This window comes from Prunus avium, chromosome 5 (genome assembly GCF_965620075.1).
Source record: "Prunus avium chromosome 5, drPruAviu1.hap1.1, whole genome shotgun sequence".
Classification (NCBI taxonomy): domain Eukaryota; kingdom Viridiplantae; phylum Streptophyta; class Magnoliopsida; order Rosales; family Rosaceae; genus Prunus; species Prunus avium.
In genome coordinates, this window is record NC_142288.1 from 17843662 (window position 1) to 17904609 (window position 60948).

Below are 60948 nucleotides of genomic sequence, written 5' to 3' on the forward strand. Positions count from 1 at the left end.
GTTGGTCTCCATAGTATGACCCAAATAAAAATATTCAGCAGTCTTGGGGGGCAAAAAACAAAGATTAAAATATTCTGCAGTCTTGGTGTTCTTCATTAGCCACAGTGCAAGGGAAAGACATAAGGAGGAATATTTTACAGCCTTGTGGGGTTCACATTTTAATAATCAGGCCACACTTACTGTGTTCGAGAATCTGGTGTACTGCGCCAGAAGCAAAATGTCAATTTGATTTGATTCTCTTTGGGGAAATTTTGTTTTTCATTGATGTGACAAGAAGAGAATTTTCGAAATTCCAAAGATTGCAAAGGGCTTACCCAAATCAAGCTCCACCTAAGTCTCACTATTTCTGCATCTAAATGCTTGAAATTATGTCACCTTCAACTATTGCATCTATAAACCTTTCTTCGTTCTACTATGCACACCAGGATTTGTGCATGGTTAATGTTTTATGCATGCAAGAACTAACGAAAAAAAAAGGTTAATTATAGTTTAGTATCACGTGGTTGCACTTGTATGGCATGTTAGTTCATGTCCTCTCGATTTTTACAATTAAATACGCAGGTCTTTTAAGGCATATTAGTCTCTGGATATTTTCTCTTTTTAATTGTTTTTTAAATATTGTATGAATATTTTATTACATGTAAACATAAACAAAAAAGTAAAAATGTAAGACCCATAAGTACAATGTAGACAACTAACCGGAGATTTGGCAGAAAAATTGAGAGGACATAGACTAACAGGCCTTACCACTGTAATCACATAGTACTAAACCGTCATTAACCCAAAAAAAGGGCAAAATTTTATTGAGGGTATTTTGGGTAGTTGCACAAAGCTAATATAAAATTGCACAATTCGCATACATGATCAATGATCATAAATTGGGTTTGAACAAGTCTAAGCAGCACGAAGTTGCAAGTCCTCTGTTCCAGAATTTCTCAAAGTATTCTGCATATGTGAAGTTCCTGTACATGGCTGGTTGATCATGGCTGATCAGGTCCTTGGCTGGCCCAATCACTGCATCAGGTGATGGACAGTAGAAGGTTGGAATTGATATTCTCTCTGAGTTGCAGTTAACCACAGCTCTGTGCAACACACTTCTGTACTTACCATTGCCAATTACCTGATACCAAAAAAAAAAAGAGAAAAAAAATAATAATTAATTTGCCTTTTTTTTGGTCTTATTAATTATTAATAAGGTAATATTTCCAAATATTTAGGGGATATTAATTAATTTTTACCTGCATCATGTCACCAATATTGACAATAAAAGTGTTGGGAATGGGGTTGACAGCAACCCACTTGCCATATCTAAGGACCTGCAATCCAGGCACATCATCTTGGAGAAGGATGGTGATTAGGTTACAATCTGTATGTCCAGGCAATCCATATGTAAGCTCTGGTTCTGGACAGGGTGGATAGTAATTCAAAGCCATATGCTGGCCTTGCTTTCCTAATGCCTCAACAATATAGTTCTTTTCTAAGCCCAAGCTTTCTGATATGGCCCCAAGTAATATCAGCACGAGCCCTCTCACACTTGTGCAATACTCACCCACTTGCTCCCTGTGGACAAACAAAGTGCCAGATCATCAGTTATGTGACCCAAATTTAATTAATTAGAAGTAAATGAGATTGAGTATGTTGGATACAAGCGATATTGGAGAGAGGGAAATCAAACACATGGCCTCACATGCATGAATAAATATTCTTAACCACTTGACCTACAAGCCCTTGCGAGTATTAATTAGCATAAGATGCTGATCAATTGACAGAAAAGGCAAGAACCCTTTTTTTACCTGAATGATGGGGGATTGTTAGGCCATTCTTGGACATAGTCTTCAAGAGGGTAGCAATGGAGTCTCAGAAAGTCCCTCCAGTTGGAAAGTTTTTCAGTCCTGACATTGAAACTAGTGGAAAGCCTTGTGGTCTTTGAAGGGTCATCTGAGTACATCTTCAACCTCTCACTTTCTGGCAAATTGAAAAACTCACTTGCTATACTTAACATGTCTTTGATCATTTCCTCTGGCACCCCATGATTTTTCACCTGACAAATATAAAAGGGTTGCTCCATAATTTTGTTTACTCATTCATTTATGTAAACATGCAGTATGTGTAAGAATTATCAATGAAATAATGGGATATATTAATATACCTGAAAGAAACCATCAGTTTGGCAAGCTAGGCCAATCTGTTTGGTAATATTAGAGTGGTTGTGGCCATGGAGATCCTTGAGATCAATGAGAGGAATGGAGGAGGCATCTGATATCTGAACATCAGAGAGATTTGGACGGTCAGAGATGGGCCTAATGTAGTTTGAGGGGACATGGTTCACAACAGACATGAGGTCTGTTAGCAGTAGCTTTGTTGCTGTGGCCATTTTGCTCAAGACTGAAGAGAAGTTTTGCAAAAACTAAACTGGTAGGTTTGGTGAATTGTGGTTTTGATGCCCATTTCCCTATTTATAACATTTGAAGAGACAAATGGTTTGGTGGCATGATATATGCTTGAAAACCCTTTTTCTTTTTTCTTTTTTTCAGACGGTAGCTTGAAAAACGTGTACAAATTGTGTATAGAAAGTCATTTTTTCACTCATATTATATAGGCTTCACTATCAGAACTTAAATGTGTAGCTGGTGATAAATACATCAAAGCAGCTATACTGATCTTTATCAGCTATACGAACATATGGTTCCAATTCACGATCATCATGTAAATCATCAAATTTCACCAATAAGGGAAGTAGATGAAGCATGTCGATGGGTTTACAGCAGGTAACAATCTTGATGAGTAACCTATAGCTGATTTAAATTTGTGTTGCAGCACTGGAATTATACTAAAGTCCTTTATTTTTTGTGTAAAGATTATACTGAAGTCCTTATGTGTTGGCATTCCATCAGCATTGCTACAAACCAAACTGTTGGCATTCTATCTTGACAGGAATATTATAAACATCCTTTCTTTTGGGTTTCAGTCATCACAAACGTTTGGTTCGTAAAAAGTGCAAAACAGGCAAAACAAAAACAGAGAACCTATAAACCCATTGGTCAAACAGGTTTTTCGTATCATATACTTTAGCTTCTTTTGTTTTTTTTTTCTTTCTTAATTTGGCATTCCATTCTCTCCCTCACTCCAAAATCAATTACAATTTTAAGGCACCAAATCAGAACACTGAAAAAATTCATGACATTTTCCAAGATCAGTTACTAGTAATCATCACTCATTACTTCAAAACTAAAGGACATACAAATCAAACCCAATTCAGCATACCCAATTAAAATTGTTAATACCGAAACAACAACCAAAAAAAAAAACAAAAACTTTCGGGAGTGACAGTAAAAGTACCCCAGTGAATTCAAGCATGAGGTGGTGGTGGTGGATCGGAGTTGGGATTTTGACGGCGAAGATCGTCGATCAAGCTGCCCAGCTCTTTGCGAGCAGACTCTCTCCCGAACATGAACCCGTACCTGCGAAAAAGAAATTGGGCAATGGTTGAACGGATTGCAGGTACTGAAAGAAAGGAATGTGGGGAACCTGATTCCCGATAATGTGACACAGAGTAAGGGAAAAAAGAAAACTGGAAAGTACCAGCCGGAAACCGCAGAGAAGACTGTTGCAGTGACAACTGTCTGAACTAGAGTGAAGGATTTCTCCATTTTCATGGATTGGGGTTTGGGAAACAAAAGACAGAACTAGTGATATTCGCGAGAGAGAGAGAAAGGCATTTGAGCTTTTGGGGTTTTAAAGGGTTTTGACGCAAAAAGCAAAAATAAAAAAGAAAAAATAGTGGAACTCCTTGAAGTTTTTTTTTTTTTTTTTGGGCAGAGTTTTTGATGTTTTTACAAAGACTTTGGAGGTTTAAAATTATTTTTACAAAACTTCATCCCTTAATTTTCTACCTAAAGATTGATAATGATAATGTTAAACTAAGGGATTCGATTGCATATAGGGTTGGAATTTGAATCGGTAAATTAGTGAGCCGAACCAAAATGAACCGAAAAAAACCAAAAAATTTGATTTGGGCTTCAACTAGTTCGATAACCAAAGAAAGTATATTAACGATGGCTTATATGTGATATATAAGCCATTTTTATTATGAATTTAAAATTCAAACTTCCTGCCAATGGGTTCTGACCACGGTGGTGGTGGATTCCCCCTCCCCTCATGGCACCCAAAGTTGAACCTTTCTAAAAGAGCTAAAAGCGCTTCTAGCAATGTTTGTCAGAAAAGTTGTTAGAAGGGCTTCTCCCTCATCTTCATTACGGTCTCAAGCCCCCTCATCTTCCTCACAGTCTTCATCCACGTCTCCAACACCATCATTCATTATCTTTTTAGTTGAATCTCTTTGAATTCATTGATGGATTAATGGATGGGAGGGAGTTGAGTTTTATTTTTGGGCTTCTAGTGATGATAAGACAAGCCAAACAAGAAAATGTTGGATTAGTGGATGGGAGGGAGTTGAGTTTTATTTTTGGGCTTCTACTTTAAATTAGGAAATATCGGGAAATTTGGTTTATACACGAAATTAAGCTACTTCTATTTTATTTTTTATTCCCAAGTACAAGGAAGTGTTGAAGTATCGAGATCATAAGAAAAACATAACATATGTGTTCAACAACGTTAAATGAAACAAAGTTTATTCAATTAAAAGGAATTCACCATAACTTGTAGATGGCAACAATGGCATAAACCCATGTTTTTAGTAGCTAGCCGACACTTCTGAAAGTGATTCAACATCCCAATGCCCAACTGAATCATCTTCCACAAAATCAACCCCTTCAGAATTTTGCTGATCAGCACTAATGGAAGGTTTCCTTGACATTTGTACAGCCTCTAGCTCTGATGTAACCTCTCTCATTGCAGGACGGTTTCTTCCGTTCAAATTCAAGCATCTCCTTGCAAGGTTAGCGACTACCTGGATTTCTGCTTCAGATCCCTCCTTCAGAACTCGAGCATCAACAATGTTAAACAGACGATCTTCTTGCGTCGAGGTAATGAAATATGTGGCAAGACTTCTGTATTCTTTTTCTTGTGACCATGTTACTGCAGAAATTGGTTTTTGACCCGTCAAGAGCTCAACTAGGACCACTCCAAAGCTATAGACGTCACTTTTCTCCGTAAATTGGCTTGATTGAAAGTACTCTGGGTCCAAGTAACCAAATGTTCCATGTACACATGTGGTTAGATGAGTTTGGTCAATGGAAATTGATCTTGAAGTTCCAAAATCAGCAATTTTTGCTCTGTATTTTTCATCCAAAAGTATGTTGGCAGACTTGATGTCTCTGTGATAAATGGGAAATGAAGCTGCACTGTGTAAGTACGAAAGAGCACCCGCAATTTCTGTGGCAATTTGCAACCGCATGTCCCATGTGAGTGGGAATTCCTCAATCTGCTCTTGGATATATTGAGAAAGAGTTCCATTTGGAATGAATTCGTAGACTAAAAGTGGAACTTCAGTCTCTAAACAACATCCCATAATTTGAACCACATTTCTGTGGTTGATTTGTGAAAGAATTACAACCTCATTGATGAATTCCGAGAGCATGCTTTTGTCCACCATTTTGGACTTCTTTACTGCAACAATTCTTCCATCTGCCAACATGCCTTTGTAAACGGTACCTTGACCTCCATGACCAAGAATTCTATCAATACTAAAATTGTTGGTGGACTTTTCTAATTCTTTTGAATTGAATAACTTGATTTTGTCAACATTAACTTTGCCTGACGATAATTGTTGCTCTACCAATAAACCACCATTTCGTTTGAAAAACATTTTCTCGCGTGCAATGGTTTTCCTTTTCTTCACGATTTTGTGTACCCACCATGCACCAATGAGTAGTAACAATAGCCCAACACCGGAGCCAAGACCTGCATCAATATGTATTGAATTATATCCATTATCATTTCTAAACACGAAAATAATTGAATAAACCCTTTGTCCAAGCCAAAAACATTTAGAAAAACATTGTAACAAAAAAAAAACTTTTGAATAATATTACCATGGTGGAAGATAGGAGTACTTTATACCTAAAATAATAGTTTCAGAGGCCCGACCCGATGTGGTTATGAAGTGGCATGTAGTGGTAGTATTACCCCCAGCAAAATGCGTATGCGTACATATACGGCCATTTATATTTGAGTAGCAGCTATAACCCCCAGCAAAATTCTCACATGCATCGCCTCCGCACACTTTACTGCCTTTGCATTCATCAATATCTGAAATGATGATGACCCGATATATGCTTCAGTCCAAACTCACACATATAAGAATCGCATATGTTCAAATTTCATCAAAAGGTGAAAAAGATAATTAATACTAATTAAAATTTCCTGTACAAGAATAAACTCAATTCCAATACTAGTTATATATGTTGTACTTATTTTTTTCAGTTTTCAGTGTGTGACTTTACGTTCTTCAATAGAGGTATAACAAATCAGTAATCTAGATAAAATTTGTGCAGAACAGAAGTTTGAAACTAACAAGTAATTTTTCGACCAAAGAAAGGTAATTTCACAATTTCAAACAAAAAAAGCTAATTTCACAATTAATGGTTGAACTTAAAAAGATAGACTTCAAGTAACATTTTTGTCCGTGAAGCCTTGTATATATGACCAACCAAGGCCACCCGATTGGAACATGGACTTGTTCAGTCTTGGCCGAAACCTGGGGATGGTGAGGAGAAAATCAATAGTGATGGTACATGGCTAATGAGAGGGCAGGATTTGTCTAATGACATGTTTTAGATGCCATTTCAGCTCGTGTAAAATACCTAATGGCTTTGGGCAACATCCAAATCATATTCATTAAAGTAAGCCCCCAAACGAACTGATCCATTCATCCAAACCTGCTCTTACCTTTCTAGTAGAACACTTACATTAGAAATCAAGCATTAACATAAAAAAAACCGAAGGGTAGAAATAAAAAAGAATAGATTAAGTTTGCGCATGATTAAAGCACTTTCAGATAACCAAAATCTCTTTTGAAAACATTTGGTAAACGAAAGCGATTTCAATAAAAGCTTTCTACGTAATCATTTCCATTCGGGCCCTCTCTTTATTTTCTTTCCAAGGGTAAATACCTTTACATTTTTATAGTAGCCCACTTAGATTAGAAATCAAGGATCGATCTAAATCCAGAAAGAAGAGATTCAGTTTGCGTACCTTGACAAGGTTGGAGAAGATAAGGATTTCCTTCCATGCCCGACTGACAGGCACAAATCATGGTGGCCCAATCGCCCCAAGAAGTCCAATTTCTGGTGCAAAGGGGTGTTGAGTGGTTACCAGTCAGGTCTGGATTTTCTCTGAATCTTTCACCATAGTCATGTGCGATTAAGATCCAGTCTAGCACCACAGGAACGTTGTCCATATGCTTCACGTCTCGAACATTCGATAAGTTAATCAGAAGCCACTTTTCCTCAACCAAAAATGCATAATTGCAATCGCCCATTGGATCTGATGTTGATGAATTTGAATATTGTATCTCAATACTAAAAGCGCTGCTGTGTTTACGCCTGTCCCATGTGATTGGAAGAATACGTCGGCAACAGTCAATACCTCCAAGGCAGTTACGAAAGTTGCTGTTTGTATTGTTTCGACAAATCGACCCGCATTCTGCGACAGTCCCATGATCTGAGGTCAGAGTGGCAGAGAGGCCACAACTCACTGCAATGAATATGTTGTCTGTCTGAGAGTAAATGAAAGGACTGCCCGTCAAATTCTGGGGTTGGCGAGTTTCCTTTCCCTCGCAGCTGAAGAAAGTAATAGGGTTCTTAACCTGAACCGATTGCCTGCCATCTTTAAACGGATAAATACTTAGCAGCTCCAGGTTGACTCTCTTGAGGAAAGGCGCCTGCCTGCTGTAATTAGCTGAGGTTGTATAGTTGGTGTGCCTGCACTCTATTTGAAACCATTCATCGAAGTAACAATCTTTGTTAGGTCCAATCCCGAAAGGGTATGGGATGGCAACATCTCCACAATGCGTTGTGCAATTAGGCTTTGCTATAGGCGCTGATGCTGCACTGGTTGGTGCAGCTCCATACCAGCAACTTATTACTATGCACCATAGCAACAGAACAATGGATATGGTATTCATTATTATTTATCAAACTGAATTGCAGAGTTTGATTTTTGCAGTCCAAATTGATGTATATCAAACTTTATATAGCTCCCCAAAAAGGAACATGGATTGACTTAAGTAGGTTACATTTCGTTGATTTGTGCCCATGAATTTGCGTGGAAATTATTGTGTACATTATTTCTAGCTATACGTGTGTAGACATCTAGTCAATCTTCACCAAAAAAAAAAAAAAAATCAACTTTTAGTCAATGTCAATTTTTATAAAAAAAAACTCACTTGAATAGACTTAGATGCCCTCAAAACTTAAAACGAAAAACCCTATTAGATAAAAATTTGAATTTTTTTTAGGCACGTCTACAGCACTAGTCAAACTCCTTGTGAGTGTTGTTCTTCCTTTTCTGCGTTTTGTAAATGAAATTTCACCCTTTCGTGAATAATATAGCTCTAATTTATTTTTTCTTGTGTTTACAATTGGCATGATTTAATATATACTTTTATTTCTAGAAAAATAATAGAAAATGTAAATACAAAAACATTATCATTAGATTTTAAGCTAATAACTTTAGCTAGCCCACCCATTGAAAAATTTCTGGTTACGCATTTGCGTGACATTAGGCTCATCCCCATCAGTCTATGGAGAAACGACTAGAAAGAAACCAAAGTTAAGTTTCAAACCAAACTGAAATAAGTTTCAGCACTTTCAGGTCCTTATTATACCAAGGCTTAGTTTGGTATTGCTGTGCTTTTAAAAAAAACTGCTTCTGCTGTGCTGTGAAGATAAACAGCTGTAAAATGAAGCAGCTAAGTGTTTGGTAATATGTATTTGTAAAAGTGCTTTGAGTATGGAAAACAATGTCAAAGTGTTTGGTAAACTTTTATATGGAAGTGCTGTGAGAGTGTATAATGACGAAAAAGGGTAGGATGATAAAAGTTTTAAAAAATAAATAAAAAAATGTATAATTTAAGTTAACAAATAAATAAAAAAAATTCAAAAGCAGCCGACACCTTTCTTTTTTCTTTTTTCTCATTTTTATTTGTTTCTTCCTCCTCACTGCCTTTCTTTCTTCTTCCTCCCTTCCTGGTTTTTCTCTTTTCTTCCTCTTTTCCTCTTCCTTCCCAGGCCCCCCATCTCTCAACCTTTTTACCTTTCCTCTTCTCCTCCTTTCTCTTTTCTTCTTCCTTCCAAGACTTCTTCCCTTCCCATGTTTTTTTTTAAATTTCTTCCTCTTTACTTCTACCTTCCCAGCAACCCCCGCCCTCTTTTTTCTTTTTTTATTTATTTATAAATTTCTTCGTCTTTTCTTCTACATGCCCACCTCTTGGGAGTTTGATCTTCTTTTGCTGAAGGAGATAATTGGTTGGTAATCTGGGTGTTGAATTTTTTGTTGCCGTAGAGATGATAAACTGTGGAGCTAAGGTTGAGGTTTTTTTTAGTTGGAGGGGAAGAAGATATTCTAGGTCTGTAAAATAGGGAGGTGGGTTGGTGGGGTTTTGGGTTGAGATGGTAGCTTTGATGGATTGAGGAAGAGGAGCAAGTTGCACAAAGAGGATGAGGCGAGCAATCCAGAAAATCCAAGAGGAATGACACTTGGGAGGTTCGAACTCGGGATGATGAGGATATAGCATGTCATTGTGTGAAACAAATAAGGGCAATATGGGCATTTTGAAAGTTTCATTAAAGCCTCCGCATGCTTCTCCCGGCAGCAGATTTCAGAAGCAGCTCCCCACCTGCTTCTGTTTTTTAGCTTTGAATGACAGCAACTTATAAAATAAGCAGGTTGAATTGGTTTTACCAAACACTCAAATCTCCAAAACTTCTTTATCATTAGATTTTAAGCTAATAACTTTAGCTAGCCCACCCATTGAAAAATTTCTGGTTACGCCATTACGTGACATTAGGCTCATCCCCATCAGTCTATGGAGAAAGGACTAGAAAGAAACCAAAGTTAAGTTTCAAACCAAATTGAAATAATTTCAGCACTTTCAGGTCCTTATTATACCAAGTCCATTGTTTTGCTTCTTCCTCCTTTCTTAAGTTTCCTATATGATGTCTAGTAGAAAGCTTGAAATTTTTATTAGCAAAGCAAATGATCATTCTCACGTCTTAACCTTCTCAATGTAGGATAAAACTAAAAAAAATAAAAATAAATTACGGAAGGTGCAGAGGTACTTCCTGCAGCTTGGAGGCAGGAATTAATGCCATATTCCTCGATCCATGGCTTTTACAAGTCAAGTCCACTCAAAAGTAGAAATTATTATAGTTTATGGAGAGAATGAATCCATTTTCATTTGGTTATATTAACTGAAGGACCCTCAAACTCTCTCTAGTGTTGGTCTTGGTCTTGGTGGAAACATATAATTTTTATCACCTTGGGAAACCTTTCCTGCAGCTTGGAGGCAGGAATTAATGCCATATTCCTCGATCCATGGCTTTTACAAGTCAAGTCCACTCAAAAGTAGAAATTATTATAGTTTATGGAGAGAATGAATCCATTTTCATTTTGTTATATTAACTGAAGGACCCTCAAACTCTCTCTAGTGTTGGTCTTGGTCTTGGTGGAAACATATAATTTTTATCACCTTGGGAAACCTTTCACACTTAAAAATGTTGAAAAATTTGAATGGCTCCTCATCAACAAAGCCAATGACTTGAAGCAAGAGTCAAGAAAAGCAAGATGACTTGAAGCAAATGTCAAGAAAAGCAAATTCACTATTATCTCTGGTTGGAAAATAATTCAGAATCGTTCCACTACAATTTCAAATGCAATTATTGCTACATGCAAGGTATGACTGGTGATAAAGTGAAATAGGTGAAGTCAAGATACTTGATACACTGTATCTAGTGATTAGATAATGGTGTGAAACAAGTGTCTAGAAAAAAGAAAATGAAACAAGCCGCAGTTGATGCAGACTGTGCTTGTGTCAGATTTGTTGAAGTTTCACTACTCATATTTCCTCCTCAATAAGTACTTCCTCCTTCACTGGCACGCTGTAATAGGATAAAACTAAAAAAAATAAAAATAAATTACGGAAGGTGCTGAGGTACTTCCTGCAGCTTGGAGGTAGGAATTGACTATTTGACTCAATATTAATGGAACCATATGCAAAGTTGCAGTCGGCAGCTTTATATTTGGTTTATTGGCGGATAAATTGAAAGGGAAAGGCTAGCAAAGATGGCTGGTCTTCTGAGTTGGTTGGATGCCTCCACCCGTTGGCTTCTTTGAAGAGCCACTCATCCGTTGGCTTTGAAAGGAGTAGTAGCCCAGCATAATTATTTTGAGAGATGTAAGAAGATAGGAGTACTATATACCTAAAATAATAGTTTTGATTTCACTTTCAGAGGCCCGACCCGATGTGGTTTTGAAGTGGCATGTAGTAGTATTATTACCGATAGCCATTTATATTTGAGTAGCAGCTATAACCCCCCACAAAATTCTCACACACATCGCCTCCACACTCATTACTGCCTTTGCATTCATCAATATCTGAAATGATGATGACCCGAGATATGCTTCAGTCCAAACTCACACATATAAGAATCGCATATGTTCAAATTTCATCAAAAGGTGAAAAAGATAATTAATACTAATTAACCTTTCCGGTACTAGAATAAACTCAATTCCAATACTAGTTATATATGTTTTACTTTTTTTTAAGTTTTCGATGTGTGACTTTACATTCTTCGATAGAGATATAACAGAAATCTGGGGATGGTGAGGAGAAAATTAATAATGATAGTACATGGCTAATAAGAGGATGGGATTTGTCTAATGACATGTTTTAGATGCCATTTCAACTCCTGTAAAATACCTAAGAGCAACTCCAGCGAGGAGCCCAAGCTCGGGGCTGGGAAAGCCAATTCCAGCGGGCCACTTTTGCCCGGACTGAAGGTGGGACCTACAAAGACGGGCTGGCCCAAGGGCAGCGCGAGCCCGAGCTCGCGCGGTTCAAATTTTTTTGGTTTGCTGTCGTGAAATGTTTGGCAGAAAAGGTTGAATTCAGTGTCTCATCTCATGGTTTTGTTTTGATGATGTAAATCAAGAACATGCAACAAGTTAACAATTCCATTATGGAGGGGGGAGTCTTCAATCGTATATTTGATTGTTGAATGAATTATCCGTATAACATATGTTTGATTGCTGAATGATTAGTTGTCCTTAAAAGTTTACTGGGATGTGTACAAGGTTGACACTTGTGACACTCGGCAGACCTAGCATGAGGTAATCAGAGTGACATCACTATATGAAACGTCATTCTTTACGATCTGCATGATGTAACACGAATGTCTTATTCTAGGGATTTAGCTTTTCACTTGCCTACATCTCCACCACTCCAATATCGTGGTTTCATTTGACGTCCATCACAAAAATTAATAAATAAATTAGGCAAGTCTTGACAGGACCCGCCCCGAATTCCTCGGAACCTGAGATGAATCCTGTGAAAAATTCCGACATCATACCGATGCCGGGCCCACTTACTAAAAATTGAGATTTTTTGTCGAAATTTCGGCAAAGTCTCCCTTGTAAATTTGACTTTTCCCAAATTTTCAACCTGTAAAAAAATTCACAATTTATATCCCAACTGGCAGTATACACAAGTTATCAAAAGCAAAAAAAAAAAAAACAGAAAAAAGAACCAAAAAGAGGGAGGGGGGAAAGGGAGGAAAGGAGGAACAATGAGGCAAGAAGGGGAGGGGAACTTGTAGATGGCAACAAACCCATGTTTTTAGTAGCTAGCCGACACTTCTGAAAGTGATTCAACATCCCAATGCCCAACTGCATCATCTTCTACAAAATCAACCCCTTCAGAATTTTGCTCAACACTAATGGAAGGTTTTCTTGACATTTGTACAGCCTCTAGTTCTGATGTAACCTCTCTCATTGCAGGACGGTTTCTTCCGTTCAAATTCAAGCATCTCCTTGCAAGGTTAGCGACAACCTGGATTTCTGTTTCACAGCCCTCCTTCAGAACTCGAGCATCAACAATGTTAAACAGACGATCTTCTTGCATCGAGGTAATGAAATATGCGGCAAGGCTTCTGTATTCTTCTTCTTGTGACCATGTTACTGCAGAAATTGGTTTTTGCCCTGTCAAGAGCTCAACAAGGACCACTCCAAAGCTATAGACGTCACTTTTCTCCGTAAATTGGCTTGATTGAAAGTACTCTGGGTCCAAGTAACCAAATGTTCCATGTACACGTGTGGTTAGATGAGTTTGATCAATGGAAATTGATCTTGAAGTTCCAAAATCAGCAATTTTTGCTCTGTATTTTCCATCCAAAAGTATGTTGGCAGACTTGATGTCTCTATGATATATGGGAACGGAAGCTGCACCATGTAAGTACGAAAGAGCTCCTGCAACTTCTGTTGCAATTTGCAACCGCCTTTCCCATGTGAGTGGGAATTCCTCAATCTGCCCTTGGATATATTGAGAAAGAGTTCCATTCGGAATGAATTCGTAGACCAAAAGTGGAACTTCGGTCTCTAAACAACAACCCATAATTTGAACCACATTTCTGTGGTTGATTTGTGAAAGAATTACAACCTCATTGATGAATTCCGAGAGCATGCTTTTGTCCACCATTTTGGACTTCTTTACCGCAACAATTTTTCCATCCGCCAACATGCCTTTGTAAACGGTACCTTGACCTCCCTGACCAAGAATTCTATCAATACTAAAATTGTTGGTGGCCATTTCTGACACAGCACAAGCAAATAGATTTTCAAGCGAAAATCCTAAAGAACGATAATCTGGAATCCACCAAGAAATTGGAGAGAAAATTCTCTTTGAATTATTTGATTCATAAAACTGAAGTGTACAAAAACGTTAGACAAACCTGCCTAAATACACAACTCTCAACCCTTGTAACTGCTAGGGGAGTTATTACATTAAAACTGAAAAACAGAATTTATTCCGAAAATTAACTACGAAACTTTGAATGCGGTTTTGGAAGGCCAAACGACCTCAGAATGCCAAAATCCATCATACATCACAGCAAAGCTGTGTGTTTGACTCGTGGCGTCGTTCCCTTTCCGAAATGGTATTTTGCGTCCTAATCGGAGCTCGGACGCCAAATCTGCAAATTCCTGCTATGTCCCTTTTCACTTCTTCGCTCCAATTCTTCTTCACTCCAATTCTTCTTCAATCAATTAGAAAATCCCAACGATACGCCTTCCTTCTTTTCCTAGTGTCATAAGTGACCATATTTCGTCCTACATCAGACTCCTTCACTTGTAAAGAACTCGACCTCGAGTTCTCGTTAAAATGAACTTGAGTAGGCATAGAACTTGATGTGTAGATAAACTCTTCAATTTGTAGAATTAGGACTTGCTCATATTTGGATGGAATAATCATATAATTAATTCCATAAACAAGATTAGAATAGGCTAGTTGAGAATCAAACTCCTTGTATGAATTATTTTCTTCTCCAAATACAGATTCATCCATGCCTTTAATTTCAGAGGAATCCAATTGTTGTTCTTCATCTTTTGAAATATATGTTTCAACAACAGGAGTTTCAATAAGCTCAATATCTTGTTTTTCTTGAATCTCTTCTTTCATCTTATGGATGATTGGATCTTCAATTAATATAGCATCCATCACAGTTTCTTCCTTTTCGAGAACTTCCTCCATCTTTTCTAGACCCACCATGATATTGGGTTGAACAATCTTGTAACCATTCCTTAATAAATATATATTATATTCAAAAGGAAAGAATTTTTTCACAAGGAGTCTCTTCATCCAATGCCAAGAACTAATAGGATTTTTACCTTGTTGCTTCCTAGATTTTCGCAACTGATCCCACCAAAAAGCAACATCGTCTTCTAAACTGGATGCAACAATTTCCACCATCTTCTCCTCTGGGATCGCTATTGAATCAAATATTTCCTCTATGTCTGCAACCCATTGAAGAAAGCCTTCGATGCAGTCGCTCCCCATGAAGTATGGAACAACTGCAACATCAAATTCTCTAAGAGTGATTGGTTCCCCGTCTCCACGGGTCCTATCTTCTTCGTCTGGACGAGCCATTGGAGGCACCTCGAGTCAGGCAAAACCTACTCTGATAAGACAAGCCAATAATACCGAGACGGGAGAGACCCGCTCTGATACCACTTGACACAGCACAAGCAAATAGATTTTCAAGCGAAAATCCTAAAGAACGATAATCTGGAATCCACCAAGAAATTGGAGAGAAAATTCTCTTTGAATTATTTGATTCATAAAACTGAAGTGTACAAAAACGTTAGACAAACCTGCCTAAATACACAACTCTCAACCCTTGTAACTGCTAGGGGAGTTATTACATTAAAACTGAAAAACAGAATTTATTCCGAAAATTAACTACGAAACTTTGAATGCGGTTTTGGAAGGCCAAACGACCTCAGAATGCCAAAATCCATCATACATCACAGCAAAGCTGTGAGTTTGACTCGTGGCGTCGTTCCCTTTCCGAAATGGTATTTTGCGTCCTAATCGGAGCTCGGACGCCAAATCTGCCTTGACGCAGCACAAGCAATAAAGGTTTCAAACGAAAACCTTGAGTAACAAGGGAACTGGATTCCACCAGAAAATTAAGAGAAACTCTCTTTGATTAATTGTATTAAAATCTGAAGTGTACAAAAACGTTAGACAAACCTGCCTAAATACACAACTCTCAACCCTTGTAACTGCTAGGGGAGTTATTACATTAAAACTGAAAAACAGAATTTATTCCGAAAATTAACTACGAAACTTTGAATGCGGTTTTGGAAGGCCAAACGACCTCAGAATGCCAAAATCCATCATACATCACAGCAAAGCTGTGAGTTTGACTCGTGGCGTCGTTCCCTTTCCGAAATGGTATTTTGCGTCCTAATCGGAGCTCGGACGCCAAATCTGCAAATTCCTGCTATGTCCCTTTTCACTTCTTCGCTCCAATTCTTCTTCAATCAATTAGAAAATCCCAACGATACGCCTTCCTTCTTTTCCTAGTGTCATAAGTGACCATATTTCGTCCTACATCAATTTCTAATTCATTTGAATTGAATAACTTGATTTTGTCAACATTAACTTTGCCTGACGATAACTGTTGCTTTAACAATAAACCACCATTTCGTTTGAAAAAAATTTTCTTGCGTGCAATGGTTTTCTTTATCTTCACGATTTTGTGTACCAACCATGCACCATTGAGTAGTAACAATAGCCCAACACCGGAGCCAAGACCTGCATCAACAATTGCTCTAACAATAAACCATCATTTCTAAACACGAAAATAATTGAATAAACCCTTCGTCCAAGCAAAAACATTTTGAACAACACTTCTGAATAATATTACCATGGTGTATTATTATTTTGAGAGATGTAAGAAGATAGGAGTACTATATACCTAACATAATAGTTTTGATTTCTCTTTCAGATGTGGTCCTGAAGTGGCATGTAGTAGTATTACCGACAGCAAGGTCCGAAGCTAAATGCGTACATCTACTGCCAGTTATATTTGAGTAGCAACTATAACCCCCCGCAAAATTCTCACATACACCGCCTTCACAGAGATTACTGCCTTTGCATTCATCAATATCTGAAATGATGATGATCAGAGATATGCTTCGGTCCAAACTCACACATATAAGAATCGCATATGTTCAAATTTCATCAAAAGGTGAAAAGATAATTAATACTAATTAAACTTTCCGGTACTAGAATAAACTCAATTCCAATACTAATTATATATTTTCTACTTTTTTTCTTAAAGTTTTCAATGTGTGACTTTACGTTCTTCGATAGAGATATAACAGAAACCTGGGGATGGTGAAGAGAAAATAAATAGTGATGGTACATGGCTAAAACGCCTCAACGCTTTGAGGCTTACACATCGCCTCACCCTAACTCCTCGCTTTTCAAAACATTGCTAATAAGAGGACAGGATTTGTCTAATGACATGTTTTAGATGCCATTTCAACTCGTGTAAAATACCTAATGGGGCTTTGGGCCACATCCAAATCATATTCATTAAAGTAAGCCCCCAAACTAACTGATCCGCTCATCTCTTTTGAGAACATTTGATAAACAAAGTTTCTAAGAATCACTTTAATTTTTATCAAAAACTTTGAGGTGCATCTAACAAAAGCGATTTCAATAAAAGCTTTCTAAATAATCATTTCCATTCGGGCCCTCTCTTAGTTTCTTTCCAAGGGTGGGAGGATAAGATGGGTGGGGAAATAGGACAAGGGGTGGAAATAGCAGCACTCTTAAAATCTTAATTGAATACACCCCTTAGTTTCTTTCCAATGGTAAATACCTTTACATTTTTATAGTAGACCACTGAGATTACAAATCAAGGATCAATCTATAAATCCAGAAAGAAGAGATTCAGTTTGCGTACCTTGACAAGGTTGGAGATAAGGATTTCCTTCCATGCCTGGCTGACAGGCACAATTCATCGTTCTCCGATCATCATAGCTGTTGCAAAAGGGTGTTGACTGGTTACCACTCTGGTCTGTTTGTCCTCTGAATCTTTCACCATAGTCATGTTCGTTTAAGATCCAGTTTAGCACCACAGGAACGCTGTCCATATCCTTCACGTCTAAATTCGTGAAGTTATCCGCAAACCAATAGTTATCAACCAAAAATGCATACTTGCAATCGCCCTTTGCATCTGATGTTGATGAATTTGATGGTATCTCATCAATACTAAAATTGGTGAGTTCGTATGTTGGAAGAATACCTCGGCAACAGCCATTACTGTCATAGCAGTCGCCCCTGCCGCCGTCTGTAGTGTTTCGACAAATCGTCCCGCATACAGCGACAGTCCCATAATCTGAGCTCATACGGGCCAAGAGGTCACAACCAACAGCAATGAATACGTTGTCTCTCTGAGAGTAGATGAAAGGACTGCCCTTCAAATTCTGGGGTTGGCGAGTTTCCTTTCCCTCGCAGCTGAAGAAAGTAATAGGGTTCTTAACCCGAACTGATTGCCTGCCATCTTCAAACGGAGAAATACTTAGCAGCACCAGGTTGACGCTCTTGAGGAAAGGCACTTGCCTGCTGTAATTAGCTGAGGTTGTAGAGTTGTTGTGCCTGCAGTCTATTTGAAACCATTTATCCAAGTAACAATCTTTGCTAGGTCCAATCCCGAAAGGGTATGGGATGGCAACATCTCCACAATGCGTTGTGCAATTAGGCTTTGCTATAGGCCATGATGCTGCACTAGTTGTTGCAGCTCCATAGCAACAACTTAGTATTATTATGCGCCATAACAACAGAATAATGGATATGATATTCATTATTTATCAAACTGATTTGCAGAGTTTGATTTTTGCAGTCCAAATTGATGTATATCAAACTTTATATAGCTCCCAAAAAAGGAACATGGATTGACTTAAGTAGGTTACATATTTCGTTGATTTGTGCACATGAATTTGCGTGGAAATTATTGTGTACATTATTCCTAGCTATACGTGTGTAGACTTCTAGATAATCAATCTTCACACAAAAAAAAAAGAAAAAGAAAAAAAAAAGGAGACTTCTAGTCAATGTCAATTTTTATAAAAACTTTCAATTATAAAAAAAACCCACTTGAATAGACTTAAATGCCCTCAAAACTAAAACTCATATAAACCTAAAAAGAAAAACCCTATTAGATTAAAATTTGAATTTTTGGTTGGCACGTCTACAGCACTAGTCGAACTCCTTGTGAGTGTTGTTCTTCCTTTTCTGCGTTTATGGGGTGGGTCTGCAGCATAGTTTTTTTGTTTTTGTTTTTGTTTTTTTTTGGGCTAGAATCCATCGTGCTTCTTTAAAGTTCTTGCACTTGGTGTACGAATTTAATGATATATCTTCTTTGAAAAAAACTTTAAAAAAAACATCTAGAGCATCCTTTCATGTTTTGAGAAACTTTGCATGACAAAGATGAACTTGAGGATTCAACAACGCATCTGAATTCGTAATACGTCATGAATGGCACCTTGATAAAGCACCACGCAAACCAACATCTACCAGAGTGAAGCGATGGGAAAGCAATTATGTATGTATTTTTAGGGCATTTAAGTCTATTCAAGTGGATTTTTAATTATAACGGAAAGATTTTATAAAAATTGACATTTATAGAAGTATGGGTAATTGGCTATTTTTCATAAAAACTCTTCCTCTTCCTTTTAGAAACAAAAATATATGTTGGACTAGAAATAATAAAAGAAAAGCAGAGAAGTTTCAAAGTTTTTTTATGATATTCAAGGAATCCTTGATTAAAAAGGACAATACAAGGTGGCTTGATGGTGAAAGGCTGAGTTATGCTATCCACAGCATGATTTTGTAATCGTGGTTTTGTTCATAGCCAAAAGCTCAAATCAGAGCTACAAAAATATCAGCGAAACATTCAAAAGAAAAACAAATCATCAGCACTTGAAAAGTAAGTTACGTGAGGTTAGGGTCATCCCCATTAGTCTATGGAGAAAATGTGGCTTACGTGGCGTTAGGCTCTTCTTCTTTGTTCTTGGAGGTGGGTTATCTCTGACTTTAGTCCCTGCGAAATTTCGTATTTAATTTCATGCTGAAACAAAAAATTGATTGGGTTGTTTGGTTGCCAACAAATGCTGAGACGTTAGTATAATTATGCTTTAATTCTATGCTCATGGCATTTTAGATAATTATTATCTCACTTATCCAATTGGCACTGGCCAAGAGGTTTTCCAGATCAAGAAAACACAATTATGCAGAGGAAGTTTTGCAGCCTGATGTGATGAATTGGTACCTGAAAAATGGCTCCTTTATGGAAACATCATTTTTATGACCTTGGTATGGTGTCAGTTTGTAACTACATTAAAAATGTTGAAAGACTTGAATGGCTCATCAAAAAACAAAGCCAATGATTGGCTAATAGTTAATGAACAATATTCTGAATTAAGCAAGATGACTTGAAACTAGAGTCACGAAAAGCAATTTCATTATTATCTTCTAAATGATCATCCTCAAGTCAAGTCTTAAACTCCTCTTCTTTTTCTTTTTTTCTTTTTCTTTTTTGGTCAAAAATTCTTAATCTTCTCTGAGTGGGATAAAACTAAAATAAAAAATTAATGTGCAGAGATAGTTCTTGTCACCTTCCTGCAGCTGCTTCAGGAATTAATGCTCATCCTTTTTTTTTTTTTGTTGGTGGAACCTGGAGATCAAAACCAGGGCGCAAATAGCGCAAGCAAGTCAATTGCACTCATCCTTTTTATCCATGACTTTCGTAAGTTAATTGCACTCAACTGTACAAATTATTAAATTTTATCAATTTTTTTTAGAAGAAAAAAATAGACTTGAAAGGAATACTATAATAGAGAGAATTCAAATAATATTGGGAATATGCAATTAATGTCAACTTTATTGACTGCACATAAGTAGAACACATATTTGCCCTAGAAACTGTCGAAATATCAAGAACATACACAAGAGCTCTTCTCCTCAATCCAGTCCCTTATACACTCATTCTAGATGGCGTCATGAATACTTTTGTGTGGGTTGGCTTGATCTGTTGAGCAGGGGCACTTGTGTTTTATATGCATCTGCCTAGGGGTCTCTCCCATCAAGAAAAACTCTCAAGCAGTCCTTATTGCATTAGGAAATAAAACCCTAGTCCATATTAATTACAAATCCCTTTGGCCCATGTATTTGACTTAAACACATATACAAAGGCTACAGGCCGAGTAGTAATTGAGTCCTTGATCAATATTGAGCCCAAGACAACCCTATGATGATTAAAAGACCACTTAAGTAGGTAATTAGAATAATCCAACGTCTTACATTCTCTCACTTGGTCAAATAATCATCAAGGCTTCAAAGTTGATCACTGTATGGCCATGTAGAACTCAACATCACTCTATTCCTAAATCAAGCCACTGTCAAAAATATAAACTTACATGGAACTGTCGGAACACATTGAATTTATAACATCTAAGGTTCTTACAACCACACATATAAGCGTGCAAAATCACATAAGGCTTCCATCAAGACTAGGACGAAGAATGATCATGACAAAACTTAATTTGTGTTTACAAATGTCACTTTCATTCATAAGCCCTTCCTTAAGAGATTACCAAGATCTCTCCTTAATGACACTGGCATGAATTCATGTCTTATGTAGTGACTGTAGCTAGCTACACTATATGATGACATGTAACTGGATTCATTTGTCAAAGAATAGTAAACATAAAATTGAAGTCACGTAATCCAATAAAAGAACTAAACCAAACAGCAATACACAAAATAATTGAGCTGTCTCCAAGAAAATTAATGAATTTAAGTGGAATAAAAACTTAGCTCCCACTAATTCTACATATCAAAATTTAACGACATAACCATAATTGTAACAAGTATGACCTTATTCAGTGAATCAATGAACCAATGCAACATTCTTTCTTTTACCTTCTCCTTTACAAGCATGAAACAAAAATCAAATGCTTATTAGCAATCACAAAATTCAATTGAAAGCTAAAAGTTATTGATTAACCACTGTCGATTTGACAAAACTAAATGAAATAATAAGAACAGATAACATACTCAAAACAATCTTTGTTCTTATTAGCCTTAAAATTCTTAATGCAAAACTAGATTGTTAAGTGATTAACTGGTTACATCCACAAAGAATATCATTAAATGCTCCCACTCATCAAGCATGTATTTTGCATGTTACAAAATGGATCAATACCGTTTAAATGAATTAATACTTTATAAACTTTACTACAAAATCCTTAGAGTTAGAACTCAACTTTAATTCATTCAATTCTTTCTCAAACAACACTTTACATGTAAGTTGCACGTAGATGAGAAAAAACAAAAAATGTAATGGAAAGCATTCAACTTTATTCCACTTGTATTTTAAACACCAATAATTCAATTTCCTTTAACCAATACAAGTAGAAAACAGTAAGTATGGTGAGAACTTCAGTAGCCAAACAGCCAGTCATCCAAAATATTGGTCAGAAAAATATAGGAGCACAAGGAAAAAGAAGAATAGCACAAAACCAACAATGTGTTAATCCCATACATAGTACTTGATAGTGTAGAACTTCATTTTGCCATTTAACAAGAAATAAATTCCACATATGCTCAAAACTTCATGAGTGTGAAGCCCAAAACCTTACATCAATTCTCCCACTTGGGCAAACACTCACTACTTTACTATGCACCAAAAAACAGCTTTGTCTTATGAGTTGTACGATTTCACAATCGCTGATATATTCGTACAGCTTTGTCTTATGAGCTGTCTTATGGAGATATGCCTGCTTCCAAGTCCTGAATGATACAAAAGACTGGATTTATGTTACGACAGCACTGCACAAGGAAGAGCTATGAATTGCTCTATTTCTTTTCCTTCAAATTTAATTATAATGTATCTATTGAAGTTTTTGGATCTGCCCGATGGGTCCCACTCTAACACAACATCAATACTATCCCCGTTTTACCACCTACCCAATCCATCAGGTGTGGGGTTTTACCACAAAAGGCCTCAATATTAGTTAGAGTGTGGTAATTCTATTTAAACCCATTTGTTTTCTTTCACCCCACTGATGTGGAACTCCAACACTCCCCCTCACGTGTAATCACACATGAAGATCCACACATCAACAATTGAAACTCAGAGGTCGGCTCTTGTTGGGCCCACTTGTTTTCAATGGAACTCAGAGGTCGGCTCTTTTATTTTTATTTTTATTTTTTTTATTTTTATTTTTTTTAATTTTAAGAGTCCGACTTGTTTCTCCTTCTTGGCGACAAGCTTCGTTAGCTTGTACGGGCCTTGGCTCTGATACCATGTTGATATTTCTAGGATCTGACAATGGATAGTGTTTTTGGATTGCAAAAGGGAGCTGGAGATAACCAAGGATTAAAATATCGGCCGTGCAGATAATATCGGGCCTGCAATTTATGGATATTTCGGTGGATATATCGTTATCGTTTTAGGTATCGGGAAAAAATCAACAAAAATGACAGATATAGGCATTGAAACACATAATTTTGGTTTAAAACTTTCATAGATGTTATATACATTATCAATGAATGTATTGAACAAATAAAACTCAAAATTTATTAATAATAAGATATATATATGATGAAATATAAGTGGTATGTAATGCGCGTTAATGAAAAGTTTGAAAATAAAATGTTGATTAGAATGAATAAATCATGCATAAATTCATAGTTTGTTTAAATATTGGATTACAATTTAGATAAGTGTCCATCTACATAAATGAAGAGCTCCTATGAGGTTCAAACAATGAGGAACAACCATCTAGATACATACAATAGTCATACCAAGTCATGTAAGCCGAGCAGTTTGTAAGCCATGTTTGTATATGGTGCACATAGGTCTCTCTTGAGCTCCCTACTGTCCTCCCATATATGGAATAGTTAGGATTAACTCAACTAGTAGGTCCATAATATGTTTCATCATCTTGAGCTCCATAACTAGTTCCACTATAATCAGACATGACATAACCATAGTCATTATAAGATTCATTTGAGTTAGTATTAGGTCTAGTTCCTATGCTCATAGATCCAAAACAAATCGCCATGTCCTCTTCATATGGATTGGAGGTATGTGGGAAATGGACTGTGCATAGATTCTTCATATTAATAATTTATAGGGTTCTAGGCAAGGATTAGCTATTTTTGGGTTTCAATTTGCTTCAATTGCCTTCAAAACTATTGAATTTGGAAGGCAATTGAAACTCTTGTTAGCCTTGGTGGAGCTTTCGAACCCTAGTCTCCAACTTCTCTTCATCATCCCAATCTTGCGGATGATGACGAGGATCAGATTGCTCAGGCCCCTTAGGGTTTTGTTGACAAGAAGATGGAGGCGGTGCGCTTAGCATCAAGCGGAGGGTCTCCAAATCCTTGCCTTTGCCGTGAGATGGTTTCTTGGGCTTCTCCAGAATTGCCAAGTCGCGCTCATCAAGTTTGATGTCGTCGAATAAGTTGGAGGGATCGCAACAAGGATGAAGACAGCTTCAAGGTCGTCCAGCAGAGGGCAAGGGAGTCCACCAAAGTCGTCATCGTCAACAGGAGGCTCTCTCTGGCATCGCTCTTCCTTCAAAGCCGTCATCTTGTCTGAAAGAGAAAAGTAGGGTCTCGACTCGATCGTTTGAAAGAGAAAAGATTACAGAGAATTTTGGAAACCCTAAATCACAGTAGCTAGTGTTTACAAAAGGCTAAGGGCTACATATGTATATATAGCTTTCTATTTCCTAATCTCATTGGGAAACATAATATTTTATTTAAATTAATCCTATGCACTTTCTAAACCCTAACTTGCAAATGGCCCACTCGTGTGTTTGTGTTGTGGGCTTCAATTCGCTTTATAAGAGCATCTCCAAGGGAGATGTCAAATACCAAACATCAAATTTAAATTTGATGGCTGATGTGGCAATTTGACATCTTACACAGCTTTACACTCCACCCGATATGTCAAATTAAATTATTATTTTATTACATTTTAGTGTTGATTTATTTTTAATTAAAAAGAATAGAATAGAAAAAATAATAAAATATTCATTTGACATCTTGCTTTTGGGATGTCAAAAATAACATCTCAATCTTCAGCCTTCATTCCACATTAGCTTTGACACATCGGTTGGAGTGTGTGAGATGTTATTTCTAGCTGTTAAATGTCTATGTGTGTCGGCTGCGCAGATCTCACGGCATGGGGTTCCGGGCCGAGGGATGTGCGTTAACACGTGGCTTCCTACTTTTGGATGCAGTGCGGTTGTGCGCGGGCGTGCCAGCACGGTCTACCGTGCGTCGAGATGTTGATGTGGATAGAATGGTCAAGTGGTGCGCTTGTTTGAACTCGTCTTCTAATCAAACGATTGTAGCCGAGAGAGGAACTGATCTCAGCTGCAAAGTTCACGGCCTGAGCTACAAAGCCGTTTAGGGGTGGTGCTGATGGTGGGTTTTGGGCGGTGCTCCGGCGCGCTGCTCAGTGAGCGGCGGTCGTATGATATATGGGGTGAATGAATTAGTAACAGAGATGGTGCTCCAGCGCCTTGAAAATCAAGGGTCGTATGATATATTGATGAATGGATTTTCCTTACAAACTAACACTACTCCTAGGAAAGCAAGTAAAGATATCGAAAGTGCATTACAGGAAAATATAATTTGCTCCGTGGGAGGCTTTTGTTTGGTGTTTGAACCATGTGAATGTAGCTTGAGCCTTGTATTTATAGGAAGAGTTCTTGGAGGAGTAATCCAGGCTAAAAATCTGCATGGTGGAGCCCGATTAGAGCAAGTGGGTAGTTCAATCAACATTTGGGATCGTGAAGTATGGTGGTGTGACCCCATAAATCCCGGTGAATCTCGGCCGCCGCCCTAATCGTGGGTTCTGCGCTTCTGGCCGTGGAGATGCATTTATTGTTTCTGATAGTTGGTGACTCAATCTCTCAAACTGCAAGAATTCTTGTGAGAATGTCTGCGTCTAATCACTCTGATTCCTGTCACCAAAACCTGACTTCAATCACTTCCCACCTTCCCTCGTGCATTAAATTCTTATTCGTGGTCAGTGGGTTTGCTACCATAAACAGAGGCATTGCTTCATTAAATGAAGCGTGGGACCCTGCTACCACTTGATGATCTGATCTTAGTGCCTTTGGCCGTGATTTTGTTCGGCTTCGGCCTCGACCTATAATCAAGGCCGAGATTATCATGCCTTCACAACTTTTCCTTTGCTTTTTTAGGAAGGCCAGACATCTTGGCGAAACGTCACGTTTTAGCCTCACGAGCAAGTGTTAGGGCCGAGAAAAGGGGCTCCTTCGGTCAGTTTTTGGCCGTGATTTATTAGGCACAAACAATGTGGCACTTTTGACATATCGGTTGGAGATGCTCTAACTACGCAAGCCCAGTTGCTTTCTTTTGTATATACCCCAAAAAAGATGTTTCTGTTAGCTTCTAATAAAGTTTCTACCCATTTTTGGCCCCAAAAAAAAAGTTAGAATACAATTATTTTCCTCTTGATAAGTTTTTTTTTTTTCGTGCTAGGTTTCTTTTTTGTCAAGCCAATCCAAATGAAACATCATGCATATATAATAATTCTATGTTTTATGAAATTTCATATACATATATATGTAGAAAAATATTATCTTATTAGAAAGTTCATGATATATACAATGGCGGACCTAGGAATATTTATAGGGGTGGGATGTTTTTTTTGTTTGAGATCAATTATAAGCCATATTTAAAAACTATTTTCAAAATTCATTAAAAATATGTAAATTATTTTCAAAGATATATAAACATTATTTGAGCCAAATTAGAGGCTAAATAAACCAAAGAAGATATAGTGGAAAAAAAAAAAAATTGTATAGTATTCGGCTGTAGATATGGTATATGAGGTGGGCTGCTTTCTAGAAAAAGGAGTAGGCTATTATGTAATTTTCCTGAATTGAGCTTACACAACTAAGCCTAATTTGTCTCTCTCCAAAGTAAGCACTGGGTTAGAACCCACTCTAGCTCAAGCGTGAATCCGCCTTTGGATATGTATAAGTGTGTGTGTAATGTTCTCATATGAGAATTTTTTTGTTTAAATGTGTAATAGTAATATTATTTTTTATATAATAAAAAAAATCTAGAATAGATATTCATCAAACATTCATGTTTTGCATCTTATTGTTGCATAAACTGTATTTCAATTTATATTAATTTACAATCAGTACTACTGAAAATAAACCAAAAATACTGAAACCCCGAAATTATGATTTTTTATCCTTGCTTGTATGATTTATGAACGTATGCTTTTGTTCTTTGATTAAGGTATGCATAATGATTTGTTCATTCCTATCCTCTCGATTTTCATCCATGCCTCCAGAATTTTTCTTTTATTATTATGTATCTCCTCTGAATTTTACTGGTGATTGATATGAGGGCACTACCCGAAATGCTTCTAAGGAGGACGCTGAAGAGTAGTTAAAGAAATGCAAGATACGATTTCCAGTAGTTTTATTTCGGTTGTTTGTGTTTCTGGCTTTTAGGGTTACATATGTTTTGATATGCCCTCTTTGCATTTTGGTGTCAGGGCAAACTTTTAGGATTGAAGTGCTCTGTTTCTAGGAGCTCTTCTTAATCTTATCTAACGTGTAATTATGATTGTTGGGAAGATACAAATGTACAAGAGGTAGATCGAAATTGGGTATCTGAAGGATGGTTGGACAAATATAGGATTGGGCAGAAGTACATTATAATTTTTTTTTCTGTAATTGGAATACTTTGTTGGGCTGTTATACAAATGATCTAGTTAGGGAGGTAACATGTGAAAACAAATTTATTCATGTGCTCTCTTTGAGTTCCATGACAGCCAATCAAATGCTTGTAGATGTGCTTGTGATCTTTCAATCTTTGTTGTTTGCCATCTTGTATTCATTCAGTCAGTTTCATGTTGTCTTTTTCCAACTATTATTGCTCTCAAGCTTGGTTTTTCTTAAACTTCTGATTTTGATGTGATTTTTGTGGTTATATCTGACAGAAAAATTTGCCAGCATTCGCCTCAAAAATCTGAATAATGCCTCATCTCTTATAATTTCTTGTTGCTTTTCAGATGGAAGTGCAAAACTCTGGGCATGCGCATATAATTGAAGTATCTGGAGATGTGCCATCTGTAGAGACAAGCCTGGGTTTGAGAAAGATTTGTGGGGAAGGACCGTGTGGATTTTCAGATGCTAAAACCAGTTCCAAAGATGCACAGGAACGGTCGGCATCCATGCGGAAGCTTTTGATAGCAGTTATACTTTGCAATTCTGACTGATGCTGCTCATCTATTGTCAGATGTTGCAGCATTTGCAATATCTCTGTTTTCTCTTTGGGCATCAGGATGGGAGGCAACACCTCGTCAGTCTTATGGCTTCTTCGGGATTGAAATCCTAGGTGCTCTTGTTTCCATCCAGATGATTTGGCTTCTTGCTGGGATCCTCGTTTACGAAGCCATTAATAGACTTGTCAACGATACTGGTGAAGTTCAGGGCTTTCTCATGTTTGTTGTTTCTGCATTTGGTTTAGTGGTTAACATTGCCATGGCACTCTTATTGGGTCATGATCATGGGCATGATCATGGACATGGACATGTACATGGTCATGATCATGGACACGGTCATGGACACAGTGATCACCATAACAGTAATGAGGATCATGATGATACACATAGCCATGGGATTACTGTGACGACACACTCTCATCATCATGTGGTGCACTCCAATCATGATCACACGGAACCTCTGCTCAAGCCTGGCTGTGAAGGCGAAAAGAAACCATAAGTTAAAAAGACGAAGCAACAAAATATCAGCGTGTAGGGGGCTTATCTTCATGTACTTGGGGATTCCATTCAGAGTATTGGAGTGATGATTGGTGGAGGAATTATATGGTACAAGCCTGAGTGGAAGATTATTGATCTGATATGCACCCTTGTATTCTCGTTGATTGTGCTGGGGACAACAATCAGGATGCTGCGAAACATTTTGGAGGTTCTGATGGAGAGCACTCCTAGAGAGATTGATGCCACAAAGCTTGAGAAAGGCCTCTGTGAGGTAGTTGTGGTTCACGAACTCCACATATGGGCCACTGTTGGCAAGGTGTTAATGGCTTGCCATGTTATCGTGAAGCCGGATGCTAATGCTGACATGGTACTTGAAAAGGTTATAGACTATATCAAGAGAGAATATAATATCAGTCATATAACCATTCAGATAGAGCGTCAGTAGATTTGGAGTGTTGTAATTAGGTGGGTTGGGCATTTTTAAGACTTCAATTCTTTTCCACAGTTGATAGATCGTATATACTCTCTTTGGTTTCCTCTTATATATTTCTTACTAAAAAAATATTTTTATTTGGAAGGGATTACAATTTAGTACATCTCTCTGTGCACAAATACTTGTACCTGCAATTGAAATGAAAAGAATTACAAGCAATTGAAATGAAAAGAAAAGTAATTATACAAAAATAAAACACATCCAACTGGATATTACACGTTTTTAAATAGCTCGACGACTGAAAAAGTAAAAGCAGAACATGCAACTCGAATGTTTGAAAACCCTGCGGCTTTTGCCAAACTTTCTAATTCTTTCTCTGTTCTCTCCTTTCCCGTCACATTAGTGTTCATCAGGTACACATCAAACTGAAACAAACTTCTAGCAGAAAGACTTGTTTCAGGAGATTCTGGTATCACCATATCCACCAGTATCACTTTCCCATGGTCTGACAAGGCCTCATAGCAATTTTTCAGTATCATCAAGCAATGTTTGTCATCCCAGCCATGTAGCATCCACTGTTTTTAAAATCATTAACATTAGTTGCAAGTTACGATAGCAAACTTTTCGTAGGAAATCGAAAAATCTTTTGAGTACTTTGAAGAATTTGGATAATTCTAACAACCCTAACCTTCATGAAAATGGCATCTCCTGATGGGATCCTTACGAACATATCTCCTGCAATGTGCTCTATACCTGAAGCAAAACTCCTCTATAAGTCAGCAAAGCAAAGTGAAGTAAATAGTGATACACTAAATTGTCTGATGGGAAGCAAGAATCTGATATCATACCAGGATAGGAGGGAGACTTTTCTACAACAGAAGGCAAATCATAGTTGAAACCCTTGATAGCAGGGTACATAGAGATTATCATGTTAAGGATAGTACCATCACCACCACCCACATCTACCAGTGTTTTTAGACCTACAAAACCCTTATAAGTCTCCAAAATCTTCTTCATAAAAATGGGGTTGAACTCTTTCATTGAGTCCTTGAACACTCCACCAAATCTTTCATCCTTCCCAACGTACTCCACCACATTCATTCCATGGGCCTGGCTAAATGGAAGCCCTCCTTCCAAAACTGCATCTTTCAAATGGAACCTGCGGTGAAATCAATTTCTTAAAGAATTTACAATATATGAAGATGACCACATTGATGAGGAAAAAAAAACACACAGACACACACAGAGTTTGACACGTTTACAAGAACGACTCATTAAAAACACAAAAGGAAAAATTTGTACACATTAAATTGTAAGGTATCCATATAACGTGACAAGAATTTTTCAAAATTCAAAAGAAAAATACCAGCTATCTATGATGACCTTGTCATTGCACAAATATAGTAAAGATGCCAATGACACACCATCTTGGTTTTTGATGAAATATTTGGAGACAGGTGACAGCCCATAAAGCCTGAGAGCCTCCCCATCAGTTTGGTGTGAGGTGACACAGCAAGCGAGAACAGAGTAAGCAGACAGAAGGCGAAGCATACGATCAAGAACCAAATCGGCACCTGGGTTGTTGTTAGAGGGAAGCTGAGATGCTATTTGGGTGGCTGAAAGCGGGGCTCCAGGGCCAGCTCTGTGCAGTATGTCAAAGACTCCAAGCTCTATGGCTGCTTTGAGCACCATAGGCACAAGTGATGCGCTTGCTAGTTGCATAGCATATTGGGAGTGAGTTTCCTCTTCTTCATTGGTGTACATTTTTGTCAGCTGTTTTTCCTTCATGTTGGTATGTTGGTTTTTATGGTTTTGAAAATGGTTATCGAAGTTTCAAAGTATTCTGAAATTTTTTAGTTGCTAGACGAAGAAATTGACCTTGTGGACATGAGACTAAATATGTATTCATGCATGAGGTTTGGTTACGACTTTGTAACTTCCATTTTGGAGGCTTGACTGCACCATTTTATTATATCCAAAGTCAAAATTTAAAATGAAGAACAAGTCAGTTTGCCTTTGGAAGCCCAAATAACATCAATCAAACGTTGCTACATTTAACAATTTTGTTTGAAACTTACCTGCTTTACATTTTTAGCCCCCAAAAAAGAAAAAAGGACCTGTAATTACAGACAAGATGCAACTTGGACCGATATATAATATATTCCAAAGTAAAATTATTTGGTCCATTTGGATAAATACATACAAGAACACAAGAAACAAGAAAAAGTAATATAAAAAAAAACAGGAACCACGTAGAATGCAAGGACGAGTTCCATCATTATTAAGTAAGAACAAAAACACTTCTCATATAAAACGCACCATATTCTGCATCAGTACCCGAATAAAAAGGAAAATACTAGGGAGACCAACTTGGGATACCAACTCTCTAATAGAGCGTGGAACCCATTGTATTGGTGGGCTCCACCTCTATTAGAGAGTTAGTACACAAGTTAATATCCCAAATTGGTCTCCTTAGTATGACCCAAATAAAAATATTCAGCAGTCTTGGGGGGCAAAATACAAAGATTAAAATATTCTGCAGTCTTGGTGTTCTTCATTAGCCACAGTGCAAGGGAAAGACATAAGGAGGAATATTTTACAGCCTTGTGGGGTTCACATTTTAATAATCAGGCAACACTTACTGTGTTCGAGAATCTGGTGTACTGCGCCAGAAGCAAAATGTCAATTTGATTTGATTCTCTTTGGGGAAATTTTGTTTTTCATTGATGTGACAAGAAGAGAATTTGCGAAATTCCAAAGATTTGATTCTCACTATTTCTGCATCTAAATGCTTGAAATTATGTCACCTTCAACAATTGCATCTATAAACCTTTCTTCGTTCTACTATGCACACCAGGATTTGTGCATGGTTAATGTTTTATGCATGCAAGAACTAACGAAAAAAAAAAGGTTAATTATAGTTTAGTATCACGTGGTTGCACTTGTATGGCATGTTAGTTCATGTCCTCTCGATTTTTACAATTAAATACGCAGGTCTTTTAAGGCATATTAGTCTCTGGATATTTTCTCTTTTTAATTGTTTTTTAAATATTTTATGAATATTTTATTACATGTAAACATAAACAAAAAAGTAAAAATGTAAGACCCATAAGTACAATGTAGACAACTAACCGGAGATTTGGCAGAAAAATTGAGAGGACATAGACTAACAGGCCTTACCACTGTAATCACATAGTACTAAACCGTCATTAACCCAAAAAAAGGGCAAAATTTTATTGAGGGTATTTTGGGTAGTTGCACAAAGCTAATATAAAATTGCACAATTCGCATACATGATCATACATTGGGTTTGAACAAGTCTAAGCAGCACTCAGTTGCAAGTCCTCTGTTCCAGAATTTCTCAAAGTATTCAGCATATGTGAAGTTCCTGTACATGGCTGGTTGATCATGGCTGATCAGGTCCTTGGCTGGCCCAATCACTGCATCAGGTGATGGACAGTAGAAGGTTGGAATTGATATTCTCTCTGAGTTGCAGTTAACCACAGCTCTGTGCAACACACTTCTGTACTTACCATTGCTAATTACCTGATACCGAAAAAAAAGAGAAAAAAAGAAGAATTAATTTGCCTCTTTTTTGGTCTTATTAATTATTAATAAGGTAATATTTCCAAATATTTAGGGGATATTAATTAATTTTTACCTGCATCATGTCACCAATATTGACAATAAAAGTGTTGGGAATGGGGTTGACAGCAACCCACTTGCCATTTCTAAGGACCTGCAATCCAGGCACATCATCTTGGAGAAGGATGGTGATTAGGTTACAATCTGTATGTCCAGGCAATCCATATGTAAGCTCTGGTTCTGGACAGGGTGGATAGTAATTCAAAGCCATATGCTGGCCTTGCTTTCCTAATGCCTCAACAATATAGTTCTTTTCTAAGCCCAAGCTTTCTGATATGGCCCCAAGTAATCTCAGCACGAGCCCTCTCACACTTGTGCAATACTCACCCACTTGCTCCCTGTGGACAAACAAAGTGCCAGATCATCAGTTATGTGACCCAAATTTAATTAATTAGAAGTAAATGAGATTGAGTATGTTGGATACAAGCGATATTGGAGAGAGGGGAATCAAACACATGGCCTCACGTGCATGAATAAATATTCTTAACCACTTGACCTACAAGCCCTTGCGAGTATTAATTAGCATAAGATGGTGATCAATTGACAGAAAAGGCAATAACCCTTTTTTTACCTGAATGATGGGGGATTGCTAGGCCATTCTTGGACATAGTCTTCAAGAGGGTAGCAATGGAGTCTCAGAAAGTCCCTCCAGTTGGAAAGTTTTTCAGTCCTGACATTGAAACTAGTGGAAAGCCTTGTGGTCTTTGAAGGGTCATCTGAGTACATCTTCAACCTCTCACTTTCTGGCAAATTGAAAAACTCACTTGCTATACTTAACATGTCTTTGATCATTTCCTCTGGCACCCCATGATTTTTCACCTGACAAATATAAAAGGGTTGCTCCATAATTTTGTTTACTCATTCATTTATGTAAACATGCAGTATGTGTAAGAATTATCAATGAAATAATGGGATATATTAATATACCTGAAAGAAACCATCAGTTTGGCAAGCTAGGCCAATCTGTTTGATAATATTAGAGTGGTTGTGGCCATGGAGATCCTTGAGATCAATGAGAGGAATGGAGGAGGCATCTGATATCTGAACATCAGAGAGATTTGGACGGTCAGAGATGGGCCTAATGTAGTTTGAGGGGACATGGTTCGCAACAGACATGAGGTCTGTTAGCAGTAGCTTTGTTGCTGTGGCCATTTTGCTCAAGACTGAAGAGAAGTTTTGCAAAAACTAAACTGGTAGGTTTGGTGAATTTTGGTTTTGATGCCCATTTCCCTATTTATAACATTTGAAGAGACAAATGGTTTGGTGGCATGATATCATAATAGTATCATTTTTTTATGACATATATGCTTGAAAACCCTTTTTTTTTTTTTACAGAAAAACATTACAAATTAAATTTCTCAGAATCTTAATACCATGACAAAATATATTTTAACAACAATATCTAAACAAAAATTACTAAACTAAATACAAAAATTGTTATAATTATGTCATTTTTTCGCTAACTGATCAGCAACCATGTTAAACTCTCTCAAATATTCTTGATAACCTTGTAACAATAACCTGAGAAGAAACAGTAGATAGTCAAGCAGAGAACTGTAGAAGCTTCTCATAAAGTCATCAGACGGCAGCTTGGAAAACGTGTACAAATTGTGTATAGAAAGTCATTTTTTTACTCATATTATGTAGGCTTCACTATCAGAACTTAAATGTGTAGCTGGTGATAAATACATCAAAGAAGATGGCCCGACGAAATTTGTGTGCCGACAATGCAAGAAATGAAAGGTCCAATTTAATTAAAATGCACAAAAACCAAAACAAAAACATGAAAACAGATAAAAGATAAAAATGGTGGTTTTACTGGTTTGGCTGGTCGGTCTGATTCAGGTCCGCATGGATGGACCCACACGTAATGAGGCGCAGATTTAGATTCCCTAGCCCACTACTATATATGGAGCTTGAATGAGGTCACCTAGATGACATAACTCTGCTACGTCACACTCTCTAAAGATCTGCTAGATTAGGAGCAGATTTTGATACAGAATTAAGGCAATAATTAATGCTTTGTTTCTTCTGTTAAGAGCAGATTAAGTAAACAAGTGAATGTGGACTTCATGTGGATCCTCATCACTTCCAGATAAGAGGGAACTAGCTTTAGATGTGAACTTTGATTTGGTCTCACATCATATCATAAAAACTTTCGGCGGAAAAAATTGAAGTTGTTAAATGTCAATGTTTTGGTTCGCTGTCGTGAAATGTTTGGCAGAAAAGGTTGAATTCATATGTTTGATTGCTGAATGATTGTCCTTAAAGGTTAACTGGGATGTGTACAAGGTTGACACTTGTAGCAGTCGGCAGACCTAGCATGAGGTAATGAGAGTGACATCACTATATGAAACGTCATTCTTTACGATCTGCATGATGTAACACGAATGTCTTATTCTAGGGATTTAGCTTTTCACTTGCCTACATCTCCACCACTCCAATATCGTGGTTTCATTTGACGTCCATTACAAAAATTAATAAATAAATTAGGCAAGTCTTTCTTAATTTTAGGTTTCACATATTGAAGCTAAGCTGAGAGCAAGGAACTAAATATCAATAATTTCGCCGATATTTCGGCGAAATTATCGTTTTTTTTGGGCAGCGATATTTTAGCATATTTCCATATATATATCATCAATTTATCGATAATTTCCTCGATAATTTCGCCGATATTTTGATAACGATATTTTCGTCCAAGTGGCAGTTGCGATTGGTCAATATATCGCGATATTATCGATAATATCGATAATATCGCGATATGAACTTTCAAAAATTAAAGAAAACTCACTGAGCATGCAGGGGTTCGAACCCCTTCCCCATTCTAAGATCTTGTCACGCCCCGAACCTGGGGGTCGATGGAAATCCCGCGCCTGGTGCGTGGGAAAAAAAATAAAAATAAAAATACATATAAACTGAAACATGGGTTTAAAATAAACTTCTCTTATAAACATTTTGTTATTTTATTTCAGAAATAAAAAAGTAAAGTTGCAGAAGGAAAAAGAAAAAGACAAAGAAAGCACAGTTCCCTAACTAAAATAAAATAAAGATGATAGCCGAAAGGGAAAAGCAAAAACACAAAGCTCTAGAAAATGAAAGTAACGGGCAAAAACACAAAACACCAGAAAACACGGAAAAAAGAAAAGTAAAGTGAAAGTTAATGTGCTCCCCCTTGAAGCGATTAGGTCGAGCATGCCCGGGAAATCCGAAATGGTGTTGGCTCTCTCTCATCAGCATATGTCTATTTAAACCACACCTCTGCAAGCGGATGATACCCAGCATTTCTTCCTGCAACTCAAGGAAAAACATCAAAAAATTCAGAAGCAAAACAAATGGCATCCTCATGCACTCACCTTGATGATCTCAACCTTGAGCTCTCACTTGCACCACCGAATGCCCAGACAAGGGCTCCTCCAACCTCTGTCTTCCCAAACTCCACATATCATCACGGCACGGCCTCAAACTTTGCTGAGGCAATACCGAACTTTGCTGAGGCAAGGCCGAACAGAGCAGTGCTGCTGGGAGGCATGATTGGCAGCAAGCTCACACCGGCAGATCATTGGCATATAGCACACAGGTCTGACAAGGTGGCAGTGGATGAGTCCCACACTTATACCGCGCTCCAAGCGGTCTCGGCCACAAATCTGGGCTTGCGCCTACTGGCGAGGACACGGGAGTGTACAGCTCTGAGCGAGGAGGTGGCTGCCTTGAAGGCTGAGGTGGCTGCCTTGAAGGCTATGGTGGCGGACTTGCAGAAGCGGCTCTATTGTGCCACTCAGCATGTGGAAGCACTGCAGAGAAAAAATGATGACCATGTAGAGTTGCTGCAGATTCTACAAGTGCGAGACAATAGAGGCAAGCCATGATGAAGATGAAGATGAAGATGAAGAAAAAGAAGATGAAGAAAAAGAAAAAGTGGTGTTTTTTTTTTAATTTTACTTGAATGTGTTTTTTTTTTTTTTTTTTTTTTTTTTTTTTTTTTTTTGTGATGTAGAGTTTGGAGTGAAAATAAAAATGTGTTTTAACACTCAGAAATAAACTAACTAACCATACCACGTAAATAAAATACATAAACTAACTTAACAAAACAAAAACAAAAATAAAGACTCAACAGAAAAGATAACAAAGAAAATATAAAAAAAAAAAAAAAACTTAATTTAAAAACACACAAATATACAAGCAACTCACGGATGACCAGTTAAGGGCCTCAGAAAACACAGCCAGGGGATCCGGGAAGGTTGGAGGGGTCACAATGGTCCCGCTTAAAACCCAAACTTCTTAGACACCGAAGGTGTCGCCTATAGAACTCCTAGACACTGTATTGACGGAAGTGCTCACTGGGGTTACCAAAAGTTAGCTTATATGAAAAATCTTTTCTTTTTTAAATTTTTAAGATAAAAAACAAAAACAAATTAAGATAAAATGAAACAACAAACCATAAATGAAAATGAACTAAGTACTCTAAACAAACTCAAACAAACGAAATAAATTGTTGTACTAAAAGAAACAAACCAAAAAACCAAAGAAAAACACAAACAGCACTTTCTATCACCTATTTATCACCATTACGGAAATAAACAGAAATCAAAGAAGAGAAAGGATTGAAATGCTTCCCCTTGAAGCGATTAGGTCGAGCATGGATGCACTTGGAGGGCGCGACTTCTCCCATTGCTCCACACTTCCCATTCTTACGATTGAGGTTGCCATCTCTCTCCATTTTTATTAAGCTGTCATAAATTGCTAAAACCAACACACAAACTTGAAATGGAATTAAAAGGATTAGGAATGAACAATAGAGAACTAAGTAGACTTTAAACATTATAAATAAATAAAAAGTAGGAAAATCAAATAGAATCAAACAATGTTACCGATCCCCGGCAACGGCGCCAAAAACTTGTTGCTTCGATTCAGCTGCACCAAAATGGATTCAGCTGCATCCTCAACTTGTGATACTCGCAAGTGCACGAGCCGTTTGGTAGTATAGCATATGTAAGTGCGAGGTCGATCCCACGAGGATTGGTGATTGAATGATCCAATTCATTTTCCCTACACAAAACAGAAATGAAAAAGAAAATAAATAAAACAAGAAAAATGAAATAACTCAAGCAAATAAGTTCCCAAGTTCAATTAGATTAACGGATTGATTCTAGCTAAAGTATGATTAAGCCATGGTGTTTGGTCATAACCTTGTGTTCCTAATTCCCTAATTTGATCATTTGTTGTCTAACCTAAAACTAAGCATTAGGAACCCATTAAGCATAGAAGAACAATTTAAACAACCAAGCATGTATCTAATCCCTGTTGTCGAATGTCCATACATACTCTTCCTATTCATAGTTCAATTCGAATTAAAGCATGGTGTCTACTCTTAATTCAAACCAAGATAGCTAACATGCAAGCCTAAATGGTGATCAATCATTCAAACTAGCATATTAACTTATAAGCATAATGAATAAGAACAAAAATCATAATTGAAACTTGGAAACTAATTAAACTTGAATACTTAAGAAAGAATGTACATTACAAATAAAAGTAAAGTAGAACTTGAAAAACTTAAGGAGAATTTCAGCACAAATATTTCATTACAACAATTGAAAACTAGAAAGGAAACTAAGAGAATTTGAGGGAGAGAAGGGAAGGGAGCTCTAGAGAAGTGTTTGAGAGCTCCCCCCCTTGGGGTGTGTTTTGAAGCTTGAAGGCTTCTCTATTTATAGGGCTAAGAGGGAGGAACAACATGATGAAATCCAACACCACCATTCCTCTTTTAATACAACCCATAACTCACACTTCATCTTGTCTATGTTAATGTGGTTGGAATCAATCTCATCCCATACTTCTTTTGCTGCACCTCAAGCATCCTCACATGGGTTCAAAGGTCATCAGTTGTGGCTGCCTTTGCTGCCAACCCATGTGGTTGCCTTTTGGTTGCCAACCCATGTGGTTGCCTTTTGGTTGCTGAAAAATGAGTTTTCTGAACCAGTCTTGGTGTAGGAAGGCCAGAGGTTTCAAAACGTATCCAATGGTGCTCAAATTTGGATATGTTATACTAGACACCCATTGGAACAACTTCTATGAAGAAAGTATTCCCATCGGAGCAGTAGAAGTGTGCGTTTTGGGCCTTGCAAGTTGGCAGCCGAACAGAGACTGGAATTGACTTCATTTTATTTCTTTGCTTTACATGCATGCACATGCTTTCTCTATAATAACTCCAGCATGTACCAACTTGCTCCTTTAGAATTTCATAGCTGGAATGCCTCCCCACTTCACTCATTATGTTGGATCCAAAGTCAGTTGCAGCATGGGTGAGGCACATGGCTTAAAGGAGGAGATAAGGCTCAAAGCTGGCAGCTGCAAATCCTGCTGAGCAAGGTTGGGTGTTGGACGGGCTGAGCACTCCACAAATGTCCAATTGGGCTGAAATTTGGATATGTTGTAGTAGACACCCATTGGAACAAGTTTTATGAAGATCTTCACCTCATTCGAGCCCCATAGCATGCTGATCCAAGGCCAAGAAGTTGACCTACGAAATTGGGCTGGAAAGGGGTTGTAGCCAAAATGTGTTTGTCTTTAAGCTCATATTCCTCATATGCCAATCAGCCCTTAACATGCATGGATTGCATCAAATGTTATCTCTTGCTATCTTAACCTACAAAACACACAAACATAGGTAAGTGACTCAAAATAAAGAGAAACTAAGCAAAATCACTAAATAAAGAAGGCATGCAAGTGTATGAAATTATGGACTTATCAAAATAGAAAATGAATTAAAAGCACAAGTTTAACTCAATAACATAACCAAATCATAAGCTAGAAGGGTACAAAATGATATACAATTATGAACCGATCACTAGTCCCGAATCACCCAATGAAAACCTTGTGCACTGTGGGATCCCTGAGACCTGGTACCTGCCAAGAGTTAGACTCAACTACACAAAAGATCCTTCCCATTACCCTCTTTTCCATACTTTCTTTATCAACCCAAGAATTCCAGCCATCACCGATAACATTTGATCATGTCAATATTAATAATATAGATAATTAACAACACTTCAACACCTAATAATAATAATCAAATAATAATATCATGCATAACACAGTGCTCACGAAATTTAATTAAATCAATCCCCGTAAAGGCACCCCAAGAAATCCCTACCTCGATTCCAAAGCATTGCTCCAAGTTAAGAAAATACAAGCTAAGCCCCAAATATCCTCCAAGAATCACCTCTCTCTCTCTCTCTCTCTCTCTCTCTCTCTCTCTCTCTCTAAATTTCTTTTCTAATTTCTCAAGTTTTGAAACTATAAGGTTATGCTCCTATTTATAGTGTTTATAGGGATAGGATAAACTTAAATATTAAAAGGATAAGAACATCCAAGTTTATTCAAAAGATAAATATCTTAAAAAGATAATATCATTCAAGTTTATCCAAAAGATAAATATATTCTTTTATCCTTTTAAAATACGGGTCTTCACAGATCTGTAGGCGCTTAACCACCACGCCAGAGGTGGTTTCGGGTTTTGAGGTGCACAGAGGTGAGATCTGAGTCATGCCATGAAATCTGGGCTCAAAAACAAAGAAATCGTTGAGAGAGTGGTTGAAGCATCAGAATTTTCTCCATATGGAATGGTGCCGATTAAGGCTTTGGGCAAGAGAGAGCAGTGGCCTATATCATCGAAGCAGAGTATGTGTGTGGTCTGGAGCTTTGCTGGTGTTGCAGTTCAAAAAGAAAAAGAGAATTTGAGTTGAGGATGGGGAGGGAGAGGGGGAGCGATAGAGAAAGAGGGAGAGGTAGAAGAAGAGATAACTCAGGTGCGCAAAAATAGAAATAAAATACAAAACTTCAATATTATAATGATGTTAGGTAAGTGGGAAGAATAGAAAAGAAAAGAAGATGGCTTTTGATATTTACTTTTTATTTATGGGGCAGTGCACTTCCAAGTTCCAACACACGCCAGCCAGACATGATTTTTCCATCTTCATATGCATGTGCTTTAACAATTTTTAATATTTTATTAGTATTTCTGAGTATCACTCACCGGTTTGGTTTGGTTTAACTGACGATTTAAATATCAAGCACCGAACACCAAACCATAAATATCGGTTTGGTTTGGCTTCAAACTGGTGATCAATAATAAAATAAAATAAAATCAAACCAAATCAAACCAACAATTTGGTTTGGGCAGTTTAATCGGGTTTTTGGTGTGTATGCCCAGCCCTACTTTGTGATAATAAGCTACGGAATCTATATTTATAATACTTGCGAGCTGTTTCTCAAAATAGAAATTAACATAATTACTTATTGTTTTATATTGTTGATCAGTTACTTAATTACTTAATATAATATATTTCTTTTCTATTTAATCCATTTAGTGTTATTGATTATTTTATTATTCATTATAAGTACTTACGTTACTAAATTCCCCTTCAAATTGTTGCTTAATTACTTAAATCTCTATAATTATTTTCTTTACTTACTATTTAATTCTTCCTTGGATAATTTATTTATGTTTTTAGTTAATTTTCAATCTTCACTATTATTTTTTAAGCATGGTAAAGTGCCTAATTTTTCTTCCCCAAAAAAAAAAAAGCCTAATTTTCATTAAAAATTTCCGTGTATTTATCACAATTTCCGTGATTTTTATTGAATTTTTATCGATATCGATATTTTCCTGATATTTCCGAAACTATCGATGTTTAAGACCTTGGCTGAGAGGAACCACTAAATTAGATGATGTGATTGTTTTGGTTTTAAACTAAAGTGGGAAAACCTTATGGAAGGAAAAGAAGAGGTTGACACAGTATGCTATATATGCTTGGAGTACATAGAGGGAAGCCATGAGGTGAGGGAACAGTTCAACTGTGATCATGTGTTTCATAGGGAGTGTCTAGATAGTTGGGTTAACCAGGGCCAGGCGACCTGCCCTTTGTGCAGAGCTATGTTGTTTTCGCCCAAGAGCCAAAAAACGAGCTGCGGAGGAAATCCATGGACAATGGATAGGTTAGATTTCATTGTGAGATGAATAATAGTAAATTTCTAGTTTTTGCTTTGCTTAAACTTTGCTTGAGCTAGTTGAACTGACCACTAGAGAGTTCAAAATAGACATCTCTGTAAATTATTACTTAATCTGCATATTTGTAAATTATTGTAATGATTTTAAATTCTGAGCCTGAGAGGCTTTGAAATTACATTAGTTTGAAGAAATGGTTAATCAGCCACATGTTAAAATGAACTAGCAATACTTGATGGGTTGGACTTGCATCAGGCAAACCAACAAACACCTTGCCTACAATCACAAATGGGTTTGGTTCAAAAATAAATAAACCACTTCAGAAACTGGTAAAAATAAACCCAAAAATGGATATCAATAGTCTATATATTCATTGATTGAAGCAGAACAAGCTTAAAAATCATGCCATTACTGATTCAAAAACCACCTAACACTTTGTTCGCTCATAAAAAGTTTTACAAAAGCCCCAAATCAAAGGAGGGATTTGATTACATGTGCTAGATTTAACCTCCGAAACCATAGAGGGTTCGTCCCTGCCTCTTGAGAGCATAGACCACATCCATGGCAGTCACCGTCTTCCTCCTGGCGTGCTCAGTGTAAGTCACAGCATCGCGAATCACATTCTCCAAGAAGATCTTGAGAACCCCTCTGGTTTCTTCGTAGATGAGGCCGCTGATGCGCTTCACTCCGCCTCTACGAGCAAGTCTTCGAATGGCGGGCTTCGTGATGCCTTGGATGTTATCCCTCAGCACCTTCCTGTGCCTCTTTGCCCCACCCTTTCCCAACCCCTTTCCTCCCTTTCCTCTTCCTGACATTTTCTCTGGAAATTCTTTTCTGACCTCCCAAACAGTTTGATTTTTCGCCTAATCAAGTGAATGTGGTGATTTGACTAATTAGGGGAAAGGGGTTTTTATAGTGGGGAGCGATCTTTGAATTTTTGCTTTGCCGCTTCTGTGTGGGTTTTTTCTGCACAGATTTTTGTGAATTTCAATTGAGACGTTGGATTGAAACTTATCGACGGCTGGGCAAGTCGATCCGCATGAGTGGCATTGTCCTAACTGAACGGTTGATTATGGGTCATCTGACGGCTGAGACGACATACTAAAAGAGAACCTGGATCACACGCAAATGTGGTTTTGCGGCTGACGCATTCAATCTTAAATTTAGTTTACTATTAATATTATTATTTGGGTTAAGAGATTGGAGTTTATTACACTATTGGTGTGTTTACTAATTAAGAATTGGAATTCTCATCAGGAATTGAATTCCGCCTATGGAGAATTCATGCGTTTACTTCACAACAAAAAATTGAAAAGTAAGTGGGGCCCACATAAAATTATGAATTGAATTCCTAATTTTGGAATTCTAATTCCTGGAGAATTCACCAATTCGGATTTCACACAATTTTCAAAATTCTAAATATGCCATCTACTTTAACCCAACAATGAGGACATTGTAGTAATTAGGACCACTCCTACTCCAATTCCATATGGTTTAATAAACAACTTCAATAGGAATTTGGAATCTAACTCCGCTTAATCTATATGGTTTAGTAAACAACCCTTCCTCACTCTCTCCCTCACTCTCCACCACACCTCCCTACAACCCTTCCTCTCCTATCAGAATACCTCCATTTTTTCCCTGGGAACTCACAGCTCTCTCTCTCTCTCTCTTTAAGTGCTAAACTCATGACAATTTTGCTCCCATGCCACAAGCCTCTCATGCCAAGCTAGAAAATTTATCTGTAAGCAGACGTTGTTTTTGTTGGTGAAGGTAACCGGGGTGTTTCTTAAGGCTTCACTGTCCTTTCGAAGCATTCTTGGGGCTTGATCTTTGAACTCAGACACATGGGGTAATTTCACCCATTTTCGCTCCTTACGGCAGCCCAGCCCATTCATCAGGCTGCTGGAACAAAAAGACCCCCACAACAAGTAAAGTCCACTCAAAACTACAAATTATTAAAGTTTATCGAAAGTACAAAAAAACAGGGCAAGAACTGATGGAGAGAATGAAATGAAATAGAATTGATGGAGAGAATGAAATTCGGGTGTTTTTGAGAGCTTGCTGCTTCTTTTGGGCTTTTCACTAAATTCCTATTAAAAGTATAGGGCTTGTTTGATAGGGAGGACTACTAGACTGGACTATACTAGCAAAATGCTTACATCTCATGCGCGTTCAAGGCATAATATGGGTATGTTGCCTACTTGGAGGACAAATGAGGATTTTCTATAAGAGGTTGATGACTGAAACTTGTCACTTTGGTCACTGAGAAATTGGTCAATACTGACCTTTTTTTCTTGTAGTGTCTAGTCTTTCCTAACAAACAAGCCCATATATGTAGACTTCACCATATATCTACACACGGCATGAAAATGTTAAAAGCACGAGTTTAAATGGGACGGGCCGGCCCGACACTGCCCATTTGACACCTCTAAACATCCCCATCAGTCTATGGAGAAATGACTTGGAAAACTAGGAAAGCCAATGATTGGCTAAGAGTTAATGAAATAATCTTCAGGATTAAGCAATAAGATGACTTGAAGCAAATTCACTTTTATCTGGTAGGAAAATAATTCATAATCTTCCACTACAATTTCAAATGGAATTATTGCAATATGCAAGGTATGACTGGTGATAAAGTGAAATAGATGAAGTCAACTTGATACAATGTGTTTGAGCAAAATTTCGCATGGGGAATATTCGCGGGTTGTAAGAAAAACATAACATATGTGTTCAACAACATTAAATGAAACAGAGTTTATTCAATTAAAAGGAATTCACCATACTTGTAGATGGAAACAATGGCATAAACCCATGTTTTTAGTACCTAGCCGACACTTCTGAAAGTGATTCAACATCCCAATTCCCAACTGAATCATCTTCCACAAAATCAACCCTGTCAGAGTTTTGCTGAGCACTAATGGAAGGTTTTCTTGACATTTGTACAGCCTCTAGCTCTGATGTAACCTCTCTCATTGTAGGACGGTTTCTTCCGTTCAAATTCAAGCATTTAGTTGCAAGGTTAGCAACTACTTGGATTTCTGTTTCAGAGCCCTCCGCCAGAACTCGAGCATCAACAACATTAAACAGACGATCTTCTTGCATCGAGGTAATGAAATATGTGGCAAGACTTCTGTATTCTTTTTCTTGTGACCATGTTACTGCAGAAATTGGTTTTTGACCCGTCAAGAGCTCAACTAGGACCACTCCAAAGCTATAGACGTCACTTTTCTCCGTAAATTGGCTTGATTGAAAGTACTCTGGGTCCAAGTAACCAAATGTTCCATGTACACATGTGGTTAGATGAGTTTGGTCAATGGAAATTGATCTTGAAGTTCCAAAATCAGCAATTTTTGCTCTGTATTTTTCATCCAAAAGTATGTTGGCAGACTTTATGTCTCTGTGATAAATGGGAAAGGAAGATGCACTGTGTAAGTACGAAAGAGCACCCGCAATTTCTGTGGCAATTTGCAACCGTATGTCCCATGTGAGTGGGAATTCCTCAATCTGCTCTTGGATATATTGAGAAAGAGTTCCATTCGGTATGAATTCGTAGACCAAAAGTGGAACTTCGGTCTCTAAACAACATCCTATAATTTGAACCACATTTCTGTGGTTGATTTGTGAAAGAATTACAACCTCATTGATGAATTCCGAGAGCATGCTTTTGTCCACCATTTTGGACTTCTTTACTGCAACAATTCTTCCATCTGCCAACATGCCTTTGTAAACGGTACCTTGACCTCCCTGACCAAGAATTCTATCAATACTAAAACTGTTGGTGGACTTTTCTAATTCTTTTGAATTGAATAACTTGATTTTGTCAACATTAACTTTGCCTGACGATAATTGTTGCTCTAACAATAAACCACCATTTCGTTTGAAAAACATTTTCTTGCGTGCAGTGGTTTTCCTTTTCTTCACGATTTTGTGTACCCACCATGCACCAATGAGTAGTAACAATAGCGCAACACCGGAGCCAAGACCTGCATCAATAGGTATTGAATTATATCCATTATCATTTCTAAACACGAAAATAATGGAATAAACCCTTTGTCCAAGCCAAAAACATTTTGAACAACATTGTAACCCAAAAAAACTTTTGAATAATATTACCATGGTGTATTATTATTTTGAGAGATGTAAGAAGATAGGAGTACTATACCTAAAACAATAGTTTTGATTTCAGTTTGAGATATGGTTCTGGAGTGGCATGTAATAGTCCGAAAGTCCGAACCAGAAGAATGCGTACATCTACTGCCAGTTATATTTGAGTAGCAGCTAAAACCCCCAACAAAATTCTCACATACATCGTCTCCACAGACATAACTGTCTTTGCATTCATCAATATCTGAAATGATGATGACAAGAGATATGCTTCAGTCCAAACTCACACATATGTTCAAATTTCATCAAAAGGTGAAAAGATGATTAATACAAATTAAACTTTCCGGAACTAGAATAAACTCAATTCCAATACTAGTTATATATGTTGTACTTATTTTTATAAGTTTTCGATGAGTGACTTTACGTTCATAGAGATATAACAGAAACCTAGGGATGGTGGGGAGAAAATTAATATAGTGATGGTACATGGCTAATAAGAGGACAGGATTTGTCTAATGACATGTTTTAGACGCCATTTCAACTCGTGTAAAATACCTAATGGGGCTTCGGGCCCCCAAACTTACTGGTCCGCTCATCTCTTTTGAGAACATTTGATAAACAAAGTTTCTAAGACTTTAATTTTTATCAAAAACTTTGAGGTGCATCTAACAAAAGCGATTTCAATAAAAGCTTTCTACATAATCACTGAGATTACCTTAACATTTTTATAGTAGACCACTGAGATTACAAATCAAGGATCAATCTAAATCCAGAAAGAAGAGATTCAGTTTGCGTACCTTGACAAGGTTGGAGAAGATAAGGATTTCCTTCCATGCCCGGCGGACAGTCACAAATCATCGTGTTCCGATTGTACCAATTTCTGGTGCAAAAGGGTGTTGATTGGTTATCCGTCAGGTCTGGTTTTTCTCTGAATCCTTCACTGAATCTTTCACCATAGTCATGTACGTTTAACATCCAGTCTAGCACCACAGGAACGCTGTCCATATCCTTCACGTCTCGAAAATTCGTTAAGTTATCCGCAAACCAAAATTTATCAACCAAAAATGCGTACTTGCAATCGTCCTTTGCATCTGATGTTGATGAATTTGATGGTATCTCATCAATACTAAAATTGGTGAGTTCATATGTTGGAAGAATACCTCGGCAACAGCCATTACTGTCATAGCAGTCGCCATTGTCGCGGTCTGTAGTGTTTCGACAAATCGACCCGCATACAGCGACAGGCCCATAATCTGAGCTCATACGGGCAAAGAGGTCACAACCCACTGCAATGAATATGTTGTCTCTCTGAGAGTAGATGAAAGGACTGCCCTTCAAATTCTGGGGTTGGCGAGTTTCATTTCCTTCGCAACTGAAGAAAGTAATAGGGTTCTTAACCTGAACCGATTGCGTGCCACCGCCATCTTCAAACGGAGAAATACTTAGCAGCTCCAGGTTGACGCTCTTGAGGAAAGGCACTTGCCTGCTGTAATTAGCTGAGGTTGTAGAGTTGGTGTGCCTGCAGTCTATTTGAAACCATTTATCCAAGTAACAATCTTTGCTAGGTCCAATCCCGAAAGGGTATGGGATGGCAACATCTCCACAATGCGTTGTGCAATTAGGCTTTGCTTTAGGCGCTGATGCTGCACTAGTTGTTGCAGCTCCATAGCAACAACTTAGTATTATTATGCGCCATAACAACAGAGTAATGGATATGGTATTCATTATTTATCAAACTGATTTGCAGAGTTTGATTTTTGCAGTCCAAATTGATGTATATCAAACTTTATATAGCTCCCAAAAAAGGAACATGGATTGACTTAAGTAGGTTACATATTTCGTTGATTTGTGCACATGAATTTGCGTGGAAATTATTCCTAGCTATACGTGTGTAGACTTCTAGTCAATCTTCACAAAAAAATAATAATAAAATTAAAAGACTTCTAGTCAATGTCAATTTTATAACCAAAAATCCACTTGAATACACTTAAATCCCCTCAAAACTAAAACTCATATAAACCTAAAAAGAAAAACCCTATTAGATAAAAATTTGAATTTTTTGTAGGCACGTCTACAGCACTAGTCGAACTCCTTGTGAGTATTGTTCTTCCTTTTTCTGCGTTTTTGTAAATGAAATTTCACCCTTTTGTGAATAATATAGCTCTATTTTTTTTTTCTTGTGTTTACAATTGGCATAATTTATATGATTTAATAATATACACTTTTATTTCTAGAAAAACTATAGAAAATGTGTAAGTACAAAAAAATTTACCATTAAATTTTAAGCTAATAACTTTAGCTAGCCCACCCATTGAAAATTTTCTGGTTACGCCCTTGCGTGACATTAGGCTCATCCCCATCAGTCTATGGAGAAAGGACTAGAAAGAAACCAAAGTTAAGTTTCAAAGCAAATTGAAATAAGTTTCAGCACTTTCAGGTCCTTATTATGCCAAGTCCATTGTTTTGCTTCTTCCTCCTTTCTTAAGTTTCCTATATGATGTCTAGTAGGAAGCTTGGAATTTTTATTAGCAAAGCAAATGATCATTCTCAAGTCTTAACCTTCTCAATGTAGGATAAAACTAAATAAAAATAAAAATAAATTACGGAAGGTGCAGAGGTACTTCCTGCAGCTTGGAGGCAGGAATTAATGCCATATTCCTCGATCCATGGCTTTTACAAGTCAAGTCCACTCAAAAGTACAAATTATTAAAGTTTATCAACTTTTTTTCGAACTAAAAAACAGAGCAAGAACTTTAAAATGAAATATATTTTATGGAGACCATTTTCATTTGGTTATATTATCTGAAGGACCCTCAAACTCTCTAGTGTTGGTCTTGGTGGAAACATATCATTTTTATCACCTTGGGAAAACCTTTCACACTTAAAAATGTTGAAAAACTTGAATGGCTCCTCATCAACAAAGCCAATGAATGGCTAATAGTTAATGAAATAATCTTCTGGATTAAATTAGCACGAAAAGATGGGCTGCCATGAAAACTTTGGATAACACTTGAGATTCAATTAGCACGAACTATAAATAATAAACTATTTAGCAGATGAGACGGGAATAATTTTCAGTGGAGGAGTTTGTCAGCATGTTGACTATTTGACTCAATAATGCACCGACATGCAAAGTTGCAGTCGGCAGCTTTTATATTTGGTTTATTGGCAGATAAATTGAAAACGAAAGGCTAGCAAAGATGGCTGGTCTTCTGAGTTGGTTGGATACCTCTACCCGTTGGCTTCTTTGAACAGCCACTCATCCGTTGGCTTTGAAAGGAGTAGTATACCTAAAATAATAGTTTTGATTTCACTTTCAGAGGCCCGACCCGATGGTGGTTTTGAAGTGGCATGTAGTAGTATTATTACCGATAGCCATTTATATTTGGAGTAATGCTATTTGGACACACAACATTGAAACACTTAGTTGACATCAGTTGATGTGTCAATGTATAATTCGCTGAACAGAAAACGAGGAGAAAAGAAAAACAAATAATACATTGACACATCAGCGGGTGTCACTAAGTGTGTCAATGTTGTGTGTCCAAATAGCATTACTCTTATATTTGAGAGCAGCTATAACCCCCAAACAAAATTCTCACATAAATTGCCTCCACACTCATTACTGCCTTTGCATTCATCAATATCTGAAATGATGATGACCCGAGATATGCTTCAGTCCAAACTCACACATATAGAATCGCATATGTTCAAATTTCATCAAAAGGTGAATAGATAATTAATACTAATTAACCCTTCCAGTACTAGAATAAACTCAATTCCAATACTAGTTATATATGTTGTACTTTTTTTTAAGTTTTCAATTTGTGACTTTACATTCTTCGATAGAGATATAACATAAACCTGGGGATGGTGAGGAGAAAATTAATAGTGATAGTACATGGCTAATAAGAGGACAGGATTTGTCTAATGACATGTTTTAGATGCCATTTCAACTCGTGTAAAATACCTAAGAGAAACTCCAGCGAGGAGCCCAAGCCCGGGGTTGGGGGGAGCCCAAGCCAAAAAGCCAGTTCCAGCGGTCCACTTTTGCCCGGGCTGAAGGTGGGACCTACGAAGACAGGCTGGCCCTATGGGCGAGCCCGGGGGGGGAAGCTGATGTCAGCCCTGCGCTCCACCAACGGCTAGAAGACAAGTGTCGTCGTCTAGCCGCTCCAATCGCCTACTCTCCTCCAATCCAACGGCTAGCCTTTTTTTTTGCTATAAAATTATGAAAAAAAAATTCGAAAATTTTTATAAAAAATACTAAAAAATTTTGGAATTTTTTTTTCTATAAATACCTACCATTACTCTTTACTTTCAACACCAAATCCTCATACATTTTCTTCTACTTCTAAAATTATTCACTTTTTACTCAATATTTTATTCACTTTCAAGTTTTATTTTTCTTTATCATCTTATGGCTTCTTCTATCGACTATATTGGGGCATAGAGCACCATGGAAGATGTTTTGTTGTGTGAGTGTTGGGTCCAAATTAGTCATTATCCCGTCTCGAGCAATGAGATGAAATTTTGTCATATGTGGAAAAAAAAAAAATTCATGCCGAATTTTGTGAAAGATCGGGTACAACCAGTACGGAAATGACATTGTCTTGTAAGTGGAAAATTCTCAATAAAGAGTTGGGGAAATGGAGAGATGCCTTGGCAAAAGCAATGGACAACCATAGAAGCAGGGAAAATCTTAGCAATGAGGTGAATTACTTGTAATTTTCGTTTTATTAATTTTAATGTTTAGAAAAGGCCCAGGGCTACATATGTAAATATATCTTTCTGTTTCCTAATCTCATTGGGAAACATAATATTTTATTCAAATTAATCCTATTGCACTTTCTAAACCCTAACTTGCAAATGGCCCACTCGTGTGTTTGGGCTTCAATTAGCTTTATAACTACGCAAGCCCAGTTGCTTTCTTTTGTATATACCCCAAAAAAGTTGTTTCTGTTAGCTTCTAAAAAAGTTTCTACCCATTTTTGGCCCAAAAAAAGGTTAGATTACAATTATTTTCCTCTTGTCAAGTTTTTTTTTTTCGTAGTTTCTTTTTTGTCAAGCCAACCCAAATGAAAAATCAATGCATATACAATAATTATATGTTTTACGAAATTTCATATACATATATATAGGAAAATATTATCTTACTAGAAAGTCCATGATATATACAATGGCGGACCAAGGAATATTTACTGGGATGGTTTTTTGTTTTGTTTTTCAAGAACAATTATAATCCATATTTTTTAACAATTTTTTTTTTATAAGAAGCAATATTTCCTTCAGTGTATTTCCTTCAAATTAATAAAAGTGGTATACTTTTTGACTAATTTAGTATATTTCCTTCATATTAAAAACTATTTTCAAAATTCATTAAAAAAAATATAAATTATTTTCAATGAGATATAAACATTATTTGAGCCAAATTAGAGCCTAAATAAACCAAAGAAGAGAGAGAGAAAAAAAAAACTTTAGTAATGAAAGTATTAAAGTATTCAACTGGAGACGTGGTATCTGAGGTGGGCTGCTTTCTAAAAAAAGGCACGGGCTATTATGTAATTTTCCTAAATTGAGCTTACACAACTAAGCCTAATTTATCTCTATCCACTTTAGCTCAAGCGTGAATCCATCTTTGGATATGTGTGTGTGTAATGTTCTCATATGAGATTTTTTTTGTTAAAATGTGTAATAGTAATATTATTTTTTATATAAAAAAATCTAGATATTCATCAAACATTCATGTGTTTGCATCTTATTGTTATGTAAACTGTAGTTCAATTTATATTAATTTACAATCAGTACTACTGAAAATAAACCGAAAATACTGAAACCCCGAAATTATGAAATAACATGGGATCTACCATCAACTTCTAACCGCTTGTTGAATGTAATCAAATTCTGCAAACTGTATATTTAATTTCTATCAAACAAAACTTTATTAGACATGCGACCAAAAAAAAAAACTTTATTATACATTGAGTGTATGGTTTCATGACTTGCTGCATAAAGACATATATACAGTGATGGATATGCATAGGCAAGTAAAGAGGAACAAAAGAGAGAAACAGAGAGACAGGGAGAGATGTTTTCCACACAAAAATGACGCTTGTTTAGGGTTTAGGGTAATAAACTATGTGCACCAACGTAAGGCGTAAAAAAAGAATGCCATTTTCCATGTATTATTTTGTCCCGACACATTGTTCTCTAGTTTCAAGAACTTAGACTAATTTTGTTTAGATGGGAATTCGGATGGAAGAATTAAACAGGCAAGAAATTGAAGTATAATGCTGCACTGATGAAATCACGAAAGCTTTGAGGGAGGTTCCATGAACTTTGGCTAATCAATGTAATTAAATTTCACTCCACAAGAATGAGTCCCAGAAGAAAAGGGAAAGAAAGGGAAAAAAAAGACAAGCAATTTTCACATGAATGCTACCACAGTGCGCAGCTATGTCTTCAAACTAATAAAAAGATAAAAGGCAAAAGGCTCAGTATGGAGATTTACAGCGGTTCCACAGATCAGTCTACTGGGTCTCCCCTATTTCACTGCCTTCTTCTTCCATTCTATAATTTTACAATAAGAAAATAAAAAATTTCCTTGATTTCTTGTGCTTCAGGACCTCAGAAATTTACATACTTCCCGGATTTGACAGCTACCGATGAATCCAGACTCGCGCCTGAAAGTCCCCGAAAAAATATTAAAAGGGTTAACTGCAACCCTGCTATACTTGCTTAATAATATCCAATCATTTAAACCTGCTCAAAAAATTTAAAGAGAATTTGGTCACAACAGAAAGTGGCATTTATGATAATGCTCTCTTATATCAAGTCTACTTGGGTTTCCGCTTAGCCAATTTAGACCCAGATGCCTCAAAACTTCTATTTACAGAGCTGGTTCCCGCTTCTGAATCTTGTAGAGCTTGCTTCAAGACCTCTACCACCTGACACATTGTTGGTCGGTCTTTTGCATTCTTGTTCAGACAACTATCTGCCAACTTGGCAAGTTTTCGAGCAGCAGTAAGAGAATACTGATCTCTCAGCAATGGATCTATTATCATGCTGAACCTTTTACTGTCAGCAGGGAACTGTTTAACCCAATAAAGAAGTTTCTGTTCCGCTGCCGGGCGGTTCTTGTCCAAGACACGCCTGCCTGTGAGGATCTCATAAAGCACCACACCGAAACTCCATAAATCACTGTGCGTTGAAAGATGGCCTGTTTCAACATATTCTGGGGCAGCATATCCATAAGTCCCTACCACCTGATAACAAAACCAAAGACAATATGCATAAGTGATATTATAGGACACCAACAGACAATTATAATTTTCATAATTAATCCTACGTTTCTTTCCAAGAATGATGCACTTCAAAGAAGGCGGCCGGCCAACCATTAAACGGGGACATCAAGGCCATGTTTCGAAGGTGGGGCTGGACATGACAAATTCAATTAAAATGGACAACTAGTCTTCCCTAATGTTTAGTGTACAACGATGGGACTGGACCATTAGATTGGACAAATCCTTCTACAGGGGTGGGTCCCCATGAGACTGGCGTGGACTTAGTCCCAGTCCTGTCTAGTACGGTGCTCCAAATGAGGCACAAGGACATTTCATCAATAGTTCAGGGCCAATTTAATGAAGTCATTGAAGTCAACATAAAGAACTTGTGGCATGTGTAAGGGGAAGAAAAAAAAGGGGAACTTGTAGAAAAATGTGCATTGACCAGCACTTGTTCCCGTGGAAAAAGAGGACCTTCGACATAAATGTGCTAACTAAGCAAGTGAAAATACTCTCAAGAATGTGGCTCAAATGATGCTTGGGGATCCAATAAACCCTAAACCCCAGCTAACTTGGGTGGAACTATGGATGCTTCTGTACATGACATGTCATACAAAAGTTACATAAAAAGTGCTTATGCAACATGTAAAGTTGCCACTAAATATGTTGCGGGTGTAGCATGTCTCAGAATTATGAGGGTCAGTTTTGGGAGTATAAACTGTCTATTACCCCTCTACTCACCGACGTCGATACATGAGTGCGGTCACCCGTTGGTCCTTCTCTAGCAAGCCCGAAGTCTGAGAGCTTTGCCCTGAATTGCTCATCCAATAGCACATTGGAGGATTTGAAATCTCGATATATCACCTGTCCATGTAACGCAAGAAAACAAGGTTCAACAAACATATAATCAAGAATCTGTCTTCTTACAAACAAAAAATGATCATGTGAGGTCTCAGCAAGTGTATCATTTCCATATGCATATAATTTCTGCAATATTTGGATATCAGAAGTAAAATAAGGATATGAGGATCTTAGTGTTTTCAAGCCCACAAGTAGAGCTAAACCAAGCCTGTGACCTCTTTAACTGTAACCCCACCACTAAAGCAACACACTCTAGTATTCTGCACATTTTCTAGTTGTGGGAATTTTTTGTTCCTCCTGAAATGACTCAAATGTAGCAGCAAAGGTTGTTTGCTTTAATCTAACAGAAATGGTCTTTGCTCTGTAATCTAATTTTTATAGCCGTCAGACGAAAAAACTTCATCTGTACCAAACTTATGGCAGTTACATTACATGAGTAGAACATACCTTTTAAGTTCCAAAAGCAGAGATTGCAGTTTGAAAGTAGGAAACAAGAAAAAGATATATAACACAACATGAAATATCAGCAGTCACAGTTCAAATCCTTGGTCAATTTAAAAAGACGACCTAACTAAAATTCTCACACATTCATAAATAGATACCAATATCTTCTGAAATGACCCAAAAACCTTAATCGATTATGTTATTAGTTTTCATTGGTTAAATTAACATAGCCAAAACTAGCAAGCCGACATAGAGGAGCCATATGTTCAAATGATGTGGAAGTTTTAAGTTAAAAACAAACTGACTAACAATAGTATGGTCAAATCAGATAAAATGGATAGAAACTATATGCACCTGAACTTCCAGTCCCTGGTGTAGATAAGCCAATCCTTCAGCAGAACCAAGCATAACCTGTAGTCTTGTCATCCAAGGCATTGCGGGCAAAGCCCTGTTGAAAAGATGATCTTCTAAGCTTCTATTAGGCATATATTCATATACCAGTAGCCGTTGTATCCCTCTTTCTCCATCTACAGAACAATATCCTAAAAGTTTTACTAGATTTGGATGATTTACGACGCCAAGAAATTGAACTTCTGCAAGCCATTCTTTATGACCCTGTTTGAGAAAAGCTAATAACCATAAGCTTCAAAACCAAAAGAATCAGAACAACATGTACGAGGCATATAATGTTGTAAAATGTGCGTATAAAAGGGTCTCTAATTAATCTTAAATTTCATTAAAATATTTGCCAATCTCAGAAGGTAATGACAAATATACCACTAGATTCTGCAAAATCTGTGCGTCCACCATATATATAACTGGTTAAAAGAGTAATAAGATGTAACTTTTAGACAGACCGATATCTTTTAGTAGCTAAACCATTACCTTCAATGAAAAACTGTTCCAATTCTTGTTCTTGAGTTAGCAAAACAAGGAATTAAACATCAATTCCGTTAGCATTTCAAGCATTTATCTGTCATTCATTTAACAAATGCCATTCAAGCACCACATGGAAATGAATATCAATCAATTCCATTAGCCTGCTTTTAAGCAAGCACTTTTCTTTCTCTTCTTGCTAACTTTTGTCACTAACTTATAGCATCCTTGCTCATTGGCACATGACAATATCCTCTCAATATTCCTACACTTCCAGCACCAGATGGATTCCAAAGTCCAAATTTGTCATATCCCTATGTTGGGGTTTCAGCGATGTCTAGATCACACAACTTTATTGACTTGATCAAAAGAAGGCACTCAGTTTTCTTTCACCCTCAATAGCTTAATCACTATCTCGCATTTAGTCTATATCATGCCCCCACTTGCTTATAATTTATTCTGCTTCTTTGTGACTTTTACTTCATTCCTAGATTCAGATAGATTTTAAAAGCATAATTTAGCCCCCTCGCTTTCTCGTTTCCAAGTGCCGTATAATTGATCCCCATCCCCATCCCCGCCACGCCTACCATGTATAATCTTATTTAAACAAATATGTAGTAACGTAAGATATGATTTATTTATATTAAGTTCAAATCTAAGTTCAACTAGCAACCTAGTTAACAAACATATTAAATCCCTGAGCGAATAAAAAAAAACTATATTAAACAATCACATACGCACTAATCAATTATAATTAAATGATATTTAATTGTAATAAAATAGAAAAGTACATAGTCCACTACTAGAAGTAAATTCAACATTCAAAAACAAACACCATTGGAATTCACCATCAAAATACAATATGTAATTCAATGCCACCATCACATACCACCAAACAAATAACAATATCTCCCAACCAAGTAGATGTGGAAAAGAACAGGAAAAGAAAAACAGAGAAACAGAGAGAAAAATTGGAATGGAAAAACATAAACAGAGAAAATTAATGAAGATATATCGAACCTGTAAGCTACGCGGGTTTAACCTTTTAATGGCAACTACAATCGGACTTCCTTGACCATTTTCAGGGCTAATCTTTCCTTTATATACACTCCCAAAACCTCCTTCCCCAAGCTTTAGCAACCTGTTGAAACCATTTGTTGCTTCCCTCAGCTCTTGATATGAGAAAACTCTCAAATTTTGCTCCTTTTCTTTGTACAATTCTGGTATGCTCCTTGGTGATGGTAAGGAACTTGAAGATTTTGTTGCACGATCACAAACCAGATCGCTTGATTTGCTTTGGTTTCTCAATTCTGGAGCGGATTGTGCTCCTTGCTTCTTGCCCTTGGATTTGTCCTTGAATGGAAAAAAGCACTTCATTTCTTAATTAAGCTCTAAAACAACAAATAAATAAAAGCCTCAAGACCTCAGATGGTATATATATGTAGTTGTAAAAATGCTAACTTGAATTCACTGGGGGAAAAACAGAGATGAGAAAACTAGAAGAAATGGCTGAAATTAGATGGGAATGGGATGAATAGAATTGGAAAAGAAAACCCAGAAATAAAATAAGGGAGGCTAGTGGAAATTGTGGTCAACTAACAGACCCCAGAAAGCTAAGAAAGGTCAACCAAACAGAGGGCAAATGAAGACCAAATTGGAAATTGAAGGAAATTAAGCAAATTATATAGGGGATGAAGCAAAGAAAGAAAAACCCAGCTGGTAATTGGAGACAGAGAGGCTGAAAAGAGACAAAGCCAGATCGATTTTGAAGTGAAGGGAAGAGACATAAATTGAAAGAGAAAGTTGTGAGAATGGCCTTAAAGATAAAAGAAATGGGAAAATCTTTAAACAAAGAAGCAAAACCCCGTTTTGGAGATGTAGAGAGAGAGAGAGAGAGAGTGTCGTGTATGAAACGAAAAATATTAACAGGCAGAAAGGGACAGGACTAAAACACAGGCAGATTTTTCTACCTACGCAAAAATGAAAGACCCAAGAAAACGTTTCAAACCTTTTGAGGGTTTCCTATCTCTTCGTTCCCATTTCGTGTCTGAAAGTCAGAGACTCGTAGCGCGTTGGGTTTGGTTTGGTTTGGTTTTGGTCTATCCACAACAGAGAGAGCCTTGACTTTAGATTTTTCCTTAATTTTGTTGGTTTTATTCAATCAGACCAAAGCCCAACAGAGCATATCAGAAGAGACATTCTACAACAACAAAAAATGCCAAAAACAATGGAAATGGAGACAGGGCAGGATACTGTTGAGCTTAAATATTTATTTATTGTGAAGTAAGAATTGGGTTGTCTTGTATTAATAATTTCTTGTTGAGTTCGTATCAAAATATATATATATATATATTTCTTGTTTAGTTTCCATGTGTTTTGCTTTCTGAGCAATGCAAATATGAAATGAACCAGAGTAAGTAATGGTGAAGGAGATGAGGTCTGCCAACGCTACTCGGTGCTGACTACGGAGCCGTTCACATTTAAGATTAGAGTGTACTGATGTTGACTGACGCATGCATGAAGTCATTGAAGTCGTGTGCATGAGGACAAGTCAAATGAAACGGAGGCTAGTAACGGGAAATTTCATTTTACTACTCGAAAATTTATTACTTAAATTTCACGTAAGTATTGATTTTACTACCACTTTCGTATCTCTGTTAATACGTATCCACTATTAATATCATGGAAAAATGGTAAGCTTAACTTAAATATTGATCCATTATTAAGGTAAACGAATATAATGCCAACTAATGAACTTTATTAGATAGTAAATTATGAAATTCAGTAAATTTTAGGGTAGTAAGTGAAAACTACTCAATAATTATTTTAATAATGGCAATTTAATCCAAGCTTTGGTTTTGGTTCATGGTCAAGAATTGACCAGTAACCCTAAAAAATTTTGAAACCCAATTACTTCATTAATTGACCAAGAAAACTGAAATTAGAACAAGTTTTTGGAAGCTCATAAAATTCTATTTCATGACAAAATTAATGAATTTGTTTTTACATCAGCGATGGGTGAAAATGATGTTCTCTATCTTGACCGTAATTACAAGTAACTTGACTATAGTAATCACAAGAAGGGCATAAAACTCTTTCTTTGACCAGGTCTTTTCTTAGGATCATGTGACTAAGTTTGGTCAAGTGTCCAAGTCCTCTTGTGTCTTGAAAACCCTTTTTTAAAAGAACAAAAATATTTATTAGTTAAAATAAGAGACCAAATCTCTTTCGAATTAGCACTTGAGGAATGCATACATCCTCCTTAAATACAGGCGATATTAGAGGAGGGACTTAGGACATCTTCCTTTAGTCCACCTTTTAATGTAGTTTGTATGAAACTCAAATGATGGCTATGATATCCCATACAATTTTATGTTTCTCTACCTTTTTCCTTTTAGAATATCATATAGAGAGCTTTATAAAAAAAATTGATTGTTCCGATTATTAGGGGCCCGTTTGGTATCATATTAGAAAAAAATGAACTCAAAAATCATGAGTTTTTAAATACTGATTTTAAGATCTAAAAACTTGTTTGGTATTGAACTCCAAACTATTTTTAAGATCTTAAAAAAATTAAAATTAAAATCAGAAACCCTAATTCCCAAATTGAAATTAACAAGAGAGAGACAGAGAGAGAGAGAGAAATGTAAAATCTCACTTTTTTTGTTTTCAATATTGGAACTTAAAATTTATTTTTTAGTTCATAAAATTGAATCCAAATAGTATACTAAATGAGCCCTAAATATCTCTTCTTTGTTTTTTTTTACAATTCTTTGTCGTACAAGTCAAAGGGGTGTCATATAACTTTCAACAAAAAAGTAAGGAACGCTATTAAGAGATTTTGTCATGGGGTGGATAATTTACATCTTTTGCAAAACCTTCCTTTTTCATGGGGTCAACAATAGATAATTGTTTTTCCCTTACCCATGCTTCATGCTTCATGCTGATATAATTGTTTTAAAGTTTTATGGGTTAGCAATTTTATAATAATAATGAGAACAGTACTGTAAGTGAAATGTTATGTTTTAGTACACAGTTATGAGTAATCTTTTGGATTAACACTCACGTGATATTCCTAATGATTTCATATTATAACATATATATTTATATGTTAATATTATCTTCATTGGCGGACCCACATATACTCAACTGAAATGTTATATTTATATGTTATTGGGAAAAAGCTTTGAAGTTGCCGAGTTTGCCTCTCAGCTCTGCCTTGGAGGTGCCCACCACCTGTTCGAATAAATGTTCTTTTCTGTGTTGCGCGCAGCCTCAGCAACCCAGCGACATGTTCTTTTCTGTGTTGCGCTGCGCGTGTTTTCTTTTTTCAATCCTAGCCAAACTACCTCATTTTCGCTATGCAAAAAAAAAAAGAAAAGGAGGAAGAGTAATGCTATTTGAACACACTTAATTGATCACATTAGCTGATCACTTTATGTGAAAGCTGATGTAGTCATATCATATCAATTAATGAAATTAACTAATGTGGAATTATTAATTTTATTTATTATTTTGAAATTGATTCTGTGGTTTTCCAAGAGAAGTTTTACCCCGATATTGCTCCGCTCGTTCATGTCCACCACCACAAGAAGCTATCGTCGCCTAACGCTTACTGGGTTGTCCCCAACAATGTGGTAGCTCTGTGTAGAAAGCTAATTTTGATATAACAATCAAAGTTGCAAAGCTAGAATTAAATGACGAAGTCAATATCGAAAAGGCGGAGGAAAATCCAAATCTATGACGAATCCTTATGGGAAGAACATCGAGATTTTTAGGGAAAATACAACTTCAATCACCTCTTTAGACAAATTTTATGGAGGAATTAAAAAAATACAACTTCAACCATGCTCCCTATCAACCTCTTAAAATATGGAGACTTTTAGGAACTCCTAAATCTGATGAGAGAGAAAGGACTCTTAGGGCCAGTTTGGCATTGCTGTGCTGTGAAAATAATCGTTGTCAGATTTGCTGTGAGAGAAAGCAGTTTGGCGTATGGTAAATTTTTTTTTAAAAGTGTTGTTAGTATTGATTTCCTCATAATCAGAAAATGATTGTGGCATAATCATTAAACTCAGCGCCTCTTCAAAACTGATTCCTGCATAATCAGAAAATGAAAGCACCTCATTAGCTGCTTTCCCTTATAGCTTTCTCTCACAACAATTTTTAACAATAAGTGATTTTCTCATAGTTTACCAAACGGGCTAGACTTCCCAAATTTGTTTAAAAATCACTTATCACCCTAAATAAGCAATGCCAAACGGGCACTTAGTGGCTTCCTATAATTTAATGTTGCTTTATTTTATGAGTATTTTAAACCTTTAATTAATAATAACTTTTTTTATATATTTTTTTTTATGGAGATGGACTAATTAAAAAAATAGTAACATTTATGACTCCCTAAACTAGAGAGTATGATTGAAGTTAAAATTTTATAAAGAACTTCTAAAATAGCTTTTATATCTTTTTAGCTAAATTTTAACTGAAAAATAGAGAACAAAATTGTAGATACTCTAAAAGGAGAGGATTTGTCTAATGACATGTTTTAGATGTCATTTCAACTCGTGGAATTTTGAAGTGTAAAATACCTAATGGTATTCATTAAAGTAAGTCCCCAAACGAACTAATCCACTCATCCAAACATCCTCCTACCTTAGTTTCTTTCCAAGGGTAAATACCATTACATTTTTATAGTAGACCACTGAGATTAGAAATCAAGGATCAATCTAAGTCCAGAAAGAAGAGATTCAGTTTGCGTACCTTGACAAGGTTGGAGAAGATAAGGATTTCCTTCCATGCCTGGCTGACAGGCACAAATCATCGTGTTCCGATCATCATAGCTGTTGCAAAAGGGTGTTGACTGGTTACCACTCTGGTCTGTTTTTCCTCTGAATCTTTCACCACAGCAACGCTGTCCGTATCCTTCACTTCTCGAAAATTCGATAAGTTAAGCTGAAACAAATATGTTTAATT

At 36.9% G+C, this 60948-nt stretch overlaps 8 protein-coding genes and 2 pseudogenes across 14 annotated transcripts; 1 reads left to right on the plus strand and 9 right to left on the minus strand.

Annotated features, from left to right (window-relative positions):
* Positions 1-766: 766 nt before the first annotated feature.
* On the minus strand, positions 767-3461 carry LOC110754525 (protein DMR6-LIKE OXYGENASE 2-like). 3 transcript variants are annotated; one of them, XM_021955592.2, is made up of 5 exons: positions 3340-3461; positions 2150-2263; positions 1794-2041; positions 1239-1560; positions 767-1120 (listed from the first exon to the last, which is right to left on the minus strand). In XM_021955592.2, the coding sequence occupies exons 1-5, from the start codon at positions 3355-3357 to the stop codon at positions 872-874; spliced, it is 951 nt and encodes a 316-aa protein (XP_021811284.2). In that variant the 5' UTR covers positions 3358-3461; the 3' UTR covers positions 767-871. The 3 variants fall into 3 exon arrangements, with proteins under 3 accessions (XP_021811284.2, XP_021811285.2, XP_021811283.2); XM_021955593.2 differs by lacking the exon at positions 2150-2263; XM_021955591.2 differs by lacking the exon at positions 3340-3461 and having other exon boundaries at positions 2150-3311.
* LOC148294438 (uncharacterized) lies at positions 2246-3740 on the minus strand. Its single transcript, XM_088253525.1, has 3 exons — positions 3583-3740; positions 3340-3461; positions 2246-2263 (listed from the first exon to the last, which is right to left on the minus strand). The coding sequence occupies exons 1-2, from the start codon at positions 3654-3656 to the stop codon at positions 3350-3352; spliced, it is 186 nt and encodes a 61-aa protein (XP_088109651.1). The 5' UTR covers positions 3657-3740; the 3' UTR covers positions 2246-2263; positions 3340-3349.
* An 895-nt stretch (positions 3741-4635) lies between these two features.
* LOC110754532 (wall-associated receptor kinase-like 3 pseudogene) lies at positions 4636-8118 on the minus strand (annotated as a pseudogene). Its single transcript, XR_015836079.1, has 3 exons — positions 7156-8118; positions 6022-6210; positions 4636-5862 (listed from the first exon to the last, which is right to left on the minus strand). The product of XR_015836079.1 is annotated as a wall-associated receptor kinase-like 3 pseudogene (transcript).
* A 4678-nt stretch (positions 8119-12796) lies between these two features.
* Positions 12797-18372, minus strand: LOC110754530 (wall-associated receptor kinase-like 22). Of its 2 annotated transcripts, XM_088253524.1 has the most exons (5): positions 17433-18372; positions 16526-16628; positions 16437-16459; positions 16081-16273; positions 12797-13769 (listed from the first exon to the last, which is right to left on the minus strand). In XM_088253524.1, exons 1-5 carry the CDS (start codon positions 18331-18333, stop codon positions 12797-12799), a joined length of 2193 nt encoding a protein of 730 aa, XP_088109650.1. In that variant the 5' UTR covers positions 18334-18372. The 2 variants fall into 2 exon arrangements, with proteins under 2 accessions (XP_088109650.1, XP_088109649.1); XM_088253523.1 differs by having other exon boundaries at positions 16437-16628.
* Positions 18373-27608: 9236 nt separating this feature from the next.
* LOC110754548 (metal tolerance protein A2-like) lies at positions 27609-28775 on the plus strand (annotated as a pseudogene).
* Positions 28776-28836: 61 nt separating this feature from the next.
* LOC110754543 (caffeic acid 3-O-methyltransferase-like) lies at positions 28837-30600 on the minus strand. The gene is made up of 4 exons (XM_021955611.2): positions 30119-30600; positions 29601-29911; positions 29441-29505; positions 28837-29327 (listed from the first exon to the last, which is right to left on the minus strand). Exons 1-4 carry the CDS (start codon positions 30538-30540, stop codon positions 29025-29027), a joined length of 1101 nt encoding a protein of 366 aa, XP_021811303.2. The 5' UTR covers positions 30541-30600; the 3' UTR covers positions 28837-29024.
* Positions 30601-31951: 1351 nt separating this feature from the next.
* LOC110754529 (protein DMR6-LIKE OXYGENASE 2-like) lies at positions 31952-33616 on the minus strand. Its single transcript, XM_021955597.2, has 4 exons — positions 33325-33616; positions 32969-33216; positions 32414-32735; positions 31952-32298 (listed from the first exon to the last, which is right to left on the minus strand). Exons 1-4 carry the CDS (start codon positions 33547-33549, stop codon positions 32050-32052), a joined length of 1044 nt encoding a protein of 347 aa, XP_021811289.2. The 5' UTR covers positions 33550-33616; the 3' UTR covers positions 31952-32049.
* Positions 33617-41752: 8136 nt separating this feature from the next.
* Positions 41753-42341, minus strand: LOC110754535 (histone H4). Its single transcript, XM_021955602.2, has one exon. It carries the CDS (start codon positions 42217-42219, stop codon positions 41908-41910), a length of 312 nt encoding a protein of 103 aa, XP_021811294.1. The 5' UTR covers positions 42220-42341; the 3' UTR covers positions 41753-41907.
* A 1755-nt stretch (positions 42342-44096) lies between these two features.
* Positions 44097-47242, minus strand: LOC110754528 (wall-associated receptor kinase-like 6). 2 transcript variants are annotated; one of them, XM_088253241.1, is made up of 3 exons: positions 46309-47242; positions 45735-45755; positions 44097-45483 (listed from the first exon to the last, which is right to left on the minus strand). In XM_088253241.1, the coding sequence occupies exons 1-3, from the start codon at positions 47234-47236 to the stop codon at positions 44225-44227; spliced, it is 2208 nt and encodes a 735-aa protein (XP_088109367.1). In that variant the 5' UTR covers positions 47237-47242; the 3' UTR covers positions 44097-44224. The 2 variants fall into 2 exon arrangements, with proteins under 2 accessions (XP_088109367.1, XP_021811288.2); XM_021955596.2 differs by having other exon boundaries at positions 44097-45390; positions 45570-45755.
* Positions 47243-51837: 4595 nt separating this feature from the next.
* Positions 51838-56983, minus strand: LOC110754542 (putative serine/threonine-protein kinase PBL19). 2 transcript variants are annotated; one of them, XM_021955609.2, is made up of 4 exons: positions 55996-56983; positions 54454-54714; positions 53524-53658; positions 51838-52776 (listed from the first exon to the last, which is right to left on the minus strand). In XM_021955609.2, the coding sequence occupies exons 1-4, from the start codon at positions 56350-56352 to the stop codon at positions 52348-52350; spliced, it is 1182 nt and encodes a 393-aa protein (XP_021811301.1). In that variant the 5' UTR covers positions 56353-56983; the 3' UTR covers positions 51838-52347. The 2 variants fall into 2 exon arrangements, with proteins under 2 accessions (XP_021811301.1, XP_021811302.1); XM_021955610.2 differs by having other exon boundaries at positions 53536-53658; positions 55996-56966.
* Positions 56984-60948: the final 3965 nt, after the last annotated feature.

What these genes read in the sequence shown, in the direction of transcription:
- LOC110754542 (XM_021955609.2), bottom strand. Translation starts at nt 56,352, where the DNA reads ATGAAGTGCTTTTTTCCATTCAAGGACAAATCCAAGGGCAAGAAGCAA. An exon ending in TAAACCCGCGTAGCTTACAG is followed by an intron (nt 54,715 to 55,995) that starts GTTCGATATATC and finishes TTTCTCAAACAG; the next exon opens with GGTCATAAAGAATGGCTTGC. An exon ending in ACCAGGGACTGGAAGTTCAG is followed by an intron (nt 53,659 to 54,453) that starts GTGCATATAGTT and finishes TTACATGGACAG; the next exon opens with GTGATATATCGAGATTTCAA.
- LOC148294438 (XM_088253525.1), bottom strand. Translation starts at nt 3,656, where the DNA reads ATGAAAATGGAGAAATCCTTCACTCTAGTTCAGACAGTTGTCACTGCA. An exon ending in TTCTCTGCGGTTTCCGGCTG is followed by an intron (nt 3,462 to 3,582) that starts GTACTTTCCAGT and finishes TCTTTTTCGCAG; the next exon opens with GTACGGGTTCATGTTCGGGA.
- LOC110754528 (XM_021955596.2), bottom strand. Translation starts at nt 47,236, where the DNA reads ATGAATACCATATCCATTACTCTGTTGTTATGGCGCATAATAATACTA. An exon ending in TCTTCTCCAACCTTGTCAAG is followed by an intron (nt 45,756 to 46,308) that starts GTACGCAAACTG and finishes TCATCATTTCAG; the next exon opens with ATATTGATGAATGCAAAGAC. An exon ending in AATCAAAACTATTGTTTTAG is followed by an intron (nt 45,391 to 45,569) that starts GTATAGTACTCC and finishes CTATTGATGCAG; the next exon opens with GTCTTGGCTCCGGTGTTGCG.
- LOC110754530 (XM_088253523.1), bottom strand. Translation starts at nt 18,333, where the DNA reads ATGAATATCATATCCATTATTCTGTTGTTATGGCGCATAATAATACTA. An exon ending in TTATCTCCAACCTTGTCAAG is followed by an intron (nt 16,629 to 17,432) that starts GTACGCAAACTG and finishes TCATCATTTCAG; the next exon opens with ATATTGATGAATGCAAAGGC. An exon ending in TTATTCAATTCAAATGAATT is followed by an intron (nt 13,770 to 16,080) that starts AGAAATTGATGT and finishes TTGTGCTGTGTC; the next exon opens with AGAAATGGCCACCAACAATT.
- LOC110754543 (XM_021955611.2), bottom strand. Translation starts at nt 30,540, where the DNA reads ATGAAGGAAAAACAGCTGACAAAAATGTACACCAATGAAGAAGAGGAA. An exon ending in AAGGTCATCATAGATAGCTG is followed by an intron (nt 29,912 to 30,118) that starts GTATTTTTCTTT and finishes ATTTCACCGCAG; the next exon opens with GTTCCATTTGAAAGATGCAG. An exon ending in GAGATGCCATTTTCATGAAG is followed by an intron (nt 29,328 to 29,440) that starts GTTAGGGTTGTT and finishes TTTTAAAAACAG; the next exon opens with TGGATGCTACATGGCTGGGA.
- LOC110754535 (XM_021955602.2), bottom strand. Translation starts at nt 42,219, where the DNA reads ATGTCAGGAAGAGGAAAGGGAGGAAAGGGGTTGGGAAAGGGTGGGGCA.
- LOC110754529 (XM_021955597.2), bottom strand. Translation starts at nt 33,549, where the DNA reads ATGGCCACAGCAACAAAGCTACTGCTAACAGACCTCATGTCTGTTGCG. An exon ending in AGCAATCCCCCATCATTCAG is followed by an intron (nt 32,736 to 32,968) that starts GTAAAAAAAGGG and finishes GTTTGTCCACAG; the next exon opens with GGAGCAAGTGGGTGAGTATT. An exon ending in ATATTGGTGACATGATGCAG is followed by an intron (nt 32,299 to 32,413) that starts GTAAAAATTAAT and finishes TTTCGGTATCAG; the next exon opens with GTAATTAGCAATGGTAAGTA.
- LOC110754525 (XM_021955591.2), bottom strand. Translation starts at nt 2,374, where the DNA reads ATGGCCACAGCAACAAAGCTACTGCTAACAGACCTCATGTCTGTTGTG. An exon ending in AACAATCCCCCATCATTCAG is followed by an intron (nt 1,561 to 1,793) that starts GTAAAAAAAGGG and finishes GTTTGTCCACAG; the next exon opens with GGAGCAAGTGGGTGAGTATT. An exon ending in ATATTGGTGACATGATGCAG is followed by an intron (nt 1,121 to 1,238) that starts GTAAAAATTAAT and finishes TTTTGGTATCAG; the next exon opens with GTAATTGGCAATGGTAAGTA.